This window comes from Anabrus simplex, chromosome 8, assembly GCF_040414725.1.
Source record: "Anabrus simplex isolate iqAnaSimp1 chromosome 8, ASM4041472v1, whole genome shotgun sequence".
NCBI classification, from domain to species: Eukaryota; Metazoa; Arthropoda; class Insecta; order Orthoptera; family Tettigoniidae; genus Anabrus; species Anabrus simplex.
The window spans coordinates 114,325,206-114,397,294 of record NC_090272.1 but is presented as its reverse complement, the minus strand read 5'-3'; positions in this window follow the sequence as shown (position 1 = coordinate 114,397,294).

Below are 72,089 nucleotides of genomic sequence, written 5' to 3'. Positions count from 1 at the left end.
GTGGCTGACTAGTGAGTTCATTCATTGTGTGTTTTGCTGATTAGTGAGTTCATTCTGTGTGTGCCGTTCCTGTGCAATTCGTCGTTTTCAGTGTTTTATTATATTTTTTGCATATGTGGTATTAACGATGGATTAGTCTAAAACATATCATTGTAAATATGTTTGAAAAGCCATTTACTGGTCGTTCGTTTGATAAAAAGTTTCAAATAGTTAAAGACGGGAGACCTCACCCTTCCCTCGCAAATTCAAAAAACAGGAAACAAGAATTGTGTTCGCACGTTCAATTTACGGTAATAGTGTTCGGCTCTGCGGCTCTTAGTCATTTATTCTGTTGGCCTTGTTTATTGTTTGTTGCTGAAAATTCCCCTTCGAACAGCAAGAAACGTGGATATGCAGATCTAAACAATCTGTACACTGCTATTGTGAGGCACGAGAAATCAGATTGTCATATCCACGCATGGATATCCTTAGATACCTTTGGTAAAACTAGGACAGATTTGCAGTTGGATAAGCAGAAGCAGGAAAAATGTTCTAAGGCACAACGAAGCCGTTAAGAAAAATAGGGAAATTCTGAAACGGCTGACTGCGGTGACATGCTTTTTGGGGAAGCAAGAGTTACCATTCCGTGGGCACAATGAGGCTCGTGAATCCAACAACAGAGGGAATTACATACAACTACTTAAATTGTTAGCCGAGTTTGATGAAAAATTAGACAATCACTTCACAACAGCGAGTGTATTTACAGGACTATTTCCACTCATTCAGAACGATTTAATTCAAAGCATCTGCACCATAATGACCGCTGAAATAAAGATTCAGGTTGAAAAAGCTAAATTCGTAGGAATTATGATCGATGAGACTTCTGATGTTTCGAACTTTTCACAGTTATCTATTGTCCTCAGATACGTTCATAATGGTGATGTTGTTGAAAGATTTGTTGGTTTCTCTAACGTGAGCTCTGATAGGACAGCGAATGTATTGGTGAGACTTGCGATTGAGTGTCTGGATAACTTTGACTGCCGCGAAAAATTAGTTGCGCGGACTTTCGATGGAACGGAGGGGCTTGCAGGTCAGCTGAATGGTGTGCAAGCTAAATTAAAAGAAGTAGTTCCTGAGGCTGTATTCACCCACTGCTATGCTCACAAGTTTAATTTAGTCCTCTCTCAAGCCGTGTCATGCACATAAGAATGTCGTATATTCGTCGCAACGATGAATGGCTTTGCGACATTTTTTAGTAATTCTTCTAAGATAACAGTACTGCTGAACAGTATCCTCAAGAAAAGGTTTCCTAAACCAGCTCCAACAAGGTGGAACTATTCTAGCCGTTTAGTACAGACCATCGCGGAATACCGTGCTCCTCTCCATGAGTTCTACGAAAGTATTTTGGAGGAACCTGGGAACTGGGATAACAATACAGTTAATGAGGCAAGCGGGTTTCTCGCGAAGTTAATATTCAGTTCAATTTTCTTCTGAACGTTTTTAATGGTATATTTTCATTAACTGATCTTTCATATAACATCCTTCAATCTAAGACCCTAGACATTGCATATTGCACCAGAGAAGTGAATTTTTTAGAAACTAAAGTATCTGTAATGGGAAACAGTGGATTTGCTAACATCTTGGACAGAACAGGAGAGAAATTTGATCCCATGGCCCATCAGATTGCTCTATTTATAGCCACCATACTTTCTTTCTTTATTCTTTGGGGTCATTTAAAACAAACTTCCTACGCACAGCACCCGAAAAATCCCGAGAGCCTTCGACAACTCATCGTCCGTGACCTGCAGACCAATTATATCTGCTATGTTATGATTATGAGGTACCAGAATGGACCTTCAGTAGCATGTCCACTAGTACATAAACCTTGCAGGTCATCACGTCTAGCACTTGCTTCTTTAAATAACTGTTGTTCTCGTATATTGGCTTCACCCGCTGGCCATCCAAACCTAACCCATCCCAGCTAAAATATCGGCCCTTCTAAGGGCCGCTCTAACCTTAAATCATTCAATACCTGTATGTGAGACAAAATGCTATTGAAAATTAAGGAAGTAAAAATGCTCCAGAAGTGAACTTTCCCCTTCAGACGCCTGGCTCATTCCAGCGTCAAACTTGTCTCTTTCAGCTGCGCTACGCTAGAATGTAGCAAGCTGACTAGATTTCAGATGATCCCATGAAACAGTCAATTTTGGACAAAGAGGAGATACAAGTCAATCTCGTCGATACTTTTGGGTACATAAAATATTTAAATATAATATAAACACACAAACAGAAGAAGGATAATTTCACTCTCTTTGTGGAGAACTGGTAGACGATGGAACGTACTTCCATCAACATTTTTACATGTCCCGTAATGACTTTGTGCGCCCTTTGCGATACATTAGACGATATCAAGTCGGTAAAATGCCAAATGAGTCCACCTCCGTAGTGAAGTAGTTAGTGTGATTAGCTGCCACTTCCGAAATTTGAAAAGTAATAGCAGGATGGAACGGGAGGTCAACTGAATAGGGGTGGGCGGTGGGTGCGGTTCGATTCCCACCTCAGCCATCCTCGAAGTGGTTATTCGTGGTTTCCCATTTGTCCTCCATGTAAATGCTGGGATGGAACTTAAGGCCACGGCCGCTTCCTTAGCTCTTCCTTGTCTATCCCTTCCAATCTTCCCTTCTGCCCTCAAGGCCCCTGTTCAGCATAGCATGGGAGGCCGCCTGGGCGAGAAACTGGTCCTGCTCCGGAGTTGTATTCCCTGACCCGAAGTCTCACGCTTCAGGACACTGCCCTTGAGGCAGTAGAGTTGGGATCCCTCGCTGAGTCCGAATGAAAAAGCTATCCTGGCGGGTAAACTGATTAAGAAAGGAGAAAGAAAGAAAATGCTAAATGAATTTAATTAACTTTTCGCCTTCCATAGTAACTGTACTCTTGAGCCCATAAATACCAGCACGTGGGATGCATCCACTCTCCCAAGTCGTGCCGAACCGTGCTGGTCTTAGATCACGGTGAAAGCGATGGGACAGACGGTCTACAGACTTGAACGCCCAGTGGTAACACTTCCATTTAAAATACGTACGGAAGACCTTGACCAGTTCTGCACCACGGCTCCTCCCTACGGCTCGGCACGTGTAATTTGAACTGGCCTTAAACGCTCGTTTGCACGAGTCGAATAATTTAGTAGAGTACCAACAGTCGAGACCCTCCGTGGCTCAGCCGGCAGCGCGCCGGTCTGTCGCCGTTGGGCTGCGTGGTTCAAATCCTGGTCTCACTCTGTGAGATTTGCAGTGGACAAAGCGGAGGCAAGACAGGCTTTTCTCCGGGTACTTCGATATCACCTGTCGTTTATCAATCCAGCAACACTCTCCAATATCATTTCATCTGTCAATCATTAATCATTGCTCCAGAGGAGTGTAAGACTTTGGCAGGCCGGCACAATTCCTATCCTCGCCGCTAGATAGGGGGCTTCATTTATTCCATTCCTGACCCGGTCGAATGACTGGAAACAGGCTGTGGATTCTCATTTTCACTGGCAGTTGAGTGATTTAGCAATTCAGTGAGTGTCCACACTCCACACGGAGGCGAGCCTGTAGGTCGATTTAGTGCATAGGAAAACGTCATAGCTTCATGACGGCACATTCTTCATCAACAGGCAATTTGTGTAAACTTGACCTTTGTCTGCAAGATTTAGAAAAAAAAAAAAAAAAAAAAAAAAAAATCTGGGCGGAAAAAATACGGAACACGTTTTTGGAGGAGACACTGTTTTAAGAAGACCTGCTCTTGGTGCTTCAGGTAGCCTATTATGGAAACTAGCTGCGAAAGAACCTAGATTGTATGGAATGACATTAATAGAGAATAAGCTTGAGTGGAGATTTTAAGGCTAGGAAGATATGAATATGGGGGTCAAGGGGGTAGTATGTGGTACTGGGCAACGGTTACATTCTTTAAGGTACACGGCTAGGATATCTAAGGGCGGAAAGCGAGTTCCCGACGCTTAAATGGGGACCAATCAGCCAAGGGAGACAACCCTAACAGAAAACATTGGTCCTCCAGGATTTCTGGGGTTGGAGCAAGGCTAACAACCTCGCTCCGGAAAACAAACTGTTGCGAAGCCCCAGAATATGCCTCGAAATGGTGGATTTAATAGACGACGAGCTAAGCTAAAGGAAATGGACTATACGGAACTGGAGAGTTGCTGCAAGATCGACAAGTTTGGCGGAGAGCAACTGGGGATGCCATGACCCGAAAACGGGCCGTTGTGCCATAGGTAAGGTAAGATATGAAGATCAAGTTGGAAATCAAGAGAACGAATTGGGGCAAATATTCTTTTATAGAAAAGGGTATTAGGAAAAATAATTTATCGGGGAAAATGTTCGATAAATTTCTAAGTTTTTGAAATCATTTAAGAAAATACAAAGAAAACATTTGAAAAGGAATCTGCTACCAGGGCGAAAATCCTAAATACAGGTCCTTGATTGATTGATTGATTGATTGATTGATTGATTGATTGATTGATTGATTGATTGATTGATTGATTGATTGATTGATTGATTGATTGATTGATTGATTGATTGATTGATTGATTGATTGATTGATTGATTGATTGATTGATACATTTTAGCATTGAGAATGGCTGAAATCATTGCCCATTAAACAAAATACAAGCCAAGATTCAACGATCTACTACATTAATTAGAAAAGTCATTCCGGCCAAATGAAAACTAGAAGTCCTATGTTTATCTCATCTTGCAGCAGGAAATATTCTAAAATTTGCAAAACATTTACAGAATACTTGTTTTCCTGACGTGGTTCTAGAAGTGCATGAAGCTATTTATGAACCATTGAAGGATTAATTAAGCAAGGTGTCTCAAAACACAATGGCAAAACTTCAGAAAGAAAATCCGCACACAGAGAGAGCGAAAGAAAGGGTATCGCACAATGTATCCAGAAATGCATAATTGTAGAGTTATCCGACGTTCGCTTGACCACCACACTCTCCGGACTTTAATCCCTTGAACTTTCACCCTTTCTGAAAATTTTGCTTTACGTCACACCGACACAGATAGGTCTAATGGCGATGATGGGATATGAAAGGGCTAGGGCTTCCGACAGTGGGGTTCGAACCCACTATCTTCTAATTGGAAACTGACACCTACGTGACGCAAACCGCGAAGCCACTTACAGGGTACACTAAAGGAAAAAATCATGCATTATTTTGTTAAATATAAAACATGACAGAAATGTTTACTTCCCTCAGTTTGTTAAGTACACAAACACAGGAAGAGACAAAAGTTACGCACCGGGTACAATTTTCATGTCCGCTGAGCAAAACTCGGTATCATCAGTCAATACTTTCCCTTTTTTCTGCCAGGTCACATAGCCCTTCAGAAATGTTGGATTTTGTGGAAGCATTTCCGGTGGACCCAACAGTTGTAAAAGGAGTAATTAAGGTACACGCATGCACAGAAATGGCGTCCTGACATAAACAATCATCACTGCTCCACTCAAGTACTGAAAAGGAGATGGGGGAGTGAAGGGGTAGTATTGAAGGCCAGTCCAGTGCCAAAAAGGAGGGAAAGGAGGGTGAACGGGTATTGCTGAAGGCACAGTGTGTGTATTAACATACTATTCATTCGTCACTCTGCCCATTTCAATGACAACAGAGTCTTGCAGGGGGCTGTCTACCTACAGCAATACGTTAAGCGAGGAGATGGGGGGATGCCATGTTTCTGTTTATATCGGGGCACCATTTCTGTGCATGCGTGTACACCGCAGCATTTGTCTAGTGTGCAAATGGAAAACCATGGAAAACTACAAAGTTACTGTCACACAGTGCGGGGCATAAAAGAAAGGCTGAACTTACAGGTCAACCACCCCTCCCATAGCTCATTTCCTGTCACAGTTTTACGAAGGATGGAGCACCTGAACCTTCAGCTTTCATGTCAGATGCACTATAAATGAATTACTAAAAGATTAAACGGCTCAATAAATTATTATGTTAATACGCGGCACTTGCGACATTGGCATTCCAGTAACAACACAATGTGCCACAAGATCGATTTATTGCACTTACAGGTTTAAGGGGAAGAAACGGGGACGGTCCACGTGAAGGAACTTCCTTTCAGGTAGAAAGCTACAGGAATCGAAGGGACGTTAAACATACAGGCCTAACATAAAACTGACAAATCTCAGCAAACGCATGTGCAATTTTTGAAATAAAATGTACGTCCCTCTAGATCGGATTCCACGTAAAACTGGAGGTATGAACGATATCAACAGTCAAGTAAAGCTACAAGGTTACTTTTATGCATAAAACAGCAAAATATTTCCTTCAAAGCCTTGGCAAACGACGAAAAAATGTATGCCGTGTTACGTTTCCCTTCAAAGACATTGTCATTGTCAGTTATGTGCTTTACGCAAGAGCAGAAAAAATGAATCAGCCTTTCTTTCTTTCTTTCTTTCTTTCTTAACCCGTTTACCCTCCAGGGTTGGTTTATCCCTCGGGTTCATCGAGGGATCCCACCTCTACCGCCTCAATGACGGTGTCCTGGAGCGATTTCCGACAAAAGAGTAGCGTTACAAAAATGTTGCAAAGTTTGGGTTGGGAAAAATTGAGAGAAAGAAGAAGAGCTGCTCGACTAAGTGGTATGTTCCGAGCTGTCAGCGGAGAGATGGCGTGGAATTACATTAGTAGACGAATAAGTTTGAGTGGCCTTTATAAAAGTAGGAAAGATCACAATATGAAGATAAAGTTGGAATTCAAGAGGACAAACTGGGGCAAATATTCATTTATAGGAAGGGGAGTTAGGGATTGGAATAACTTACCAAGGGAAACGTTTAATAAATTTCCAATTTCTTTGAAATCATTTAGGAAAAGGCTAGGAAAACAACAGATAGGGAATCTGCCACCTGGTCGACTGCCCTAAATGCAGATCAGTATTGATTGATTGATTGATTGATTGATTGATTGATTGATTGATTGATTGATTGATTGATTGATTGATTGATTGATTGATTGATTGATTGATTGATTGATTGATTGATTGATTGATTGATTGATTGATTGATTGATTGATTGATTGATTGATTGAGATATTTGGTCGGGTGTACAACTGGGGTGGACTACCAGTACCTCACCCAGGTGGCCTTGCCTGCTATGAATTGAATTGAATTGAATTTATTGATGATGATGATGATTTACATGCCACTGAGGCTGAAAAGCCCCTTTATGTAGCGTCTCCTTATAACACCATACAGATTTATGAATATACTAACTACATTTTATAATATTAAAATATTAAATTAAACATTAAACTTAAAAATTAAAAAACAGATACAAATTCCAATAAAATTAAAACATAAATTATATAAGAAGTAATAAAGTATATCATTAAACTTATTTAATATTTTAGACTACAAGAATCTAAAGAATATACAAAAAAAAAACAGAAACAATTTTCTTAGAAATATACATATATCTGATTGTTAGACACATGAATCTCAGCCCCTTGAGTACTCCTCCAGGAAGATAGATGTTAAGGACTGCTTTAGTTGGGTACAGTTCCTGTCATTTGCCAAACGGTGAAGATTAAAGATATTGAAGATACGAGATGCAGTGCAAACAAAAGATTTGTTAAATTTAGAGGTACCGGGCGAGTTGGCCGTGCGTGTAGAGGCGCGCGGCTGTGAGCTTGCATCCGGGAGATAGTAGGTTCGAATCCCACTATCGGCAGCCCTGAAAATGGTTTTCCGTGGTTTCCCATGTTCACACCAGGCAAATGCTGGGGCTGTACCTTAATTAAGGCCACGGCCGCTTCCTTCCAACTCCTAGGCCTTTCCTATCCCATCGTCGCCATAAGCTCTATCTGTGTCGGTGCGACGTAAAGCCCCTAGCAAAAAAAAAAAAATAGTGGTACGATGAAGGGGAATTTGAAGGGTAGTTTTTGTAAAGCTGTTATCTCTGTTATGTACTTACTCCATATATTTAAATGCATTATAAAGGTAGGGTGGGATCTTCAGTTTGAGAATTTTGTGCGTAGCAACGGCTATTGAGATTTCCCGTCGTTCATGGAGTTTCAACCATTGCAGCTGTATGCTATGGGAAGATTGGAAGGGATAGATAAGGAAAAATAAAAGCAAGTGTGGCCTTAAGTTAGGTATCATCCCGACATTTGCCTAGAGAAGAAGTGGGAAACCACGGAAAACCACTTCGAGGATGGCTGGGGTGGGAATCGAACTCCCTTCTACTTACAGTAGTTAACCTCTCGGGGCTGAATGGATCCCATTACAGTCCTCGTCCCACTTTCGTGGCAGAGCCGGGAATTGAACCCCGGTCTCTGGGGGTGGCAGCTAATCACTAACCACTGCACTGAGTAAATTATTGTGGAAATTTCACCTTGAAGAACTGGTTTAGCTTTCTACCTTCCCAGATGTTGCTGCCTGTGTGAGTTCAAGGGCAATGGGCTGGACTGGAGAACAGGTATCGTCAAGCACTCGCGTCAAGAGAGGAATTAGGTCGCCAGTGCTCGGTGAGTCTGTGCGTCATTCGAACCATGCAAAAGGTTCGAACGTGTGGTGCTACTTTTTCTTCAGTTTGGAATAACGATTTAAACCGAAGGTGTTACTATGAAGATTTACCTCCCGGCGTCAATCACACGTGACGTTAATCAGTTGATTACTTATTAGGTGCTATTTTTTGTCGAGTTTCTACCTTGCTTCTCTACAATATTTACCTTTAGAGCCCATCTGTTTATTTACCTACTTCTTGGATTGTGTTTTGTTTACTTGACTCCCTACTTCCTTAATTCATTTCTTACTTCCTTAGTTAATTGGTTACATACGTACTTACGTAGACGGTTGGTAGTTCTGTTACATAATTATTAACTTACTTGGTCATTTAGCTCATAAACCTCCTTCCTTCCGTTCATATTTACTGGCTTCAGTTCGCACTTATTCATTTATCTGCTTACTTATTTATTAACTTACATTATTTAAATGTACTTCATTTCTATTTTTGTAACGTAATTACTTGTTTTCGTATTTATTCACTTCTCTGGTTACTTATGTACTGACAACATTTTAATTGTATTTTCTAAGTACTTTACTGTACTTGCTTGCTTTCTTAGTTATTCACCTCCATTGTTATTAAATACACGCTAACAACATTACCGGGCGAGTTGGCCGTGCGGTTAGGGGCGCGTGGCTGTGAGCTTGCATCCGGGAGATGGTGGGTTCGAGTGCCACCGTCGGCAAACCCTGAAGCTGGTATTCCATAGTTTCCCACCAGGCAAATGCTGGGGCTGTACCTTAATAAAGGCCACGGCCGCTTCCTTCCAACTCCTAGGCCTTTCCTATCCCATCGTCGCTATAAGACCTATCTGTGTGGAGCGACGTAAAACCACTAGCAAAAAAACTAAAAACATTGTCATGAATATCCTCTCTAAGTAATTTTCTAACTGCCTTTCTTATTTATTCATTTTCCTGGTTCCTTATTTACTAACTTAAAAAATTCTCATTTATATTATTCCTAAGTAATTTACTCACTTGCTTTCTCATTCACTTCCCTCGATAATTACTCAATTACTTATTTGAATTCGTATTCGCTTCCTCTGTTCATTTTCTAACTTACAACATTCTCATATATCTCCTTCGTAACTTAGTAATTTACTTACTTGCTGTCCTATTTATTCGCTTTCCTGATTACTGGTTTACTGACATAATTTCATTTAAATCCTCTGTAGTTTCCTCATTTACTTACCTTCTTGCCTGTTTATTCACTTCCTTCGCTACTTACATAATTTTACCCTTTCTGTCTTAGTTACATGCTTTCCTACTTATTCATTTTCTTGGTTACTAAATATTACCTTGCAGTATTTTAATTTATCTCCTTCCTAACTTAGTAATTTGCTTACTTCATTTCCTACGTTTCTTCTTCCCTAGTTAATTTATTAACTTACACTAAGTGTTGTCATATCACCAAATTATTAAACTGTTGAATTTTCTGTCTACAGGATTCATTTCATTTTTTGAAACTGCTCGGAAAACTATGTTCAATGTAACGCCGGGGGAAAAAAAATGTTTCCAACTCTCGGTTACGATTCACAATGCACATGCAAATAAAAAGTTGTGGTAGAAGAATATAAATCTAAATCCTTTCAGAAAATGTAGGCCTACTCACTAAAATGTAAATGACGACTCGGTAATAGCACAACTTGATTTTACTTCTGGATAATAAGAGAAATAAGGTTATAAGAGTTCATTATAATGATAATAAAAAAGACAAAGCGAAGTCATCTCCACACAAGCCATGAAGACTCTGGGAGGAGTGGAAGATAAAGGCTTTCACTATCTGAAACCTCACCACTTGGTGGAGTGGAATGGTTAGCTCTACGCTCGGCCGTCTTTGCCCCAAGGAATTAACCTGGTACTCATTTTTTGTGTAGGCTGAGTGAACCTCAGGACTATGTGCACCACCGGATGTGGAAATCTCGTTTCTTAAATTTTTCGACTTCCTGACGGGAAATCGAATCCACGTCCTTCCTCGGCCAGGTAGCCCATAATAATAATAATAATAATAATAATAATAATAATAATAATAATAATAATAATAATAATAATAATAATAATAATAATAATAATAATAATAATAATAATAATAATGGTTTTACGTTCCACTAACTACATTTACGATTTTCGGAGAAACGAGGTGCCCAAATTTTGTCCGGCAGGAATTCCTTTAAGTGCACCTTCAAATACCACCGAACTAAGCCAGCAATTTACCATCTGAGCTACTAAGCTCAATGTTATTTATTATTATTAATTTTTGTTTTGCTAGGGGCTTTACGTCGCACCGACACAGATAGACCTTATGGCGACGATGGGATAGGAAAGGCCTAGGAGTTGGAAGGAAGCGGCCGTGGCCTTAATTAAGGTACAGCCCCAGCATTTGCCTGGTGTGAAAATGGGAAACCACGGAAAACAATTTTCAGGGCCGCCGATAGTGGGATTCGAACCTACTATCTCCTGGATGCAAGCCATTATTATTATTACTATTATTATTATTATTATTATTATTATTATTATTATTATTATTATTATTATTATTACCATTGTCTGTCTCTGTGGTGTAGTGCTTAGTGTGATTAGCTGCCATTCCGTGAGGTCTGGGTTCGATTCCCGACTCTGTCGCAAAATTTGAAAAGTGGTACGAAGGCTGGAACGGCTTCGACTCAGCCTCGGGAGGTCAATTGAGTGGAGTGTATGGATGGGTGGGGGGTCGATTACCATCTCAGGGATCCTGGAAGGCGTTTTCCGTGGTTTCCCACTTCTCCTACGGTCAAATACTGGGATAGTAATTCGGGAATATTTGTAGCTGAGTCATTTCTGTCTTGAAAACTGAATCTCTCAACATGCCCTATATCTGGGGCTGTGAGATCTGGGGAGCAGGAAAGGAACAGGAATGAAGTTCAAGGAGGAACTCGGCGATCTCCAAAATGACGTTGCAGAGGAGTACGGTTAGTGACTACCCCGCGGTGTGGGCTGTAACTCTTTTTGCTGCATCCATTTCCATTGGAGGGGTATGTTTATGCCACGAAAACAAACGAAATCCCGGCGCAAAATCCCGCACGAGTGGAGTGTACAATAAAGTCTCTGCAGACCAGTGGTATTCAAACATTTTGGTTCGTGTACCCTCATAATCCAACTGTTTTACCTTCGTACCTGTCCGGCTCCATGGCTAAATGGTTAGCGTGCTGGCCTTTGGCCACAGGGGTCCCGGGTTCGATTCCCGGCAGGGTCGGGAATTTTAACCTTAATTGGTTAATTTCGTCGACATGGGGGCTGGGTGTATGTTTCGTCCTCATCATCATTTCATCCTCATCATGACGCGCAGGTCGCCTACGGGAGTCAATTCAAAAGGCCTGCATCTGGCGAGCCGAACTTGTCCTCGAACACTCCCGGCACTAAAAGCCATACGCCATTTCATTTACCTTCGTACCGTCCGAAGTACAAGTATACTGCGACTATACCAGGAATAACAAATGATTGTTGCTCGAGGCCAAATAACAGCGTGCGTGCAGTGAACATATTCTTTACCCCAGCGGCAAACAAGTTTTACAAAAATATAAACAATCGTAACCCCACTACACTCTCTAAAGTTAACATTACCATTTCATAAAGCTGCATTTTTCGTGGAAAGGTCTACCTGAGGAAGATCTTTCAAGAATATTTTCAACCACACGCTCGCACATACTTGCAAATTTATATTCACAGCAGTGACGACACCATCATAACTTAATCTATAGCAGATTTTAAACAATGTACTTAGAGTTTCATCCGGTGACGCCTCCTAATAGCACAGTCATGACTTTCACGAAAGTACACTGAGACTATTCGTTTTTACTTAAAAAGCCTAATCTAAACGAATCAGCAAAATTTAACTGGTATTTTACCGTCGTTGAAGTTTTATAGTGTCACTTGCATACTGAATGTACGTGCATCAACGACAAACGAGGGAAAATATTTGTCACGACGTATGAGACAAGTTATATTCATGAAGAATGCGACAGAACTCGCGAAACCTTCACCTATGAAATGAAATGACGTATGGCTTTTAGTGCCGGGATGTGTCCGAGGACTTCGGCTCGCCAGGTGCAAGTCTTTTGATTTGACGGCCGTAGGCGACCTGTGCGTCGTGATGAGGATGAAATGATGATGAAGACGACACATACATCCAGTCCCCATGCCAGGGGAATTAACCAATTATGGTTATAATTCCCGATCCTGCCGGGAATAGAACCCGGGACCCCTGTGACCAAAGGCCAGCACGCTAACCATTTATCCATGGAGCCGGACACCTTCACCTATAATCCAAGAGGAACACTACAAAAATTCACTATATACCACCATCAGAGACAACCATTCGCGCTTAACTCTGTGTTCATGCTGGACAACCTAAATATTTTTCTGCGGCTATCGGAACACATCTCTACACGAGCCATCAATGAATTGCTCGAAAAAAAAAAATGTATACATGCCGAAACCCAAGACTAAAATATATTCTTCTATATTACAATTGATTTCATATACTGGCTCTATTTTTATTAGCAAGACGATGTGCAAGTGACTATACCTGTTAAGATGTTGATATTTTTCTTACAGTCTCTAGTATGTGGCGCTGAAGACTTCGAGTGTCAAGTATTACAACTAACACCCCTTACCTATGCTTGCTGTCCTGTCACCGTAAATTGCTGTCGGGGGAGGGGCCACAGCTCCGCCTCGAGGAAGCTTCGAGTGCATGCCTCATCCAAGCGACCTTAAATTTCACTGGGGGTAGCTTTCCGTCGCGCCGGCAAGGAAACCCAGATCGCTGGAGAAGCTGAAGTGCGGTAGTGCGAGCGGATTGTCGAGACGGCTGTACTTGGCTTGGCTTAGATATTCGCAATTTTTTAAACATTGTAAAAAGCGTTCTAAGGAATCATTAGAAAATGCTAATACAAAGTTTTTTTTTACCCAGTGGGGTTGATGGGGTTCAGTGCACGCCACTGCTATAACCTTCATCTTCCGCAGCTTATCCCGCTTGCTCAGGATCTCTGCACGCACTGTACGAATTGTCGCCGGGGATTTAAGGTAGCATGCTCATCCTGGCACCCCACCCCAGCAACACGGAGAATCAAATCACTGTCGCCGGGATGACAGGCAAGCAACTAAATCGCGACACCATCCTGTTCCCCACTAGTAATAATGTACTGTAGCCTATCGTCGCTGGGCAAAGAAAACCTCGTAAATCTTTCGGAGTAAAGTTTACAGAAGAAGCCCAAAAGTGAGAGGTCAACAGCGGTCGGAGTACCGTTCCTGTCATTTTTATTACTTAATTAATGATAGCCCAATTATTCGACCATTCGAGCCTTCTGTTCCCTTCTCAGGCAACGTGATAAGCCTTCACAAGACAGAATGAGAAACGTGGTTTACGAAGAGGGAGGCGGGCCTTCTAGAGGGTAACGCCGTCTCTCAGGCCAGACGATTTGTAACCGAGAAAGAGACGTGCGGAGAAGATGAGAGGGTTAGCGGCCGTGGCCTGTACTAGGAACCGCCCCGGCATTCGCCCGAATACAGTACAGCGGCACGGCAGAGCAGTGGCCACCTCTCCTCTGCTCAGTTGATTATTAATGCAACAATTACTATTTTACTATATAGGGCCTATACTGCTACTGAAAAAAAAATTGAAGTGAATGAGCGGATTTCGAAACAAAAATTGTAAAAAGAGTATAAGTAAGCATTTTTACATACCTAGGATTGGAAGGGATAGGGAAGGAAGTGGCCGTGGCCTTAAGTTAGGCACCATCACATCTGTTGCCTGGAAAAGAAGTGGGAAACCACGGATAACCACTTTCGGGATGGCTGAGGCAGGAATCGAACCCACCTCTACTCAGTTGACCTCCCGAGGCTGAGTAGACCCCGTTCCAGTCCACGTACCACTTTTCAAATTTCGTGGCAGAGCCGGGAGTCTAACCGACCACGAAAGCTCACGAAAGGAGACATGCAGTACGAGTTCTTCGCGGAATTATTTGCGCCACTATTGGGATCCATGACGGAGTGGTCATTGTCTTAGGCTTCGGTCTTCGGAACCACGGGTTCGATTCCCGGCTGGGCCGAGGAATTTTAATCTTACATGTTCAAAGGTAGCTCATGCTGTCCGCAACATTCCTGCAACTCACACACTTCATATTTCACTATCTCACTCGACACTAAACCAAATTTTCCCGTGCACGCCAGATGCCACCCGCTATCGTCCGGGGGTCAACTTGATGAGGACTATACGAGGCTATCATTAGCTCACAAAATTATTGTTCGAGATTTTATGCAAGAAAATATATCACTGTTGGCTGCAGATGGTTCAAATCGATGGTCTTCAATCAGTGAAGTTGAACATTAACTTCCCATCATGTCAACAAGAATTCTTCGTTGATCGTCTGGTCTAATGCCCCATAGGCATGTCACCAGTGTTGAAATACGTAGATAATATGGAGCCGCACCAATCACGGATAGAATGAGGGAATGCTGTCTACGATGTCAGGGACACGTACCTTGAGAACATCTGTGGCAAGGAGAGATTTGACCATGAAAGTGGGTGTAAAACACCCAGAAGAAAGGCTCAAGCTGGGTCGACTACCTCTACAACGACCTGAAGATAAACAGGTCTCACCTTGTACATACGACCTTGTCAAGTTGTGATAGAAAAGCAAACAGATGGACCCGATCACATTACAGGACAACAACTGATCAAAAAGCAGAAGAGGAATAATAATAATAATAATAAGAATGGCTATGGAAGAAGATGCAATTTGTGATATTTTCAGAGCTACTGTATTACCTTTTAATTGTTCAAACCCCTTAAATTGAAGTTATGTCCTTAATTTCACAAGAGGATGGTTAACAGACTCGTGAGGGCGTGAGTGAGGATTTTCACGACGGACTGTAATCCACATTATTAATTAAGGAATGCTGCAGGACACATTCTGAATTTAGCCAGGTAAACTGATGGATGGCGTGCCTGCCTAATACACGGAGGCCCAGGGTTCGATTCCCGGCAAGGTCAGGGATTTTTACCTGGATCTGAGGGCTGGTTCGAGGTTCACTCAGCCTACATGATAGGTAACAACTGAGGAACTATTTGACGGTGAGATGGCGGCCCCGGGCTAGAAATCCAAGAATAACGGCCGAGATGAATCGTTGTGCTGACCACATGACATCTCGTAATAGGCAGGCCTTCGGGCTGAGCAGCGGTCGCTAGGTAGGCCTTGGCTCTTTTGGGGCTGTTGGGCCATGGGGTTTGTTTTGTTTTTTAACTGATGGCTGGCACTGTGACCGTTCACGGTACTTTAGATACCATATCGTGACATTCCATATCAATAATATGCCGTTTTCCGCGTCATTCTACGACGTTTTTCCGCAAAGTTAGCAGGCCACAGCGCTGTACGGTATACGAATGATGCGCTGCTACTTTAGAGGACAAGGGGCTCTGTGCGCGTAATGACGAGGGCGAGTCATACGCTAGCCAGCAATTAGGATGTTTCTTTCTCCTGTGCGAGTGAGTTGGAAGGAGTAGAAGGTCATGTGACAGCCCGCCGGCCATGCTTAATAAGTCGGGTTAACTTGGGGAGAAGTAACTCCCTAAATATTTGTTGGTGATTTTAGTGGTACCAACCAAAACCTTCATTTGTTTCAAAATTTTCGGTATTAATAACAATAATAAGAATCATGTGACTATTGACTTACGCATCTAATATTCATAAATAAGAGCTTGCCGTGATCAAGGAATTATTTAGTTAAAGATGACAACGAAACATCTTCCAGTTATTCAACTTATCATTGATTACGTGATCTGAATCGGTGCAGAGAATTACAGAACGTCGTCACAGGTCTGGCGAGGTGAGCCTATCCTGGAGTTTGGCAAGACGTAAGTCAATCATTGCACAAGTTGTAGAAGACGCTTTGGCGATTATAATTAAACCGCCGATCCTAAGAGAATAAGATTCGATCAGTAAAATATGGAAGGTCGGAGCTATCTTTTGATATGCAAATCAACGCCGACAAACGGCTTTTTACGAAAGCGGCCCCCGACATGAAGGCGGAGTTAACCCCCACTCTTGATTTTTTCCTCTGTTTTACAAAAGGAATCGGACAGGAGACTACTTACCCATTATCTACTGTGTTTCCGTGTTGTTCGGACGTGTTGCTATTTTGCACGACCTGTGATATTGTGTAATACTTTCATCAAGTGATGAAGTACTGCAATTGTGAGATTTAACTAGCAGAAGTACTGCATAAATCATTATTTAAGCGCAGTGATTATTGACGTGCACTTATTGTGTAAATTTCGTGTATTTATAACATTTTGTATCATGGTGTAATCAATGAGGATAGTGAACGAGGAATAATCTACCTGTTAAGAGCTGCGTAGCATTCAAGCTACTGTAATATATGCTCGATGGATTCGTGTGTGGCTAGATTAATCCACTACTAGTCAAATACAGTGAAGTGTTGTGAGAGCACAATTGGAATTACAATTAGAACGTTGAAAAAGTGAATTTGTTCAGGAAATTGCGACTCACGCATAATAATAATAATAATAATAATAATAATAATAATAATAATAATAATAATAATAATAATAATAATAATTTGGGCAGCGTCTGCTGAAAGTACAAACGTGGATGTGAGTTGTCTTACATTGTGAGGGGATGTGAAATAAGCAAGTTAGTTACCCTTAACGTTGGATTACAGTGCAAGTGAATACGTGACAGTTCAGCAATATTCGGGATAAATTTAACCATGCCTGAATGTAGTGCGTGTTACAAAGTGACCCAATTATAACCATAGTGTTTTCCCCTTTTGCATATTGGAACGAGTGATCGCTGGTCTGGGAAGAGGATACACGAGTCACTCACCTACCCAACATCTCATTGTGTTGGATACATCCAGGATTATTATGCGTGGTGAAGTCTACAAGATGGAGTTCATCCCGGAAACGAACCAAGGACCTCACGACATCAAAGGCAGCAAGATGATGGCTTAAGCTGTTATGAGTGTGCTGCCTCGGACGAGAATGATCACCCTAAGATAAGTGCATTTTCAAGTTTACTATGTTTGAAAGTCATTTTCCCTCCTGTAAATAGTTAGAATTAGCATGTCAAGTAGATTAAAAATGTGAATGATGATCGCGGGCTGTTCGAAGGGATTAAAATTTTTAGCTTGTGTAGTAGGAAGTTTGTACTGGCAATGATGACCAGCAGTTTATTTAAACCCCTTGGAAAGTAATGCATGTTAGTTATAAGATTCCTGTAATGATTTATTTTGTCTTCAAGAAGTGTTATGATGGATGGAAGTGGTATCCATCTAGGTAACCCCAGATCTTATGATAAGATGAGATGCTCTGCCTCTTCAAAAGAATACGAGGATGACTTGTATGTCATGTATAAGACGGAGCATATGAGGAGTTCAAATGATGTTTTTAGATGCGAGTATAATTTCTAGATCGTGAATTTAATATGTAAATTTGTTTTATAGAGTGGCATGAATTAATATCCCTTATGTAATTATATGTGAGTGTTCGTGGTATTGAGTTGGAAGTGATGGTTGGTGAATATCTATCAATTGATAATCAAGGCGATATAAATATGTGCCAGAGATAATTTATGCAAAGCGTGAAGAAGTGTACCACGCCAGTTATATTGAGATTAGGTTGAATAGAACCATGTGAGAATTAAAATGTTAGCGTTGAGCTTGGAGAAGCCGAGTCGGCCCGAATTTATATCGAGGCAGTTTATTAAAGAGAGATACCTTCCCCCGACTGTATGAAAGGGAGGCGTGCGGAAGTACCGTTACACTAGAGAAAGTGACAGATGGATACAAAGGCTAAGGAAGCTGTGGGCACGTTAAAAGCCTTGACTGTGGAGTGTTCGATGGCCATTTACTTTCTACCAATATCCGACGGACATTTACGCATAGAGTAGCTAATTGTCACCGCGACTGAATTAATATAGTAGGAACAATAGACTTCCTCCCAATCTATTTTGTTCATTCCATCCGATCTAGAAATTTAAAACATGCATCCTGCAGTGAGAAGACTATGAGTTCGATCCCCATCCAGAGCAACGTGTATCATTGATATTATTTTTGGTAATGGAAGGACCATTCCCTCCATATAATCTTATAGAAATGATAAAGGGTCATATTATGTGTTTGGTAGTAGTTGAGTGTATTATTACAAGTAAAATGTCGTGTTATTGTTCACGCGTCATCCATAAGCCCAGTATTATTATATGTTAATTGATCAAATGGTATTTTATTTTAATCCCGGCGAAACATGCCTATGCGATTTGTTATACCTTTGTAAATAATAATGAAGTTAGTTATTAGGGCTGAACATGACTTTCAGATATCTTGGAATGTGCTTGTCATAATTAACATACTGTCTTAATCCTTGATCCCGTAATAATATGATCACAAGAAATTATAATATTTCAAAACTCCAGTTTATGTATAGAAAGCTGGGATGATATCAAAAGGGTGATCATTATAGTGCCGATTATTATGTATAATTAATTAATTGATTAATTAATTAATTAATTAATTAATGACTATCAATGTTGTGATTAATAGAGGTAGTAACAAGTGAAAGGCCTCTAAATATCGGGATTATCGGTGTGGAATATTAATTCCACAAGACAATTAAATAATAATTTCATTAATATGAATCCCGCTTTTTTTTCTTCTTTTTTTAATTTTGTGATCAAATGTTATATGGCACATTTCGTTTTAATTATGGATGTTCTTTCTCAGTTGATAATAAATCAGATATTCATAAAACTTTAAAACATCATTCTTCTGATTTGTAGTGACGTTGTATTCCTCTTCTATATTGAGATCCCTACTTATAAATAATTTATTAATGCCTTTTAGTCCGAACGTACCATTGACCTGAATGCTCTAATATTATAGCCGTGGTTATTATGAAGTAGGGATGATGATGAGAATTCGATTCTAGGGCCATTCGCCGAAGATCTCATCACGTATTTTCCATTCGGCCGATGCCCTCACGAATTATTATTATTATTATTGTGCACTGAAGCCACGGATAGGCACAAAATATCAAGAGCAGTAGAGGAGGTCATGTTACTGGATATCAATTTCAGCCTCTTCAGAAATTAATGTATATATTACCTGTACATTTTGTAAAAGTATCTGTTCCCTGCGTTGTAAATAGTTATCACATTCTATATCATTAATTATAATTGTCAATGGACTTCTGATTCATTAGGTCATGTCGAGTACATAATGAAATACCTGTCACAAAGTTGTTAAATAAAAAACTAAAATGACCCGCCAGACATTCGTAGGAACGAAACACTTAGCCTTTTGATTTAGCATTCGATGCTCTACCCGTCGAGCTACAAGTCTGGAACATAGTGTAAGTGTAATTCCTTGGCTAAATGATCAGCACCGAGCTCAATAGCTGCAGTCGCATAAGTGCGGCCAGTATCTGTCGGTAGCCCTGAAGATGGTTTTCAGTGGTTTCCTATTTTCACACCAGGCAAATGCTGACGCTGTACCTTAATTAAGCCCACGGCCGCTTCCTTTCCACTCGTAACCCTACCCTGTCCCATCGGCGCCATAAGACCTGTCTGTGTCGCTAGGACGTAAAGCAACTTGAACCAACAACACAGAAAATCAGCATAACGGCCTTCGGTTCAGAGGGCCCCGGTTTCAACACCCAGCCGTGTACGGGATTTTAGCCAAGCCTGGTTAATTCCTCTGACTCGGAGACCTGGTGTTTGTGATTGTCTCAAAGGTGTAAATAGTGTCACTTCAAAGCTTTTCAGTCTGTATTTCTTTGCAGATATCTTATAGTGTTATCTTTCTTTTTTCTTTCTTTCTTTCTTTCTTTCTTTCTTTCTTTCTTTCTTTCTTTTTAATTCGTTTACCCTCCAGGGTTGGTTTTCCCCTCGGACTCAGCGAGGGATCTCACCTCTACTACCTCCGGGGTAGTGTCCTGGAGCGTGAAACTTTGGCTCGTGGGGATACATCTGGGATAGAGTACCAGTACTTTGCCCATTCGGTCTCACCTGCTATGCTGAACAGGGGCCCTGTGGTGGGATGGGAAGATCGGGAGGGATAGACAAGGAAGAGAAGGAAGTGGTAGTGGCCTTAAGTTAAATACCATCCCAGTATTTACCTGGAGGAGAAGTGAGAAACCACGGAAAACCACTTCGAGGATGGCTGAGGCGGGATTCGGACTCGAGCCTCCATCATAGAGGCGGACAGGGGTTCGACTAGCTCTGCAGATTGTGATTGTGGTGTCACTTCTCAGTCAATCCACCACATTGTTGCTGACTGCCCAATTCAAGCTTTCAAAGGAACGCTAATGGACATTCACCGCACATCGGATGAAGCAGTTGATTGGGTCAAAATGCTAGACCTAGAGTTATAGTAATGTACGGACTTGTGACAACGCACATTTATCCTGAACTATGTGCATGTGTGTATAGTATGCGCACTTTTTAGTGATAGATTTTTGTACTCGTTGGAGAAGTAAGAAGGGTTCCGTTAATACTACCAACTGAATGGAAATGAAATCTGAATTGAATCGATAATATGATCGATCGATATGAATTTTATAAACCTTTATTATTTTAAGCAAACAACTGTATCACACACACAATGTATAATACTATATAACATTTTCCGATGTGAAACGTGTTCCTATCATGAATTCTATAGTTTGGCTTTGCTGTGTAAACAACAACAGTACGAGTACTTCAAGTGTACGCCAGATGTCGCACAGCGATGATAAGCGATTCTTAGTTTGTGTTTCAAAGGTTGCCGATACGAATCTCGAAGATAACCGAAGTCGACCACTTCAGCTCTATGGTGTAAATCTATCACTAAAAAGTGAGCAGATAGTACATAGATTTTTTTTTTTTTTTTTGCTATTTGCTTTACGTCGCACCGATACAGATAGGTCTCATGGCGACGATGGGACAGGAAAGGGCTAGGAATGGGAAGGAAGCGGCCGTGGCCTTAATTAAGGTACAGCCCCGGCATTTGCCTGGTGTGAAAATGGGAAACCACGGAAAACCATCTTCAGGGCTGCCGACAGTGGGGTTCGAACCTACTATCTCCCGAATACTGGATACTGGCCGCACTTAAGCGACTGCAGCTGTCGAGCTCGGTATACATAGATTCATCATACGATAAATAAATAAATGTCTTTTAATTATCCCTTTCGACAGATTGATGTCTTTAGTTACATTAATTAATTCGACACTGAAAAATATGGGTTCCTTCTTAATACATCAAGTGTATCAGTTTACTTTATCAACTCAATTCAAAATTTTTAAAAAAATAAGTATCTTAGTAAATCTAATCTTCTAACTTATAAAAATGAATATTTGTTTGTTCGTCTCGAATGGACTCAAAAACTACTGGACCGATTTCGCTGAAATTTTCACGTGTGTTGAATCTTTGTTTTGTCTGTTAATGTTATGTCTGATCTATTGTGCGGAGTTGTTTTATATGTTTGTATCGTTCGATCCCAGTACAGTTTGAAAAATTTTCATTTTCTAGTAGGCCTACACTTAGCGAGAATTTTTGTACTAAGGCACTGTTCTGGATCAAAGATCGGATCAGGGCAATTGCTTGGTGTATAACGTTGGCTACACTATTATTATTATTATTATTATTATTATTATTATTATTATTATTATTATTATTATTATTATTTCCATTTCTATTATTATTTTTAATTATTATTATTATTATTATTATTATTATTATTATTATTATTATTATTATTATTATTATTATTATTATTATTCCGAGGTATCTGTGGAACAGCAGAGGTGAAAGAAGGTGCGGGCTGGAATAGGTCTCAACTACCAAATTAAAGTTAATTTAAAACTTTAACAAAGGTTATATTTTCTTTTCAAAATCAACAAATGACTACAAATAACAAAAGTGTAACAGGTTCCAAGTAGCAAATCACCGAGCGCGATAGCTGCAGTCGCTTAAGTGCGGTCAGTATCCAGTATTCGGGAGATAGTAGGTTCGAACCCCACTGTCGGCAGCCCTGAAAATGGTTTTCCGTGGTTTCCCATTTTCACACCAGGCAAATGCTGGGGCTGTACCTTAATTAAGGCCACGGCCGCTTCCTTCCCACTCCTAGCCCTCCCCTGTCCCATCGTCGCCATAAGACCTATCTGTGTCGGTGCGACGTAAAGCAACTAGCAAAAACAGAAAAAGTAGCAAATCAACAAATTAAGAAATTATAGATTACAGTCGTTACAAGTTTTGGGCTTCGAGCTCCGTTTTACGTTCCTTGAGCCCTCAGCTCACAACCACAAATTACCAAAGGGCAGAAAACCCCTTCATACCAAGGAGCACTTGCCCCTCCTTACAATGTTAAGCCTCCTAGAGGCACGCAGAGATCAAATTAGGAAAGAGCTGTCCCGCTCTCAATTTTACGAGCCTATCCAAGGCCACAACAAACTTCACTCCTAACTGCCCTCAAGGCACACATGCAGTGAAACAGGAGTATCTTGTACCCAACCTACAGGGCTTTCACATGAAGAAAACAAAACACTGGGTTAATTAAATGGCCCCAAAATACCAAATTGAAAGGAGGCGAAAACATGCACTCCTACACAAAGTTATTAAAACCTAAGAGGCACTAGGCCGATCATACAGGGGCTAATCCCAAGCTAGGGAGGTGACACGTATGAGAAAACTTTAATAATTTAAGGAAGAGGAAAAAGAAACGGTTATGAGAACGTAGTCACCTCAATTTCCAAATGAAGGGGAGTTCGAGAGGTAAAGCACTCTGTATTCCCGCTTTACAGCAAAAGAAATTTATATGTTTTACATAGATGGAAGAGAATTTACATTTTAAAAGGTAGGTTACATACGAAAGGTTTCGAACCTTCCCCGAGAGTTAAACTGCTGAGCTAGCAAGAACTGAAGATGTTAACAGGCCATTACCTTGTAGATGAACTGCTGCTTGAAGAAAGAGGCGCTTCCCGCCCCCTGCTACATATTCACACGCTAAGAGAGATGTTACTGAAGTGGCACCGAGACAAGAAAATCAGCAGTTTATATACCCTCGCGGAACATTCGAGACCTTTCAAGAATGAGTAGACACACCCCCTCACCTTTATTGGATAGCTTAGAGCAACATATCTATGTCGGAGAAGACATACATGATTGGTTGGAAATAAATGAAAGAAATTTGGGATTGGCTAAATTCAAAACAGGCGGAAAGAAAGGATTTATATTGCCAACCCACAGACCACAGAACAAAATATAGTAAAAACAAAACTTATGAATTCGAAATTTCTTCAAGAAAGTTCATTCCTTCGCACCAGAGTGCGTAATCATAGTTTTTAGTAGAGACATCTGGTAGAGAACGTCCACACTTCTTGATCAGTTACCCACCAAACACATCAAAATTCACACAGAGCCATCTTCGGAGAAACTGGTGAGTTAATACAGTTTGTTAAAGTTCAGGCTTTCTCCTGTAGAGGAGTTTCAACTGGCGCAATATTTGAATTAGCGGCGTGGAGGTGTACCGCCCGGTACAATTATTATTATTATTATTAATATTATTATATTATTATTATTATTATTATTATTATTATTATTATTATTATTATTATTATTATTAGTTTTCAGTGCATTTGTATCTAAAATATTTGCTGATAAAACCAATCATAGGCAGAAGTTTATTCTAGAAAACCTGCAATGGAATCCAAACACAGTTTTCTTACTGAATCGTCGCGATGAGATTAAAAGAAAAGTACGCGGCTGTATGAGCAGCATTACATTATTTTGGTTTGAAAATAATTGTATTAACCAAGAAATGCAGTGCTGAATATGAAACTGGTTGTGTGCTTATTATTTATTGCCATGAGAAAGAACGGTAGTTCTCTTATTTCTAATTTTTCTCATTTTTGGGTGCAGTATGTATGTATGTATGTATGTATGTATGTATGTATGTATGTATGTATGTATGTATGTATGTATGTATGTATGTATGTATTATGTATTATGTATGTTGAGTACTCAGCCCGAAAGCTAGTTGGATCTTCAACCTCTCCACCGTCAGCTGTCATACATGGCCACGGCGTTACTGCAGAGGTTTGATTTGGAAATCCGGAGTGAGGTAGTTTCCTGTTTCTTTCCTCACCGAGACAGAAGATACTGTTACATTATCAGTCTGCCAATCCCACTGGAATACACGGACCAACCGACCTTATGAGCAACATTTCCACAGCATTCCTAAAAGGAACTGGCTGCATAAGGAATGGCATTACTAGCATCGCTCATACCTCAGTCATTTTCATTTTGTCAAACTGAAGGAGAGACGGATACATGCTCATTCATTGTAACAAATTTGTTGTAACTCATACAAAATGACATAGTGCGCCTTAAAAAGCAAGGTTTCACCAGCGAGGGTATATAATTCTCAGTAATATATAGAAAATAATGCGTCAACAATGTAATCACTTTCTAACAATGACAGGTGAGCTCAATTATACAATAGGAAAAGTTCATTACGCAAAAAGTTGAAAATTAGCCTTCATTTTACTTTACACTTCCCACTGAAGTAAGGAATAATATTTATACGAGTATCAACAATGTCAATATAATTTGGAATTCTCCAAAATTGTCCATGACCGAGCTCGATACCTGAAGATGGGTTCCCGTGGTTTCCTATTTTCACACACCAGACGCGACGTGAAGCCACGGACGCTTCCTTCCCATTCCTAGCCTTCTCCTCTCCCATCGCGCCATAAGACCTCTCAGTGTCGGTGTGACGTAAAGCAACTTGTAAAAAAAAAATACGCCCATAGCCCTTCACAATAGGATGTCATTTCAATAATAAAAAAAATATATACATCTGGAAATGTTTTAAACCATTTCCACCACGTGCCTTAAATTTTGGTAGAATACAATAACTCTTGAGTTTCACAAAGCACTGTAACAAGCTAAAATGCGTTTCGATTCCAGTATTTTCATGATTTCTAAATCGCATTATTTTAAAAACAATTTTAAAGTAATTTATATTTAGTTTTAAGAATGCTTAGTCTAGACAAAAAACCCTGAGTCAGGTAAGCCTAAGAATGTCAGGAATTAACAGTTTGATTAGCTCTTGTAAACGACATTCAGAGTCCAGTGTCTATCTTCACAGAGCGTTCAAAAGACTGTCACTCCATTGATTGTCATTTCTGTATTTTTCAGGAATATAGGCTGTCTAAGGAGATAAAATAAGTAGTTGTGAGCTTGCATTTCGGAGATGGTGGATTTACACACCACTAGCGGTTGCCTTGAAAATGGTTTCCCGTGGTTTACCGTTTTCAAACCAGGAAAATGCTGAGGCTGTACGTTAATTAAGGCCACGGTCGCTTCGGTTCCAGTTCTACCCTTGTCCTATCCCATTGTCATAATTAGATCTGTCTCTGTCAGTGCCACGTAAAATAATTAGTAAGAAAGAAAGTCCATTAAGTCGTTCTTGACATTCCCAGTCTTGCTCTGACGCAGAGTTTCACCCTAGACTAGACGTTCTGACGTTCTTTTTCGAAAGTTGCTGTACTTCGACCCCTCTATGGGCTACTTCAGCTTCTGCGCAAACTTTTTTCTTTTTTCTTTCAACCTGTACAGCTTTCACGACCGCAATTTGCTTCAAATCAAACAGACTTTCAGTTGATTAGGTTGTGTCGACTATACACAGTACTGTACACGTGAAAGAGATGTATAAATTGAGCAAAGATCGTATGAGGTCGAAAACAAACCCTTGTATGTCCAGTGCCTCTATCCATTGCTCTACGGTGGCCTTGCTGTTTCTGCTCTGTTGACTGGGATGTGGCTAACCGTTTTTGTTCTTGAACTTAGCACCTACTTGGCTTTTACCATGTTTATTCAATACGACAATACGAAGAGAAATGAAATCGTCAAAGTATATATTCATTTTCCATAAATTTTTGTAGTTATAAAATTTGAATTTTGCGGTGATTGTGCATTTAAGGGTGAGTAATGCGTTAAAAGAAATTTGCATTTTTCACTTTGTTTTCTTTATATATTATCCCTGTTTTTTAAATAAATTATTTAACTTATCTATATTACTGCAATGTATATAAGGTAAGGGTTATTCTGCCCGAAGGCAGGTCCGAACCTCCGCAGAGGTGTTCCTGAGCCGGAGTTTACGTGCGGTAGGGTGGCCAGTTCCTTTCCGCTCCTCCATTCCCTTACGCCCAACCAACAGCGCGTGGCAACCCATCCAACTCCTGACCACGCCCAATGTTGCTTAACTTCGAAGATCTCACGGGATCCGGTGTTTCAACACGGCTACGGCCGTTGGCCGCAAGGTACATAAAGTATTTGTAAATGTTCATGAATATCACTTGGTTACCGCTCTGTCAAGTGTTTCTTTGTATGATATTCATTTTTCCACATGTTTTTCATCATGTTTTTAATTATCATTAAAAACTCTTGGAGATATTCTTTCTTTTTTTGCTGTTTGTTTAACGTCGCACTAACACATCTAATGTTTTCGGCGACGGTGGGACGGGAAGGGGCTAGAACTGGGAAGGTAGCGGCCGTAGCCCTAATTAAGGTACAGATTCAGAACGAATGGTATGAAAATAGGAGACCACGGAAAACCATCTTCAGGGCTGCCGACCATGGAATTCAAATCCATCGTCTCCCAAATGCAAGCTCACAGCAGCGCGACTTTAACTGCAAGGAAAACTCGCTCGTTACATACTTTTATTAGGTGTCATTATATTTTCTTCATGTAAACAACATGATGTAGGGTAATTTTTCACACAATGTTTGAAAAATCGACATGAAAGAACGCTATTTAGAAAACAAACAATTTCCGAAGGAATAAGTTACAAACTTACAAACACTCTATGTAGTTGTTATAAGTCTGAGAAGATAATAATTGAGATAGACCATTGAAAAGAGTAGAAAACCGTGAAATAACAATCATCCTTAAGAATAACCGAAAAGCGAAGGGTTGTGAGGTTGAAAACCTTGTTCTCGATTGACTATTTATCGCCACGTCTGAAGAACACAAAACATGATGGTCTTCGAGGTTCTAAACCCCTAAAACACTGCACTGTCTATTGCTGTTTGTTGAGGTTTGCTTCCTTTCGTCCCCGCTATTAAGCATTACTGCTACAAATATTACAAAAGTTAACCCGTCAACACAATGGATATTCTCTCTTAAATTATATCCAGATGCTTCCTAATATTAAAAACTGAAAACAAAAAATAATCGGATCTTTCTACGTAATATTTGAATCTTCATGAAATGTTCAGAGAATGCCTTCTAAATCCATGAAAAAAGGTAGTACTTTTGAAAATTTAAAATCGTTACTTTCAAACGTTTCATTGTTATTTTAATGACAATTTAGAATTCGATATACAGTATAATACAATTTCAAAAAGCACTGTGTATTGATTTTATCTTTACATAAGTTACAGTGTACTTAAAACAATGAAACTCTTTTGCACCAAAATTTACGAGATAACGAACCGTGAAAGGATCTTGTGATCATAAGTTCCGTTTACAGGTTCTTTAATATAACTATCATCATCATCATCATCATCTGTTTACCCTCCAGGTTCGGCTTTTCCCTCGGACACAGCGAGGGATCCCACCTCTACCGCCTCAAGGGCAGTGTCCTGGAGCTTCAGACTCTTGGTCGGGAGATACAACTGGGGAGTATGACCAGTACCTCACCCAGGCGGCCTCACCTGCTATGGTGAACAGGGGCCTTGAAGGGGGATGGGAAGATTGGAAGGGATAGGCAAGGATGAGGGAAGGAAGCGGCCGTGGCCTTAAGTTAGGTACCATCCCGGCATTCGCCTGGAGGTGAAGTGGGAAACCACGGAAAACCACTTCCAGGATGGCTGAGGTGGGAATCGAACCCACGTCTACTCAGTTGACCTCCCGAGGCTGAGTGGACCCCGTTCCAGCCCTCGTACCACTTTTCAAATTTCATGGCAGAGCCGGGAATCGAACCCGGACCTCCGGGGGTGGCAGCTAATCACGCTAACCACTACACCACAGAGGCGGACTATAACTATCATACTTGATGTATATCATAAACGTTTTGTAAAGTTAAACGGAATGCTACAGGAGGAGAAGGAATTGATATATATATATATAATAGTAAATTTTGAAAAAACTTTTTGCTAGTTGCTTAACGTCGCACCGTCATAGATAGGTCTTATGGCGACGATGGGACAGGGAAGGGCTAGGAGTGGGAAGGAAGCGGCCGTGGCCTTAATTAAGGTACAGCCCCAGCATTTGCCTGGTGTGAAAATGGGAAACCACGGAAAACCATTTTCAGGGCTGCCGACAGTGGGGTTCGAACACACTATCTCCCGAATACTGGATACTGGCCGCACTTAAGCGACTGCAGCTATCGAGCTCGGTAATTTTGAAAAAGCAGAACGAAGTGGGTTTTATTACAGTTGGCTTTACGTCGCGCCTATACAAATAGAAATAGGTCCTTTTTTTCTGCTAGCTTGCTTTACGTCGCACCGACACAGATAGCGACGATGTGATAGGAAACGTCTAGGAGTGGGAAGGAAGCGGCCTGTGGCTCTGATTAACGTACATCTTCAGGGCTGCCGACAGTGGGGTTCGAACCCACTATCTCCCGAATGCAAGCTCATAGCTACGCGCCCCTAACTGCACGGTCAACTCGCTCGATAGATGTACTTATCTTTGCTGAAACGGTACCTAAATATTTCCTAAGGGTACGCATGTTTTCACCAAGTTGTGCAAAATATTCACTTTTTTCTTCAGCCCACGATATGGTAACCCGAGTCCCAATCCACTTGAATGAAGAACAACATATCCAGACCTTCTCTGTACATCACAAAAGGTGTCGTGGTTGATGGATAATTCGCCACTTCCATCCCGGACACGCAAGTAATTAGAGTGCTTGTACTCTTGAACTCCACGGGAATCCCTGTTCTTTGACCTGACAGACACAGTGCGTCAATGCAGGTTCACGTGACGTCATAGAAGACCAGTTACTGCAACCGCCGGCGTGTCAGGACTTGACGCTTATGTCAGGCAATGCACAAGACACAACGGACAGAAAGGATTAACCTTGAAGTATACTTAACGCCACTAACCAGTTGCTACCAGGGTAGATTCTCATGCTGAAGGACACCTGAGCGTGGGAAGTCATAAAATATCGCATTTTGGGTTTTCGACGTGACGTCTATAAAATCAGGCTACATGCATTCCGATCTTCGAGAAACGAATTCATGTGCACGCTTTCAGACTTGTAGCTCCGGAACTAGCGATTGTATCCGAATGGTAAGACATGATAGAAAGTATGATACTCGAAGGATATTATGAAATGATGATGAAGACGACACATACACCCAGTCCCCGTGCCAACGAAATTAACCAATTATGGTTAAAATTCCCGACCCTTTAGCATATCTTGTTTTATTTGAGATATAATATACCCATAGTAACAAAGGTGATTTATACCATTTGAAACAGCGTGGCTAAGTTATATTGTGCATATATTGCATTGTGCATATATTGTGCATATTCTTGACATACGTGTTTATAAATACATAACTGCCACTTTTAATATGTTATTCTAAAAATAATACACTTATGGTGTTGGAATCATAGGCAAATAATGTTTGACGATACCTTGTTTTGAATTAATAAACGCGACAAAAATATTTTGAAGCAATTTTGAGATATCTAACGATTCACATGATTCTGGTTAAGAAAACTGAGATTTTGTTTTTTGCGAATAACAGCGAATTAAAGCGATAAGGTCAGTTTAAAGCGAAATTCACTTATTGTTCGATCAATGTAAAACTGCAGCGAAATTCAAGGAAAATATCGAGCTTGAAATTGCATTCCAGTATTACGGGAGTGAGGGGACACGAAAGACAGAACGAGGATTTCTCAGCTCGGTGTTAATATAAGGAAATGTCTTCATTGGGGTAATCACGTAAATGGGATTGTAAATAAAGGACACAGATCTCTGCACATGGTTATGAAAGTATTTAGGGGTTGTAATAAGGCTGTAAACGAGAGGGCATGTAGTCCCTGGTAAGACCCCAACTAGAGTATGATTCCAGTGTATGGGACCCTCACCAGGATTACTTGATTCAAGAACTGGAAAAAGTCCAAAGGAAAGCATCTCTGTTTGTTCATGGTGATTTCCGATCTTAATTAAGGTACAGCCCCAGCATTTGCCTGGTATGAATTTGCCTGGTGTGAAAATGGGAAACCATCTTCAGGGCTGCTGACAGTGGGGTTCGCACTATCTCCCGAATACTGGATACTGGTTGCACTTAAGTGACTGCAGCTATCGAGTTCGGTAGTGGTATGTTCCGAGCTGCCACTGGAGAGATGGTGTGGGATGACATTAGCAGGCGAATATGAAGATAAAGTTGGAATTCAAGAGGACAAATTGGGGCAAATGTTCGTTTATAGGAAGGGGAGTTAGTGAATGGAATAATTTACTAAAGAAGATGTTCAATAAATTTCCAATTTATTTGCAACCATTTAAGAAAAGGCTAAGTAAACAACAGATAGCTAATCTGACACTTAGGCGACTGCCCTAAAAGCAGATCATTAGTGACTGAGTGATTGATTGAGAAAAACGCCTGTTCATTTAAATACTCTAGGAAGCCGCTTAATGATATGATCTTATAGGATGAAAACATTAATCATGTAGGATGCAGGTGTAATTTATTAATCAACCTTGATTAAGGGCATATTATAGTTAGATTAGGTCTACATAAGGAATAATAAATAAGTATCTATATTGTTTCTATTTATTTTGGCCTATCTATATTTCGAATAAGTAATTCACAAATCTCACGAATTGAAACTTTCTCTGAATACTTACAGGAAATATAAACGAAACTAAAGCGAGGGGGTTAGACCTATTTTCGCGAAATAACGCGAATAGGTGTTATATTTTCGCGAAATCATACATAAATTTGTGCGAAAAAACCATGCCATGAGTCGATACCTGAAGTACCAGAGAGGAGAGATCCTTACTAGGTGGCTTGCCACCGATCACCGCCCAGATCCTTCTTCGATGCATGCGAAATGATCAACCTGCGCGCACCAAAAATCCCTACTTGAAACTGAACAATGCCCATATTTCCTTCTTTCCTATGGCCTTGGCACTAGCCAGACCTCACCAGTCCAGATCAATGGTCTGGTCCAGACCAATACTTTGTAGCTCTAACCAATCTTTCATCTATGTATTTCAAGTTAAGTGCTACGCAGTAGATGTGTGTAATGCGCCGACGTCGGCAAAACTGTTTGGTGCATTATGAGCTCCATAGAGCCACCGTCATGTGAGATTTATAACCTATACTTTCAATCTTCTTTGTATGAATACCAGTGTAACCGTCCAGGCTTCTCCAGCCCTACTAATTTAATATAATATCATTTTACGCGATATCATTTGATATCAAGTTTATCCGCCATCGGCAATAATAACATATTTATTCAACGTCAATCATTTGTATTCAAGGCCTTTTGGAATCATATTGTATATATGATAACATCGTTTTATTATTTACATTATTATATTATGTAGGATAGGAATTCATTATGTTGTAAATACGGCCAATATGTTGAGACATAATTGTTTTCATTTCATCTCATATTTGTGCATACGGAGGGTTATTCTTAAAGCTGGGGATTTTGCGTGACTCATGGGTTTAGCGAAGCCAGCAAACAGCAACCCGCGCGCGAGGTTTGCATACCAGCAGAGTACATCATCGCCACGCCTACTGGACTCGACAAGAAAGAAGAGAAGGGGAGATGATAATGCGATCTACGAATCAGATGTTTCGTTATATTGAGATCTGAAATTAAGCTGTTACCTAGAGTGGGGGAGCCCGGTGATATTATCAAGTGCGGAGCGGGATACTTACGGATACTCCATCACTACTACTTCTACTGTGAACATCTACTTTGTACGACGTGGTTTGATTTTTGAAACAGTGTGTGGTCGCTCCGCGACATAGTTATTTTTGTACAATGTGTTATAGCTTCGATACAGTACTTAGGTGCGGTTATGTTATCGGATCTACGTGAGACGAAACAAGCTTACGGCTTGTGTTATATTCAGTAAATCTTCTGGACGAAGAACTATGTTTAGTTCAAGTCTACGGAATTTGGTACAAGTCTGTACCGTATAAATATTATAGCTCAGTTGGATTGAGATTTCTACTAATATGGAAAAATTCATATCTCTGAATTTTCTCCTCATACGATCAACGCTGATCAGTTTTTACAAGTATAGGACCAATGTCTAATTTAAAAACTAGGCAAGTAGGGAGTACTAGTCCAGATAGTCCGTACCATATCAGAGAAGGAAGGAAGGAAGGAAGGAAGGAAGGATGTCCATGGAGCAAATTCTACATCGAGAAGAAGAGAACGAGTAACCACGGAAACCAGATGACTTCAACGAAGCTGCAATTGGTGAGCTTCAATTAGATAAAGCAAGCAATAGTAAATTCAGTAAATTATAAATTCCTCCACGCTTTAAGGAACTTTTCCGATTCATCTCTTTTTTTGTATAATAAATTAATTTGTATTTTATATTGCGTTAATTTTCTTTCTTAAGCGATACTTAATGGTTAATTATTTAAAATCCTACCCCTGTGATTAAAGTATAAGTCTCTATGCTAGTAAATATAAATTTTGGTTTACAGTTTTGTTTAAAACTGTAACCCTGGCGCCCAAACATCACATAGAGAAATGGGAAACCATAGAATGTTAATTGTTTCTATTTGCGTGGCAATTTGCGGGCAAGCCACAAATAGTTTATTTGATATTCATGTGTCCCAAGATAATAACTTTCATCTCCCCGAGTATTTTGATGAGAGGTCGAACAGTTACACCTGTAAACACTAGAAGCCAATCCAAAAAAGAAACAGGTAAAAGTATTCTTTTTCAGCAGTAGCATAAGCATGGAAGGAAAACAAGCATTTTGCAAAGTGCCAAACAGTAAACACGTAAGTAAAAGTAACGCATCCAGTATCCAGTAATCGGGAGATAGTGGGTTCGAGCCCCACTGTCGGCAGCCCTGAACATGGTTTTCCGTGGTTTCCCATTTTCACACCAGGCAAATGCCGTGGCTGTACCTTAATTAAGGCCACGGCCGCTTCCTTCCACTTCCTAGACCATTCCTACCCCATCGTCGCCATAAGACATATCTGTGTCGGTGCGACGTTAAGCAAAATAGAAAAAAATGTAACGCACTTCATTAATTTAAACTTAAAGAATGTTTAAATTATATTTGTTTTATCTCAGACCGTGACGTGATATTTCAGGTGCCTTGTAGAAAGCGTTTCCAAATAACACAATACATTCAAACAGCGACTCATCAGAAAAGTGATGTAACTGATAGTGACAAATCTAAACAAGTGAATTTGGTGAAGAACCCAGAGAGGGATGAATTTCGGGCGGATATGTGCAGCGTATTTGTGTCTGCCAACATCCCTTTTAAGAAATTAAGCGCCGGGCTGAGTGGCTCAGACGGTTAAGGCGCTGGCCTTCTGATCCCAACCTGGCAGGTTCGATCCTGGCTCAGTACGGTGGTATTTGAAGGTGCTCAAATACGTCAGCCTCGTGTCGGTAGATTTACTGACACGTAAAAGAACTCCTGCGGGACTAAATTCCGGCACTTCGGCGTCTCCGAAAACCGTAAAAGAGTAGTTAATGGGACTAAAACAAATAACATTATTATTATTAAGAAATTAAGTAATTAACATTTTAGAGGATTTCTTGAAATGTGCTCTCAGAGGAAAATTCCCAACGAATCAACGTTACGGAAGAACTAGCTCAACCCACTACATTCAGATGTGAGAGCCAAACAATTATCTGCAGTTATACTCCCTGGCACGTAAACCTATACACTAAGGGTACAACCTTACTCATTCTTCCCTGTTAATAGTGAAGGTAGTGATTTATAGGTCCGCCTCTGTGGTGTAGTGGTTAACTGCCACCCACGGAGGCCAGGGTTCGATTCCCGGCTCTGCCACGAAATTTGAAGAGTGGTACGAGGGCTGGAACGGGATCCACTCAGCCTCGGGGTTCAACTGAGTGGAGGGGGGTTCGATTCTGTCCTCAGCCATCCTAGAAGTGGTTTTCCGCGATTTCCCCCTTCTCCTCCAGGCCCTTCCTTACTTCCCATCCCCCCAAAAGGCCCCTATTCATCATAGCAGGTGAGGCCGCCTGGGCGAGGTACTGATCATCCTCCCTAGTTGTATCCCCTGACCGAATGCCTCATGCTCCAGGATATTGCCCTTGAGATGGAATCCCTCGCTGAGTCGGAGGGAAAAACCCTGGAGGGTAAACAGATAAAGAATAAAGAAGAAGAGGAAAAAGAAGAAGAGGAAGTGATTTGTAGTAATTTTCTAACTTTTGGGTTCGATTCAGTGTCGCTTAGTAACCCTACTTGTCGATACGACGTCTTACAGTTACTGTTAATCCTGCACGTTGGCACTGTACAGTCATGGCTGATTTCGAATTTGCGAGAATTACGTATTGCTACTGCCGTATTGTTAAAATCACTAGTGTCACATTAGCGAGTACAATTAAAGCATAATATTTTCTTTTTCAATGGGATTGGAAATCTGTTTCGGTAATACCAGGTAAGTAGAATTTTGGCATTTTCGGATAATGCATATAATAACGTAGTTACTGTAAAATGGCGAACGAAGCATTTTATTACTTATTTCGTACAATGCTTACGTATAGAACTCAATGAGGATGTCTACGAAGCAAGAAAAATCTGCAAGAAATCCTCCGGAAAGGAAAGCAACATTACCTCCTCTATAAAGATCAGTTTAGTTCAAATGGAAGGAAATTTCGTTATCAGCCTAACTTAACCTTACCTTGTCTTGTCACTACTTCGGTACGGTTTGGAGACTTAATATTTGTGTATTTACATGTAATATATTTGCTCGTGTGTATTATTATAGCTTGGTTTATCTTCAGTTCGTCAAGTATTAGCAAATTTCAAGAAGGGAGCTGAATTATTTACACGAGGGCAAACATCGAAGTATACGGTTATAGTAATTTGTATATCAAACTTCTTCTTTTTCTTCTTAATCTGCTTACCCTCCAGGGTCTGTTTTTCCCTCGGACTTAGCGATGGATCCCACCTCTACCGCCTCAAGGTCAGTATCCTGGAGCTTCAGACATCGGCTCTGGGGATACAACTGGGGAGGATGACCAGTACCTCGCCCAGACAGCCTCACCTGCTATGCTGAACAGGGGCCTTTGTGGGGATGGGAAGATTGGAAGGGATAGACAAGGAAGATGGAAAGAATCTGCCGTGGTCTTAAGTTAGGTACCATCCCGGTATTTGCCTGGTGAAGAAGTGGGAAACCACGGAAAACCACTTCCAGGATGGCTGAGGAGGGAATCGAACCCACCTCTACTCAGTTGACCTCCCGTGGCTGAGTGGACCCCGTTCCAGGCCTCGTACCACTTTTCAAATTTGGTGGCAGAACCGGGAATCAAACCGGGCCTCCGGGGGTGGCAACTAATCACACTAACCACTACACCACAGAGGCGGACTGTATATCAAACTAAAGGCAGAAATATAGAGTGTGATTCGGCAGCCCCTTCCAATATCGTGTGCTGCAGCCCAACTAACGTGCACATGGTTATAGGGGTGCTATTCCCCTGCAGGCGTACTGTATGGTACTAATGTTCAGTGAGCTCATTTTGCATACAATTCTGAACCCTAGCGAAATGTTAAATCATCATCATCATCATCTGTTTACCCTCCAGGTTCGGCTTTTCCCTCGGACTCAGCGAGGGATTCTACCTCTGCCGCCAAGGGCAGTGTCCTGGAGCTTCAGACTCTTGGTCGGGGGATACAACTGGGGAGTATGACCAGTACCTCGCCCAGGCGGCCTCACCTGCTATGGTGAACAGGGGCCTTGTAGGGGGATGGGAAGATTGGAAGGGATAGGCAAGGATGAGGGAAGGAAGCGGCCGTGGCCTTAAGTTAGGTACCATCCCGGCATTCGCCTGGAGGTGAAGTGGGAAACCACGGAAAACCACTTCGAGGATGGCTGAGGTGGGAATCGAACCCACCTCTACTCAGTTGACCTCCCGAGGCTGAATGGACCCCGTTCCAGCCCTCGTACCACTTTTCAAATTTCGTGGCAGAGCCGGGAATCGAACCCGGACCTCCGGGGGTGGCAGCTAATCACGCTAACCACTACACCACAGAGGCGGCATGTTAAATCATCCGTTCACAAAACATGACTCCTTGAAATCATGTAGCAACGTCCTTTTACCATGTACCAATGTTAATGCGTCGTGCCTCTTGACCGGGTGTAATGAAGAAGGGAATCAATGCATAAAACTAGATAACAGTGCTGTAATATTAATGTCTTAACACAGAGCCGGATGGCGTATGTATGTACGCTGCTTTCGTCGGACTACCAGCGTGTTTCCAGCAGTGTAGCATAGTGGATGTGGTTAGGCGTTCCCCTATCAATCACTGGAATGTGCCAGCGGCAGTTCGAATCATGCATCGTTCAAATATTTTTGCATAGGTATGATGTTTGAATAAGTAAACACGGACCCACGTTTGCCACATTCAAACAGTAGAATGACGCTGTTATTCATCAAGTGCCCCGCGCGTACTCCACCGGTTAGGGCCTGTAATCTCTGCTGTTATTCGACATGTTTTCCACATAGGAATACCTTGACATGCTCCCCATTCATGGGAAAGCAAGACAAAAACGCGTGCGAAGCACTACGTCTGTACCTGGGACGGTATCCCGATAGGCGACACCCGACTGCTACAAACATTCCGCCGTGTTGAAAGACGCCTGAGGACAACAGGCATGATTTCCAACCAGCTACCAGTCCACGATAGGCCCGTTACATCGGGTGAAACAGAAGAGGCCGTTCTGGAGGCAGCTCGTAATAATCCACACATCAATACAAGGGCGATTGTACGACAGGTGAACACCAGCCAGCCGTCCGTCTGACGAATACTGTATAGACATAAAATTCACCCATACCAACTCGAGCTAAACCAAAAGCTCCATGGGCGGATTTTCGAAGCTCGAATGGAGTTCTGTCGGTTGCTATTAAGCAAGCAAGACAATAATGCAGCATTCGTATCGCATATCTTGTTCTCGGACGAATCGCGCTTCCACAATAATGGGAACGTCATTTGCCACAACATGCACTGTTGGAGTCCGGACAATCCTCACTGGGTGCAACAGGCGGCCCATCAAGTACGATGGGGAGTGAATGTTTGGTGTGGTATCTTGGGGGATTACCTGACTGGACCTTATTTCTTTGAGGGCCTATGGACGGGCCCACGCTACCTCCACATTCTGCATCGGGAACTCTCTCTGCTGCTGGAGGATGTGCCCTTCCTTGCACGATCGTTTGACGATGCGGTTGCAACAGGATGGAGCTCCCCCATATTCGACTTTGCCCGTTTGTAACCATCTGAACGAGGAACTGCCAGGGAAATGGATAGGATGAGGAGGCCCTGTTCCCTGGTCTCCCAGATCACCGGATTTAACACCGTTAGACTTCTTCTTGTGAGGACATTTGAAGAACGTCGTTTACACTCATGTAAACACCGACCAGCTCCGGCAACTCATCACGGACGCCTGCAGAACAATTACACATGGAATGCTTCAGCGCGCCCGAATGTGCATAAACCAAAACGGTTATCATATCGAACATCTGCTGCGATAAAACATTGTCCGGGCAGTTGTGTTCCTATTATTTCCGGTCTTTATGTGTCCGGCCTGCTAACTAACCAAATTTCCTTCTCAGGGCCAGAAACACATTCATTCACACACAATTTGCATGAAAGCGAGTATTGAACTTACATTACCGGGCGAGTTGGCCGTGCGGTTAGAGGCACGTGGTTGTCACCTTGCATCCGGGAGATAGTAGGTTCGAATCCCACTGTCGGCAGCCCTGAGGATGGTTTTCCGTGGTTCTCCATTTTTACACCAGGCAAATGCTGGGGCTGTACGGCCGCTTCCTTCCAACTCCTAGGCCTTTCCTCTCCCATCGTCGCCATAAGACCTATCTGGGGCTGTACGGCCGCTTCCTTCCAACTCCTAGGCCTTTCCTCTCCCATCGTCGCCATAAGACCTATCTGTGTCGGTGCGACGTAAAGCCATTAGCAATAAAAACAATGAACTTACATTGTGTATTAAACAAATATTTCAAAAATTTGTAATCTTCGTCCCGGATTCGCACCTCTCACCTGACAAGCAAGCCAGCTCCGCCACGCCTTTACCTACTACACTATGGTTCCGTACGGTACTTTGAGCAGCTTATAGCAAATATTATGTTTACTGCAGTCACCAAAAATATAGGCAATGAGTTGCCTAGTTACATGAACCACCTATCAAGAAAGGGTACTTCATAAAACATGATGGAGTCTCCTCATCCTCCTATATACAACATTTCTTAGCAGACAATCATGGTAGAGTAAGTCGCTGCGGACAATCTGTCCATCAAAGTCGATCCAGTCTTCGTGTGACTTTATAATTAAATTGATTATATAAAATAAATATATTTCCGTTTACTTTTCAAGAATGCAAGATTTTTCCTGTACCACTGAGACGATCTGGAAGATTTTGGTACAAAGAGCAACTTTTAACTTCCTCTGGTTTAAGAGCTTGAGGTTTGTGAAACATGCGCGTTGGCGTTTTATATAATTATATAGATCGCACACTTGGAAGAAGACTGCCACAAGTCAAAAAAAAGTTCGTTTTTTAGTTACTGCATACATACGAATTGTTTATGTTCAGTCTATGCCCTGGAAAAGTGCCATAAGTCAAATCGTACTTTTATCGTTGCTACGGCCTATGTTTCAGTTTCCTACTCATAGGAAAGTTGCAACTCAAATACTAGAAGGCTGCCACAGAGATATTGAGTACCGAACAAAAATGATCAACGGAACACTGGAGGACCGAGCTCGATAGCTGCAGTCGCTTAAGTGCGGCCAGTATCCAGTATTCGGGAGATTGTAGGTTCGAACCCCACTGTCGGCAGCCCTGAAAATGGTTTTCCGTGGTTTCTTTGCTGTCCCATCGTCGTCACAAGACTTATCTGTGTCGGTGAGACGTAAAACAACTAGTAAAAAAAAAAAACCCTGGAGGGAGCCGAACTCACATCCTTCGCACTTGGCTTTGCCATTACAGTTCTATTAGATGCAATCTGAATGGCAGGCTTATTACAACTATCAGAACAATTAAAGCAAATTTTATAACTGCCCTTTTTCTTAGTGGTTTAACGTCGGAATAGCAGATCGAAGGTTTATGCGACGCAAGAATGAAAAAGGGTTGGGAAGGTAGCGGCCGTGGCCGTAATTAAGGTACAGCCTTTACATTCACCTGGTATGAAAATGAGAAACCGCAGGAATCCATATTCAGGGCTGCCGGCGTTGGGATTAGAACCCGCCACCTTCCCAATGCAAATAAAAATAATTATCGTTTGGCCTCAGCTACCGTATGCATGTATTATGATTTCACGCCATCTGGCGCTTACTCGTTAATTTTCGACGTTTCGTTTTACTGTAGGGCTACTATATGTCAGTGTAAAGTGATTCTCTCTTGGTCTTCTATGATTGAATTTTAATCAATTTTGTCGGGTAAATACCAAATGTGTCACCAGAGATCTTTTACATGCTTACATCCTACCACATAGAGTTTCGAAATGGACTTTCTTCCACCATGTAAGAATCCAACTAACTCTGCCGGGTTTGAACCCGTTACCTTGGAATCCGGAGGTCGACCTCTACCACGGATCCACAGAGGGAGCTCTCCGAATGCAAATTCTAATTTATACGACCCTAACCGCTCGGTCTTTTAATAGTGAAATCGTATATTAAATTGACATCAACTTATAAGTCCGCCTCTGTGGTGTAGTGGTTAGTGTTAGCTGCCACCTCCGGAGGTCCGGGTTCAATTCCCGGCGCTGCCACGAAATTTGAAAAGTGGTACGAGGGCTGGAACGGGGTCCACGCAGCCTCGGGAGGTCAGCTGAGTAGAGGTGGGTTCGATTCCCACCTCAGCCATCCTGGAAGTAGTTTTCCGTGGTTTCCCACTTTTCCTCCAGGCAAATGCCGGGATGGTACCTAACTTAAGGCCACGGCCGCTTCCATCCCACTTCCTTGTCTACCCCTTCCAATCTTCCCATCCCCCACAAGGCCTCTGTTCAGCATAGCATAGCACACCTGGGAGAGGTACTGGCCCTCCACTCCAGTTGTATCCCCCGACCCAAAATCTCACCCTGCAGGACACTGCCCTTGAGGCGGTAGAGGTGGGATCCCTCTCTGAGTCCGAGGGAGAAACTAACCCTGGAGGGTAAACAGATAACGATACGATACGATCAACTTATAAACAAAAGAAAAGTAACATAAAACAGCGCACTGTCCGCCAGCGTCTTGGAAGTGTTGGCAATTCAACTAACGAGCCTAATGTCACAGTGGGGGAGAAACGCTGGCAATTTCACGATTATTAAAACCTAACATTAGTGTGAAGGGGCTGCCTGCCCGAGGTGGTAAGGGCGTGCTCGGTTTGCCCGGAAGGACGTGGGTTCGAGTCCCCGTCAGGAAGTCGTAAAATTTAAGAAACGAGATTTCCACTTCCGGAAGTGCATATGGCCCTGAGGTTCACTCAGCCTACACCAAACATGAGTACCAGGTTAATTCCTGGGGGCAAAGGCGGCCGGGGGTAGAGCTAACCACTCTACCCCATCACGTGCCGCGGTTAACAATGGTGGAAGCCTTTAACTTCCACTCTTCCAAGGGCCTTCATGGCCTGTACGAAGGTGACTAAAAAAACATTAGTGTGATTACCTGCCATCCCCGGAGGCCCGCGTTCCATTCCCGGCTCTGCCATGAAATTTTAAAAGTGGTACGAGTGCTGGAACGGGGTCCACTCAGCCTCGGGAGGAAAACTGAGTAGAGGGGATTCGATTACCACCTTAGCCATCCTCGAAGTGTTTTTCCATGGTTTCTGACTTCTCCTCCAAACAAATGCCGGGATGGTACCTAACTTCCTTCTCTCTTCATTGTCTACCCATCCAATCTCCCATCCCTCCACAAGGCCCCAGTTCAGCATAGCATAGCATACCTGGGCGAGGTACTGGACCTCCACTCCAGTTGTATCGCCCGACCTAAAATCTCACCCTGTAGGACACTGCCCTTGAGGCGGTAGAGGTGGGATCCCTCGCTGAGTCCGAGGGAGAAACTAACCCTGGAGGGTAAACGGATTAAGAAAGAAAGGAAGATAGATAGAAAACCTAAAGTTGTTGTATGTTGAGATGGTCTAGGCGTCACTGAAGAGGCATGCTAGGGAAATGAAGAGGGAAGTACTTTACCGTTGCTTTCCTAACGGAGCCAGAAGTTGCTGTTACATATCAGTCTGCCAATTCCACTGAAATGCTTGCACCAATCGACCCTATGAGAGACATTTTCACATCATTTATAACAGAGGTGGACTGTAGAAGGAATGGCATTACTAGCATCGCTCGTACCTCAGTCACTTTCATGTTGTCAAGGCCAAGGATTAGACTGAGATCAATGCTAGTTGCTTTACGTCGCACCAACACAGAGAGGTCTTACGGCGACGATGGGACGGGAAAGGGCTAGGAGTGGGAAGGAAGCGGCCGTGGCCTTAATTAAGGTACAGCCGCAGCATTTGCCTGGTGTAAAAATGTGAAACCACGGAAAACCATTTTCAGGGCTGCCGACAGTGGGGTTCGAACCTACAATCTCCCGAATACTGGATACTGGCCGCACTTAAGCGACTGCAGCTATCGAGCTCGGTTGAGATCAATGAAAGTAACAAATTTATTCTCTCCCATACCAGAAGACATACTGCTCTGTAAAGGAATACTGAAGATGTTGAAGGTTTTAAATATAAAATTAATACCGGAATGGAGATGAACACATCAGAGCACATGAGCAAACAAACAAAATTTAGATGTTTCTGATGTACCCAATCTTAATCACAAAGTGAATGACGAGATCAGCAGTGGTCTCATCATGGGATCGAAAGGCTTCGTCCACGGTCAAATATATACAATAGGAGTTAGGTCGTCCCGGCACACATAGGTCTTACGGCGACGATGGGAAAGGAAAGATCTAGGAGTGGGAAGGAAACGGACGCGTCCTCAATTAAGATAAAGCCCCAGCATTTGCCTGGTGTGAAAATGTGAAACCACGGAAAATCATCTTCAGGGCTGCCGACAGTGGGGTTCTAACCCACTATATTTCGCTCGACTAAACCTTTCGATATTCAATTGACAAATGCGCAGCGATGGCCCAATTCTACGAACTTGAGGGTTCTGAAAACGACCACAAATCTCCTTCTTGTTCGCTCTTTTCATGGAAAGCCCAGTGGGATCAGTCTTCAGTAGTCAACAAACATCTAATTGAGAATCCCCCTAATCGCGTACAAGGATTTGATCTTCCAAGGCGACAGTGGAGAATCATCAATCGGATAAGAATTGGACAAGGCAAATGTGGTTATCTATTGTGCAAATGGGGTTGAACTAGCTCTGCAGATTGTGATTGTGGTGGCTCTTCTCAGTCAGTCCACCACATTGTTGGTGACTGCCCAATTCGAGCTTTCAAAGGAACGCTAATGGACATTCACCGCACATCGGAATTTATCCTGAAACTATATATACATACATACACACATATCTTTATTGCCCACCCTAGTGTACACCATCGGCTTACTGGCAATAAAGACAGACAGAGTGAAACAAAGGAAAACAAGCAATAATAGCAACTACATCTCTCTTAAAACTACTTAACTACATTTACTACCTCTACATCTACTCAGTTTCATCCCACACGTACGCGGATAGCCAGCACACATGCAGGACGATACCGCACTACTAACTACCCAAAGCCCAACCCCTGACTACCACCTAAAAAAATAATTTAAAAAATTAATTAGACTGGTCGCTGCAACAGCCCTGGCATGGAACACACGCCCACCAACCCGTCTACAGCAGCCACCAGCCTTGCCACGTGAGAACTGGTATCGTATCTCACCGACCCTCGCTGACAAACACTGTGTTCCTTTCCTTATCATGTGTTACAAGCCACCCTGGCTGAAACCAGACCCAACAGGTGGCCTGCAACACACTTCCGCTATGTACGTCACACATACTCTTGTCCATTGTCAGCACACTACCTTCCCTATCCTTTTCCTTTCCGTGTAGACATGCTCAAGTCTAACTTCTTTGGAGTGGGGTCAAGTCCCCACCCCTCGCTCTTCCCTTGATACGTCACCCTCACCTCTCACGCACTCCCGCTCTCTACATCTCACCTTATTAAACTTAAGACTTAAACATCAGCTAACAACCATTTAAAATCCCTCATCAACGCACCTAAAACAATTAACACTTTTTTTTGAAACTATCTATATATGTGTACTAGCAAATGTACCCGTGCTTCGCTACGGTACTCTTCATTATATATGAATATCGAAGTAAATTAGTGCACATGAAGTGAATAAGATTTTTAAATTGGGTTTGTCTTGGTTTTATCCGAGAATTAGTATTGTGAAATCCACAGACGTTGTTTCCAATGAAAGTGTGATTTGCGGAATTGCGATGATAACGGCGAGTCCACTTGTTTACTGCAATTCACAACGAAGAAGGTAATTTTCATTTAACGGCAGACCCCATTGCCTAGTGCGCGGCCAAAATCGATTTGGGGAGGTTTCATTACAATGGCAGACCCCAATTCCTACTTTCAGATAGATTACAGTTGAGGAACTTTTATTACATTTGCAAGGACCTTCCTTACTGCCAGTCAAAAGTGAGTTGCGTTCTTATCTTTATAATGGCAGACGCATTTTCTAATGCCAGTCAGCTTCCTGCCAGTCACACCGAGTGGGTGAGATTCCATTATAATAGCAGGCCACAATGCCTATCGTCAGTCACAGTCGAATCGAGAAGGGAATTATGCATTAAAATAGTGCACAAGAGATGGAGGACGACCCCATTCTTATTGGCTGTCAAAGTCGATGTGGGGAGGACTGAAAACAATAGCAGAAGCCCTCCTTTTGACAGTCACTATCGATTTGCAATGTATTTAATACCAATGGCAGACAAACCCTTTGTAGATTGCTACAAATCGACGTCAATGAAAGAATATACCGGTAGTCGTCATACGGAAGTATAAGGATGTTAACCATCATTTACAGAATAACTGCTGCTAAACGGTACATCAAATTGAAAAACGGATTGTACGATAAGACGAACTTTCTGGCCATATCTTGGGGTCATCAGCTTCTCCCGTACCATATTTCGATATCTTTGGGGGTAAAAAGTGAAAAATTTGAACATCTTGGAATTTTCCCGTCGGTTAGGGACCAAAAGCTATAATTTCACCAAATTTCAATTGTCTACCTCGTCTGGCAGGTTGTGCCGCCATCTTGATTTGGGGGGATGGGGGATAAAAATGAGGAAATTCCCGAAAATGTTTAAGCCCACGAAACCTATAGGTTATCGTTTTGGATATGCGATACGACTGTGTTCTTATGCTGAGCCCAAAATTTGAGCCCCCCCCAGCGTGCCCCCTTCAGGGAATTTTGAGAATTTCCGATTTTTCTAGGGATCCTGGGGTCATAAGTTTCTCCCGTACCAAGTTTCAAATTTCTGAGATTTCTGTAAGTGCCTCATTAATTCACGTCTTTTTTCATTTTTAAATATTTATATATACATGGCTCCAGCCCGACTTGCTTTTATATATATAGATGACGGATAAGCATGAGTACGTTGAAAAGTGCAGACTTCCACTTCGAGATTCATATCTCCTAAACGGTTTATGATATTATGAAACGGTTTGCGCCATCAGACGCCCCATTTATCGCTCTGGATGTTTGTTTCGAAACCATATCCTTGTATCTCCCATATTAAGGGGGTAAATTGAGTTCAAGTTTTTAATAGGGTGAAATTGGATACATTTTTAACATTTTACATTACCTTTTGCCTACTTATGTATAAGCTAGAATCATGAAATTTGGTCCACATATTTGCCTTAATCGTGCCAATGTGCGCACCCAACGCGATGATCCTATCATTCTTATACGTGTGTCAAACAATGAAATATACTTGTAAAAATCAACAAATTTACGAACAATCCAGAAATACGGCCAAATTTAGCGTATAAGAGAGAGAGATACGACAAAATGTCACAGGACCAAAGTTGTAGATCACTCCGAATTGAAGTGACATTGTGCCATCCGTTTTGTGATACGACTTACCGTTTAGCCAAAAAATAGCTCAAAAGGAATGTCTGCACAGTCATTAAAATTGCCTCCATATTTCGATATCTTTGGGGGTAAAAAGTGAAAAATTTGAACATCTTGGAATTTTCCCGTCGGTTTGGGACCAAAAGCTACAATTTTACCAAATTTCAATTGTCTAACTCGTCTGGCAGGTTGTGCCGCCATCTTGGTTTGGGGGGATGGGGGATAAAAATGAGGATATTCCCGAAAATTTTTAAGCCCACGAAACCTATAGGTTATCGTTTTGGATATACTATACGACTGTGTTCTTATGCTGAGCCCAAAATTTGAGCCCCCCAGTGTGCCCCCTTCAGGGAATTTTGAGAATTTCCAATTTTTCTAGGGATCCTGGGGTCATCAGTTTCTCCCGTACCAAGTTTCAAATTTCTGAGATGTCTGTAAGTGCCTCATTAATTCACGTCTTTTTTCATTTTTAAATAGTTATATATACATCGCTCCAGACCGACTTGCTTTTATATATATATATGTGTGTGTACATACATTCATCATACGATACATAATAATAATACCCACTATATCCCTAATGCAAGCTCACAGCTGCGCGCCGCTAACCGCACGGCCAACTCGCTCTTGGTCAGAGAGATGCACTCACTCATTGTGAAAGTGGGCTGCTGTGAAATCAGCTCTAAAGGAACTCACCGGATGGAGATTCCTTCTCTCCTTATGAGGTAAAAGTGCGACGATCTGTCCTCAACGTAAATGAGATTACGGTCTCCCTCCATTGAGATCGGATCGAAGCGCGGAATATCACAGCTGTCGTTCTCATTGATCTCATCTTGTTTGGGATTCGGATAGCTAGCCACTCCGCCTCCCGATATCCTAGGAAGACAGTGAAACCATCTGCTTTTGCAGCTTAGCCTGCTGATTCGCTTCCGTGATGATGGTGATCCGGCCGAATCGGTAATAAAATAATAGTTTTGAGTGGAAGTGTAACTAGGTAATAGTGGGAGATCGTCGGTCTCCGGGTAGAAAGATCGCGCGTTCAAATCCGGCAGAGGTAGTCAAATTTTTGAAGGGTAGAAAGGAGTCCATTTGGTCCATTCTACACTCCGTTTTTGTACTATGTCTGCATGTACAAGATTTCTGGTGCCAAATTTGGCCCCGAAAACTTAATTCATCTCGGCCATAGACTGCCCAACAGATGCCCGTTTCTCTGCCATCTGGTGGTGTAAAGCAGAACTTCGAAATTGACACGTAGGCAACCTAGATGGCATCAAACCCAAATGCCTTCACATGGCAGCCGAAGACACACTATTATAGTAATTATTAATATTGCTAATCAGAGGACAGCGCCTGCCTCTTACCCTACGGCCCTGAGTTCGATTCTCGCCCAGTTCAGGGATCTTAACCTGTATCTCAGGGCTGGTTCGAGATACACACAGCCAGCGTGGTTACAATAGAGGACCTATCTGACGGTGAGATAGCGGTCCCGGTGTAGAAAGCCAAAAATAAAGATCTAGAGGATTCGTCGTGCTGACCAGGTGAAACCTTTTCTTTGAGTGTAATGATGTTCACACCTCTGTACAACTGGGCAACCATCCACTCTATAACACTAATCGAAGAGGAAAAATGTAGGTGTCCGACATTGCGAGGAATGAAAGTACAGGCCAAATAAAGTCAGGGGCCACGAAGGGCGTGCAAAAGAAAGACTCCGTAGGCCTCACAAAGCTAATGCCGTCGGGGTCGGAAAAGAACAAGAGTTGGCCAAGGGAGGTCGAAGAGGAAAGATTAAAGTGAGGAGCTGAAGGTGGTCTTCCGTGGTTTCACATTTTCACAACAGACAAATGCTGGCTGGGGTTGTACCTTAATTAAGGTCATGGCCACTTGCTTTCCATTCCTAGGCTTTTCCTGTCCTATCGTCACCATAAGACACAGGCCTACCTGTGTCTGTGCGACGTAAAGTAACCAGGAAAAAAGTGAGGGGCCTGGCAGAAGTTGACGCAATGCCAGACTCAGCTAGGGGAACAGTGGCACTCAAATTGAGAGCCCCTGGCCCCCAAATTAGTCACCTCTTAAATCAGGCAGGGGATACCATGGTTGAATTCTACCACCTCACAAGGAGAATGTGAAACCTGGGGTCAGTACATATCCTACTCCAGTCGAAGAACACTAAGTTCTTTGCTCTAAGCTTAACGTCTCCATCAGACGGACGAATCACCATCAACAGATTCTAATGCCCTCACTTCATACGAACACTGCGGAGAGGTTTGGAATCGAACCCAGGCTTTTGGCAAGCAATGTAGTGATCAGAAATTGTACTCCGGTACTGCTGGCCAATATTCTGACGGTGGCATTTTTTTTCGATCAGCGGGAACTGAAACAGCTAACCACCTTGTCAAACAATAAAGACATTATGTCTCAATGATCATGGCCTCCAGTCGGGCGAATGCTGAAGGTGAATTGGGAACGGATCGAAGATGAAGTGATACTGGATGGAGTTGATGAGCGGGAAACGATTCGATGGAATGTGACTAGGGAAAGCTATAGATTGATAGGACATATTTTCAGTCGCGTAGGACTTGTTCAGTAGAGATTGAGAATTATTTTGATCACTCCATGATTTTTCATTCTGTGAATGTGTTCATAGAATTTCAATAGCTTTTACTGAAACTAGCAAAGCAAAAAAAAGCAAAGTCACCTCCGTACAGGCCATAAAGGCCCTTAGAGGAGTGGAAGGCAAAGGCTACCACCATTGTTAACCTCGGCACATGATGGGGTAGAGTGGTTAGCTCTACGCCCGGCCGCCTTTGCCCCCCAGGAATTAACCTGGTACTCATTTTTGCTGTAGGCTGAGTGAACCTCAGGGCCATATGCACCTCCGGAAGTAGAAATCTCGTTTCTTAAATTTTACGACTTCCTGACGGGGATTCGAACCCACGTCCTTCCGGGCGAACGGAGCACGCCTTTACCGCCTCATCCAGATTAGCTCTATGCAGAGCGGAAGATTTCCCTTTCATGCTTTTCTATCTCATTAATTAGTGATCTGCCTCCATTCCGATAAGATTATCATTATTCCTTTGTTCGTATCGGCCTACTAAGGACCACGTTATTTCAGCTATCTTCTCTGCGCTTTGATCTTTAGCCAGTGTTCCTTCATTCGTTTGCCGGTGTTGCTTTTTTCTTTCCTCCGTCCACGTCTTTTCCATCTTCAACTTTGGCCTTTTAGTGGTCTTTTAGTCCGCCTCTGTGGTGTAGTGGTTAGCGTGATTAGCTGCCCCCCCCCCCTCGAGGTCCGGATTCGATTTCCGGCTCTGCCACGAAATTTGAAAAGTGGTACGAGGGCTGGAACGGGGTCCACTCAGCCTCGGGAGGTCAACTGAGTAGAGGTGGGTTCGTTTCCTACCACAGCAATCCTGATAGTGGTTTTCCGTGGTTTCCCACTTCTCCTCCAGACAAATGCCGGGATGGTACCTAACTTAAGCCCACGGCCGCTTCCTTCCCTCTTCCTTGCCTGTCCCATCCAATTGCCCCATCCCTCCACAAGGCCCCTGTTCAGCATAGCAGGTGAGGCCGCCTGGGCGAGGTACTGGTCATTCTCCCCAGTTGTATCCCCCGACCCAAAGTCTGAAACTCCAAGACACTGCCCTTGAGGCGGTGGAGGTGGGATCCCTCGCTTAGTCCGAGGGAAAAACCGACCCTGGAGGATAAACAGATTAAGAAGGAGAAGAAGTGGTCTTTTAGTTTCCTATTATTATTATTATTATTATTATTATTATTATTATTATTATTATTATTATTATTATTATTATTATTATTATTATCCGACTCGTTGGCTGAATGGTCAGCGTACTGGCCTTCGGTTCAGAGGGCCCCGGGTTCGATTCCCAGCCGGGTCGGAGATTTTAACCTTTATTGGTTAATTCCAATAGCTCGGAGGCTGGGTGTTTGTTCTGTCCCCAACATCCCTGCAACTCACACACCACACATAACACTATCCTCCACCACAATAACACGCCAGTTACCTACACAGATGCCGCCCACCCTCGTCGGAAGGTCTGCCTTACAAGGGCTGCACTCGGCTAGAAATAGCCACACGAAATTAAATTAAAATTATTATTATTATTATTATTATTATTATTATTATTATTATTATTATTATTATTATTATTATTATTACCTGGGGCCATCAAGGACCACGTTAAGTCTTGTTGCATTTGACACTGAATTTGACCTTCTTTAGAGCCCAAATTTCCCTCATTCTTTGTGAGTGGGCCTGCTTACGCTCCTCTGTCCAAGGGGCACCGTGTCTTCTCTTCGGTTGCTCGTTTCGGTTTAGCCCGTTCGTCAATATTTTCTTGCGGAAGCGATCTCTGTTAAGGGCGTCTTCAGCTGAGATATATAGCATTTGCAGGTCTTCTTTGGGATTTTTAAACCAGGGAATTGTGGTTTTGGGGTTTGAATAAAATAAAGTGAAAGATCTCGTTAGTTAATTTTCTTCCGTCCATTCTTTTCAGATGACCATAAAATCGTGCCCGTCTCTTTCGGATTGTGTCGGTAATTTTCTCTATTTTGCTGTAGACTTCCTCGTTGGATCTCTTTTGATAGATTCATTTCTGTACTTTGATCCCAAGATTCCTCTCACAATTTTGCGCTCTTTTTTCTCCGTTTCTTCAAGGAGTCCTTTGTTGGCATTCAGAGACAGGGTTGCTGCATATAGAACTACTGGCTTCAGAAGTGTTTCATAGTGACGTATCTTGGTGTTTTGGGAAAGGCATTTTTTGTTGTAGATTGTGCGGGATGCTTGGTAAGCTATTGTGTACTCGCTCCTGAAGTGCTTCTTTGTCCAGTCCATTTTTCATGATGATCTCACCAAGGTATTTGAATTTGTCTACTCGGGTGATGTCACCGTATTTTGTATGGAGTTTTGGTGGGGCCTCTTTGATGTTAGTCATTACTTCTGTTTTTTCAAACGATATCTGCAGACCAGTTTATTCGGCAATTTCATTTAACACCCCCCCCCCCGCAACTGGAGCTCTAGTGGTTTCTATTATTATTATTATTATTATTATTATTATTATTATTATTATTATTATTATTATTATTATTATTGAATCTGTTTAAAGTCACACTAAAACAGATTTTCGGTGACTTTGGAATAGGAAATGGCTAGGACGGAATGGATTTCGAGCCTATTACTCATGCAGATGCTTCTTGCTATGGGTGGGGACTGTATAATAACACTCACGGTATCCCCTGCCTGTCGTAATCGGTGACTAAAAGGGGGCCAAGGGAATCTCAACTTGGGAGCGTGGGTTGGCGACCACGGGACCCTCAGTTGAGTCCTGGCATTTTTTCCACTTGTGCAAGGATCCTCACTTTCATCTATTCTATCCGACCTCCTTTGGTCAACTCTTGTTATTTTCTGACCCCGACGGTATTACGTATCAAGGCCTGGGGAGTCTTTCATTTTCACGCTCTTCGTGTCCATTGTCTTTCTTTGGCTGATACCTTCATTTTTCGAATTATCGGATCCCTCTGATTAGTGTTACATAGAGGATGGTTGCCCAGTTGTACTTCCTCTTAACACAACAATCACCACCACCATTCACGCAGATACGAATTTACATCCACGTGCCCCGTTCTGTGCAGTGAGCTCTCACGAAGTTATTATTTTCTATTTCTTGTTCTCCATGTTGTTTGGTGCAGACATCTCGAGTGATTGACATTCCTTCGTCACATGGTTGAACTCTACGCCCAGATTTCACTGAATGGGGTTATCTCCCAGAGTCTCGTGTCTTAGCTGCGCGGAGAGAAACATGAGTGTCGTCTTCTGAATGTGTATCACACACTCGTGATTTAATACTGGAAGTAATGCAGTTATTCTGCCAGATTATCGTTCTGAAAACACCTATATGACCAAAATTCTTCGTTAAAGTGATGTCCTGCTCGAACTGAATACCGTCTAAAATATGTTAGTGGTAGTTATGGTCGTCTTCGTAAAATAACAGCCGAGAGGACGATCCATATAATCCTATACAATTTGAATGACTTTTAACTTTTAAACCAGTTATAGCAAACGTATGCCTTTGCTGGCAGGACCTAGTGTTTACAGTGCACTAGGTCTTCTGGTATGGGCTAGAGCAATTTTGTTACTTTCATTCATCTGTCTCTGTCTTATCCTTGCCTTTGACAATATGAAAGTGACGGAGGTATGAGCGATGCTAGTAATGCCATTTCTTGTGCAGCCAGTCCCTGCAATGAATGGTGTGAAAACGTTGCTCATAGGGTCGGTTGATGCATGCATTTCAGTGGGCTTGGCAGACTGATATGTAATAGCAACTTCTGGCTCGGTGAGGAAAGCAACGGGAAACTACCTCACTCCTCATTTCCCTAGTACGCCTCTTCAGTGATGCCTAGGCCATCTATGACAGCTGATGGCAGAGCTGTTGAGGATCCAACCAGCCTTAGGGCTGAAGACTGAACATACATACATACATAGCAAACGTGTGCAGTCTGAGTAACTGTGGGAGATTCCTTAGAGTAAATGTTCAAAATGTCTTCCACCTACCTGCATACACAACTATATTTGTCAAACCATATTCTGTGAAGTGTATCTTCGTCAGTCAGAGGCGTAACTAACAGGCCCGCAGTGCCCGCCGTGGGGGGTGCACGTACTGAAGGGGCCCACTAAAGCCATTTTATAGTGCAGTATACCTAAATACATAATTTCGTCTATATTTGAAATGAAACCAGAGAGCGTATTCTGTGCCAGATTAAATTAAACAGTGTAATTTTTTGTATTGATCTAACATCAAAACATTTACTTAGTGATATCATTGACGCTGCACACGATGATGAAGCTCTCTATTAGAACGTTGCATATACCGATGCGAGACAAGGTTGTTGTCCGGCTCCGTGGCTAAATGGTTTACCGTGCTAGACTTTGGTCACAGGGGTCGCGGGTTCGATTCCCGGCAGGGTCAGGAATTTTAACCTTAATTGGTTAATTTCGCTGGCACGGGGGTTGGGTGTATATGTCGTCTTCAACATCATTTCATCCTCATCACGACGCGCAGGTCACCTACAAGTGTCAAATCAAAAGACCTGCATCTGGCGAGCCAAACTTGTCCTCAGACACTCCCGGCACTAAAAGCCATACGCCATTTCATTTCACAGGGTTGGTGCAGTTTAGTGAATCCCAGTGGCGGCTGGTGGTTTAAAAGTTCAGTGGTGCACATTTTTTACCATTGATATAATATGATTACAGGCTAATTCTCAAATCCAGGTACATCAACAATACTTTTTATTATTAAAAATAAAACAAACATCTTACATTCCTATTTTCAGAAATGTTACTACAACCCAGTAACATTTTCTTTTCATTTAAGGACTCTTTTACCACATTGAAATGGAATCCTTTGAGGTAGCCTAATTCCGGTATTGTATCTGGTTTCACCGGGCGAGTTGGCCGTGCGGTTAGGGGCGCGCGGCTGTGAGCTTGCATTCGGGAGATAGTAGGTTCGAATCCCACCATCGGCAGCCCTGAAAATGGTTTTCCGTGGTTTCCTATTTTCACACCAGGCAAATGCTGGAGCTGTACCTTAATTAAGGCCACGGCCGCTTCCTTCCAACTCCTAGGACTTTCCTATCCCATCGTCGCCATAAGAACTATCTGTGTCGGTGCGACGTAAAGCCCCTAACTAAAAAAACAAAAAAAGTATCTGGTTTCAAAATTAAACGTCGCGTGGGCCTACCGATTCGTTTCACCTCGGATTTTTGTTCGACAGTCCGTTGCAGAAACGGCCCAGACATTAAAGACTGTACCGAATTCATGATCTGGCAAAATACCACTAACTGATAAAAACGCACAATAATAAAAACACACACGCTGACACGAATGTTTACACAGTGAAATCAATAAGCTACGTAGCTTGTACGCACGTAACGAAGTTCACGACTACACTTAAAGAAATGGCGGTTTTTATTTTCAAATTTAAAGCCATTAATTTTATATCCAGGAGATGAACTTCCATCCAATGTCGCTAGGTGACATCCCTGTTATATATCAGACTCTCACATTGAGCGCAACAGTCTCTAGGGACTTTGTTAGTAGTTGGTTACGTAGGAGTACGACCGACTGGATCCCTCGCTGCGCTGGAAGGAGCTAGCTAGAGCGACGCATCAAGTCGGCCGTGGTAGGAGGAGCCAGGTTGATAAACCTCCATTTAAGCGGTTTATAAGAAGCCACGCCTATCTTTACCTCTCCCCGCGCACCCCTCTGGCAGTTCATGTTTCATCCTACCTCAGGCTGACTTTCTGTTGCAAACTTTTCAGCTCCTGCAGTGAACATCTAAGAGTACCGGCTTGTAGTCTCCTGTAGTCAATATTTGCTCTTTCAAGTTCTTGAAAGCTTTGTCTTGTTGAATGAAAATACAGTAGTTGAGTAATCCAAATTATAAAACATAAACATTTAATGGGGGTACCGTAAACCTGCAACCTTATGGAGAAACCGCCCCTGGTGAATCCTCGAAAGATGTATTAACTGGCAGCTGGGCGCGGTGAACCAGATTGTCAGTCAGTGTTGCCAATGCAATTTCCTACATTCATTGAAGGTTGTAGGCTCGGATTACGTTATCCCTCAGCTCCTGTTGAACTCGAAACACACGCTTGATTGCATTGCATCATGCGAAGGGGAATCCCCGACCCGCATTTAGAATCAGATGAAGATGGTAATTCTCAGTCAGTTGTAGTCAGTTCACTTGGTGACTTGATGAGGTGTGCATAAATTTTCACCAGCAAATCTATGTAATTAAGCTGTTTCCAAACACACAAGAACGAACGTGAAAATGAAGAATCTGTTATCAAATTGCTAGAAAGAGATTATTTCTTTAAAAGTGTAAGTGAAAATTCCTCGCCAGGTTCCAGGAGCAATAGTGTTACGTTTTATAAGAAATCCGTTTCGGCGTGTCGATTGCAAACTTAAGTGAGAATGCAGCATGTAAGTCAAGGAAATGCACTGTTTGTGTTTGTGATACTTCAGCCCAGAGTGATTTTGTTAATATATGTGTTCGGGACATATCATAACAATAGAGTAATTTTTGAAACTGATAGTGCGAAAGTATAATTGGCACTCATCGAGGTCGGTACAGTGGTAAATTAGATAAAGATTTGAAAATAAACGTTCGTGACCTTTCAACTGTAAAAGAGCTGACCAAACTTCTGATAGTAGAAAACTCGGTCATTGCTTGTAAGTGTCCCTGATTTGTGTACAGTGCTGTAGCTGTATCTCACAACAACATCCGCCGAGCCATCGTTCAGCAAACTGAAACTTATAAAATCATACCTGTTCAGTAGTTCATTGGCTTTACTCTCTATTGAAAGTTGCGAAAACAGCAGTATTAATGTGGAAAGTATGGTTAACGAGTTTCTGTCAACGAAACAACGATGCTTCGGAAAATTATGATAGATATCAGTTTTGGTGAATGTAGCTCTCTTGTTTTAAACGTTCGTAAGTTTTATAATTGTTAATATTTATTAATGAAAGTTGTTTTTGTTTTGTTAGAGCATCTCTGAGAATACCCTGACCTTCAGTAGCATCTTCTTCCGGCGAACGAAGAGATGGCAGGAAGATTGACATTAAAAGAGCGCCCAGGTTGCTTCATGGTTTGAAGAGTGGCGATTTATAGCCCTTGATCAGCGATAATGGCGTCCGACTTGTTGGCTGAATGGTCAGCGTACTGGCCTTCGGTTCAGAGGGTTCCGGGTTCGATTCCCGTTTGGGTCGGGGAATTTAACCTTCATTGGTTAATTCCAATGACTCAGGGGCTGCGTGTTTGTGCTGTCCCTAACATCCCTGCAACTCACACACTACATATAACACTATCCTCCACCACAATAACACGCAGTTACCTATACATGGCAGATGCTGCCCACCGGAGGGTCTGCCTTACAAGGGCTGCACCCGGCTAGAAATAGCCACACGAAATTAAAATTTAGCGATGGTGGCGGGGTGTTAATGGCCCTCATGACACACTAGATGCTAAATCCATTAGGAATTGTCACACTAAGCTAATGACAACTGGGCCAGTTGTGGATAAACCAAAAAGAGGACGACCTTCTGAAGCGCGATCTCCAGAAAATGTTGTGTCAGTGAGAGAGATATTCAGTCGCAGTCGTGCTAAATCAACACGCCGGGCAGCTCGTGAGAGTGGAATCAGCAGGCATACAGAGCGTGTTGTGTTAAAGAAGGACCTGGTCTGGAGACCCTGGAAACCCCATTATGTTCAGGAGTTATCGCTGGAGGATTGCGACAGGCGAATGGACTATGGGGAAACTATGCTGTCATGGCATAATGACTGGCCAGAAGTTCTATTATTTGGAGCGATGAGGCAGTTTTTCACGTTGGGGGGTTCGTCAATCGACACATGCCATTACTGAGCAGAAACAAATACAGCAATGACAGTTGAAAAATTCCGAAGTCGACCAAAATTGATATTCTGATGCGGTATGACCGCGGATCGTATCATTGGTCCATTCATATTACGAGATTTCATGAACAGCGACTGCTACCGCCAGATGCTAAATTAATATGTGTGGCCAGTGCTTTCACAATGGACAATTTTCCTAATATCATTTTTCAGCAAGTCGGAGCATCACCTCATTTTGCCTTAATTGTTCGTGATCAGCTGGATTAAATCTTTGCACGACGTTGCTTAGGACAGCGAGGACCACATGAATGGCCTTTTAGAAGTCCCGACCTTGCCCCTTGCGATTTGCTTTTGTGGGGTCGTGCCAAAGAAGAAGTGTACAGAACAAAGCCACGCACTCTGGACGAATTAGAGGAGAGAATCAGAGTTCTCCTCGGAAATGTACCTCAGAAATTCCTGCAGACGTCAACTGATGACATTCCTATTCGCTCACGTCGTTTGGTCGACAACGCAGGAGCATATGTGGAATGCGTGGTACACACATTCTTATGGTCCTGAGAACTGACCACAACTTGTTCCGTCATCGAGCAGCTCCTGGAGGAAGACAGAAAATGGACGCTACTGGAGTTAGAGAAGGCAACTGGCATCGAGAGACGCACCATCGCAAAATCGCATCGGTACCGATGCACTGACTTATTCCAGCATCTCCACGTGCCACGGCGGTCCGCACACTGCAAGTCGTCCCGAGCGTTGCTGATCACCTTTTGCCAAACGTCCTAGCTGAAACTTTCCTACCCACTATGCTACTATACGGTATGGGAGGGTATTATTCCCAAGAGCTTCCAACAATTCACCGTGACATTCTCTCGTATTTCTCCCCCAGAGAACGGCTATTTTGATATATGCGCGCTGCTCAACACGGGTTACTTACGTCTCACACGACGCTCGCCACACAGTTGATTACACAGCGCTCTCTGTGCTACCGGGTGAGTTGGCCGTGCAGTTAGCGGCGCGCAGATATGAGATTGCACCAGGGAGATAGTGGGTTCGAACTCCACTGCCGGCAACCCTGAAGATGGTTTTCCGTGGTTTCCCATTTTCACACCAAGCAAATACTGGGACTGTACGTTAATTAAGGCCACAGCCGCTTTCTGTCAATACTTAGCCCTTTCCTATCCCATCGTCGCCAAAAGTCCTATCTGGGTCGATGCGACGTAAATAAAAATTCTAAAGAGGAAAGCTCTTTGTGCTACTACCTGCAAACACAGAGCCATCTGTTGTTGTGAACACGCACTATGCCTGCACAGCTTCCACACGACAAACAGTAGTTTGTAATCCGCTCACATATCTGCAACAAAAAATTTGCTGCAATGACTTTTGCCTCAACCCTCGTTTTTTAAAGGACTATCATGTCTTTCTTAAGCGTAGGATGTTTATTGCAAGCCAAGTCGTTTGTTTTTCTGTGCTGTGTCCAGGACACGTTGTGATGGTCCAGGTAGTTGTGAGTCCCTGAGATCCATGTTGTAGTAATGTACTGTAATTGTATGCCAGGCGCAAGTTGCCCTGATGATTTTGTAGAGTAACGGGATTTATGTGGACTGCCCGACGATCATTTTTGATCGGTGCGTGATGATATTTTGTAGGGGTTCTGTGGTTCGGATTTTAAGCGTAGCCGATGTCCAGATACATTTGTAAAGACTTCTTCCAGTGCATCTAACTGAAGTTCATCGGTTGCCTAGTAACTCCTCAGGTCACATTATCCCGAAATTAAAGTTGATTAGAAAGACTCTTTTTTGGCGGGCTGAGTAGCTCAGACGGTTCAGGCGCTGGCTTTCTGAACCCAACTTGGCAGGTTCGATCCTGGCTCAGTCCGGTGGTATTTGACGATGCTCATATACCACAGCCTTGAGTCGGTACATTTACTGGCACGTAAAAGAACTGCTGCGGGACTAGATTCTGGCACCTCGGCGTCTCCGTAAACCGTAAAAGTAGTTAGTGGGACGTAAAGCCAATAACATAATTTTTTTACAACTTGATTTACGTCGCACCGACACATAGGTCTTACGGCGACGATGGGATAGGAAAGGGCTAGGAGTGGAAAGGAAGTGGCCGTAGCCTTAATTAAGGTACAGTCCCTGCATTCGCCTGGTGTGAAAATAGAGAACTACGGAAAACCATCTTCAGGGCTGCCGACAGTGGAGTTCGATCCCACTGCCTACCGAATGCAATCTCACAGCTGCGCGCTCCTAACCGCATTATTATTCAAAAAGGGTAGACAAAAAGGCAATATTGTGTGCAGGGATAGATAGATAAGAGGAGAAATCGATGCATAATTAGTATTAATAGGGGATTGCTGCCTAGTTGTAATTAACAGACATCGGATTTCTTTGAAAATGCGTACATTGTTTGACGATACGAAGAACTCCGGAACAGACAATGAAGTGCGTTTGAAGGTGAATTTGGATTAACAATTAAGTTTAATATTGCATATATGTGCATATTTGCATATACACTCACTGACAGTGACAATGCAACACCAAGGAGGAGTGGTTCGAAAGGGATGAAAGTTGGGGAGAAAACAGAGACGGCACGGATGAATAATTGATGTTTATTTCAAACCGATATGCAGGTTACACAATGCGCACGGCATCGACTCAGTAGGATGTAGGACCACCGCGAGCGGCGATGCACGCAGAAACACGTCAAGGTACAGAGTCATTAAGAGTGCGGATGGTGTCCTGAGGGATGGTTCTCCATTCTCTGTCAACCATTTGCCACAGTTGGTCGTCCGTACGAGGCTGGGGCAGAGTTTGCAAACGGCGTCCAATGAGATCCCACACGTGTTCGATTGGTGAGAGATCCGGAGAGTACGCTGGCCACGGAAGCATCTGTACACCTCGCAGAGCCTGTTGGGAGATGCGAGCAGTGTGTGGGCGGGCATTATCCTGCTGAAACAGAGCATTGGGCAGCCCCTGAAGGTACGGGAGTGCCACCGGCCGCAGCACATGCTGCACGTAGCGGTGGGCATTTAACGTGCCTTGAATACGCACTAGAGGTGACGTGGAATCATACGCAATAGCGCCCCAAACCATGATGCCGCGTTGTTTAGCGGTAGGGTGCTCCACAGTTACTGCCGGATTTGACCTTTCTCCACGCCGACGCCACACTCGTCTGCGGTGACTATCACTGACAGAACAGAAGCGTGACTCATCGAAGAACACGACGTTCCGCCATTCCCTCATCCAAGTCGCTCTAGCCCGGCACCATGCCAGGCGTGCACGTCTATGCTGTGGAGTCAATGGTAGTCTTCTGAGCGGACGCCGGGAGTGCAGGCCTCCTTCAATCAATCGACGGGAAATTGTTCTGGTCGATATTGGAACAGCCAGGGTGTCTTGCAAATGCTGAAGAATGGCGGTTGACGTGGCGTGCGGGGCTGCCACCGCTTGGCGGCGGATGCGCCGATCCTCGCGTGCTGACGTCACTCGGGCTGCGCCTGGACCCCTCGCACGTGCCACATGTCCCTACGCCAACCATCTTCGCCACAGGCGCTGCACCGTGGACACATCCCTATGGGTATCGGCTGCGATTTGACGAAGCGACCAACCTGCCCTTCTCAGCCCGATCACCATACCCCTCGTAAGGTCGTCTGTCTGCTGGAAATGCCTCCGTTGACGGCGGCCTGGCATTCTTAGCTATACACGTGTCCTGTGGCACACGACAACACGTTCTACAATGACTGTCGGCTGACAAATCACGGTACGAAGTGGGCCATTCGCCAACGCCGTGTCCCATTTATCGTTCGCTACGTGCGCAGCACAGCGGCGCATTTCACATCATGAGCATACCTCAGTGACGTCAGTCTACCCTGCAATTGGCATAAAGTTATGACCACTCGTTCTTGGTGTTGCATTTGCTCTGTCAGTCAGTGTATTTGAGATTAGTGCGTACATTCCAAATTTTTTAAATTTATTGTGCATATTTTAAGATGTTTTAAAATCAGTCTTCAAGAAAATGTAAATTAATTAACATCGTAAACTCTTTCGGCAAAGAAGCGGTCCAAAGGGAACTGGCACTAATCAAGACACACTTCCCAATCATATCAGAATCAATCAAGGAAGTTAGAAACACGGGTTGCTTCTTGGCAATTCGCTGGACATTATGGAGAACATGAAGCGGTATTTGGAAATCTCTGGCAAGTCCTTAAAGAAAATCCGGGCTACGACATCATAGTACCGGTAGCGATGTACCCCCTCATGGCACTACAGCCCTTGTCTTTCTAGACCGAATCTCACCGTCAGATAGCTCTCAGTGCTAATCACGTAGGCTGAGTGGACCTCGAACCAGGCCTCAGGTCCAGGTAAAAATCCCTGGCCTGGACGGGAATAGAACCCGGGGCCTCCAGGTAAGAGGCAGGCACGCTACCCCTACACCACGGGGACGGCAGCTATATACACATATTGATAATATGGATCTACCAGAATGTTTAACACCTACACTAACTCCCGAATTCAAGTACTGTCCTGTGACATCTGTAGACGTAGAGAGATCATTCTACGCACCGAAGCTTGTTTTAACCGACAAACGCCACAGATTTATACCAGAAAACTTGGAGAAGACTGTTGCAGTATACTGAAAATCCATAGCCTGTTTCCAGTCATTCGACCGGGTCAGGAATGGAATGAATGAAGCCCCCAGCTAGCGGCGAGGATAGAAATTGTGCCGGCTGCCGAAGCACTCCTCTGGGGCAATGATTAATGAATGACAGATGAAATGAAATGATATTGGAGAATTTTTCTGGAATGAAATATGACAGGGAAAACCGGAGTACCCGGAGAAAAACCTGTGCCGCCTCCGCTTTGTCCAGCACAAATATCACATGGAGTGACCGGGATTTGAACTACGGAACCAGCGGTGAGAGGCCGGCACGCTGCCGCCTGAGCTACGGAGACTTTTGCAGTATACTGCAAAGCAAATAATGGACAGCAAAAGTAGGGTGTGCAGTGTAAGATAAGAGAGAAATGTATATTTAAGTGTGTTTCTTCACGTTTGTGGCTCTTTTCCTGGTTTTCTTACTACCTTACTAATTATGAATTATTAAGTGTATTTATTAACACACTGTGTCTTATCCAGGAGACGTAGGCCCCTATGCATATTTTTTAACAGTAAACACTGATAGATTGGTATGTCTCACAAAATATGCATGCATTTTTTTATAATAGTGGAAGAGCCACAGCTGTAAGAAGTGTGATTTTTTGTTTTTCATTCAGTTGTTTCTTCATGACAATGATTTTATGCATTGGTGTAGGTGAATCGCGTGGGTCTAGTAAAGGAATGTTAACGTTTGTATTTCATACAAGTATTTACAAGCATGTATAAGTCCATAATTAAATGCATATTTCACCACTTTTTGTAGCATAGTTGCATGCTTATATTGGTGATTTATACAGCATATAAATCCGATGTCCAGTGTGTCTGAGTGTCATGAAAGGTGTTGCTCATAGAGTTAGCTGTGTTACAATAGCACTGGCCCAGTGAGGAGAGCAATGGCAAACTACCTCACTCCTCGTCTTGACTAGTATGCCTCATTTTGGTACTGCGATTGGTTTTTGTGGTTTCCCAATAATTGAATAGCCTTTGGTGGTGCTGTTTGAGATTCCAGCCAGCCTGTGGGCTGATGACCTAACAGACAGACAGTCCATATATTAAAAACTCTGAATGACGTTACACAAAATTTAGCAGACATTAATACCAAATATCAACCAACGATTAGTATACATGTAATTATGACGGGCTGTGAAAGTGTTGAGGAAAAATAACTTTCACACTGGCGAATATATTTCACTTTGACTCCGTGCCAACTCTCAATTATGTAATCAGACTCGTCACTTTCGCAAGAAAGTTGAAGCAGTTGTATATAATTGCCAGTTTATGGTCTAAAATGTTAAATACTTGAGTACATGAACTTCTACAGGAAATATTGTCTAGCACTCTCGTGTTTCCTATCCTCATTATTCGTTGTTTAGATATTAAACTTCAAACATCACGCGACTTCATCATAGACTGTTATACATTTCAGCATTCACACTTCAATCGTCTGTGAATTTACTAAACGCCTCCACAATCCTATTTTTGTGACATCAATGTTGATGATGATTGTTATTATTATTACTCGTATTATCATCATCATTACTGCTATTTGTTTAACGTCGCACTAACACATCGAAGGTTTCCGGCGACGGAAGAATGGGGAAGAGCTAGCTTTGTGAAGGTAGCGGCCATGGCCTTATTTACGGTACAGCCGCAGTATTTGCTTGGCGTGAAAATGGAAAACCATGGAAAACCATCTTCAGGGCTGTTGACGCTGGGATTTCGACCCACTATCTCCTGAATGCAAGCTCAGAGCTAACCGCACGGCCAACTCTCTCGATTATTATTATTATTATTATTATTATTATTACTTTCTTTCTTTCTTCCTTTCTTTCTTTCTTTCTTAAGTTGATTACCCTTCAGGGTTGGTTTTCCCTTGGCCTCAACGAGGGATCTCGCCTCTACTGCCTCCTGGAGCGTGAGCATTTGGGTCGGGGATACAACTGGGAAGATGGACCAGTACCTCGCCCAGACGGCCTCACCTGCTATACTGAACAAGGGCCTTGTGGATGGGGATGGGAGGGGATTGGAAGGGAGAGATAAGGAAGAGGGAAGGAAGCGGCCGTGACCTTAAGTTAGGTACCATCACGGCATTTGCCTGGAGGAGAAGTGGGAAACAAGTTCGAGGATGGCAGAGCCGGGAATCGAACCCGGGCCTTCGGGGGGTAGCAGTTAATCACGCTAACCACTAAACCACAGAGGCGGACTTTATTATTATTATTATTATTATTATTATTATTATTATTATTATTATTATTATTATACCTTTTCTGGCGAGACGAGTTGTTTACAGTGTCTTCTGGCATGGCCTAAAACAAACTTATAACTTTCTTCGATTTGTCTCAGTCTCATGTTTGATTTTAACAATATGATAGTGACTCCGAGTAATAAACAAGTTATAAGATTGTGAGCGGCTGCTGGGTGACCTCGATAGTGTTGTGAGATGGACGGTGGACAATGGTATGATGATAAACGGGGTTAAAAGTCAGGTTGTGGGTTTCATAAATAGGGAAAGTCCTCTCAGTTTTAATTACTGTGTTGATGGTGTGAAAGTTCCTTTTGGGGATCATTGTAAGATCCTAGGTGTTAATATAAGAAAAGACCTTCATTGGGGAATCACATAAATATTATTGTTAATAAAGGGTACAGATCTCTGCATATGGTTATGAGGGTATTTAGGGGTTGTAGTATGGATGTAAAGGAGAGGGCATATAAGTCTCTGGTAAGACCCAACTAGAGTATGGTTCCAGTGTATGGGACCTTCACCAGGATTATTTGATTCAAGAACTGGAAAAAATCCAAAGAAAAGCAGCTCGATTTGTTCTGGGTGATTTCCGACAAAATAGTAGCGTTACAAAAATGTTGCGAAGTTTGGGCTGGGAAGATTTGGGAGAAAGGAGACGAGCTGTTCGATTAAATGGTATGTTCCGAACTGTCAGAGGAGAGATGGCGTGGGAGGACATCAGTAGACGAATAAGTTTGAGTGGTGTCTTTAAAAGTAGGAAAGATCACAATATGAAGATAAAGTTGGAATTCAAGAGGACAAATTGGGGCAAATATTCGTTTATAGGAAGGGGAGTTATGGATTGGAATAACTTACCAAGGGAAATGTTCAATAATTTTCCAAATTCTTTGCGATCATTATGAAAAGGCTAGAAACACAACAGATAGGCAATTTGCCACCTGATCGACTGCCCTAAATGCAGATCAGTAGTGATTGATTGATTGATTGATTGATTGATTGATTGATTGATTGATTGATTGATTGATTGATTGATTGATTGATTGATTGATTGATTGATTGATTGATTGTGGTATGGACGATGCTTGTAATCTCATACCTTATGAAGCCAGTCCCTGTAACGAACGGTGTAAAAATATCAATCATAGGGTCAGTTGGTGCGTGCATTTCAGTGGGTTTGGGAGACTGATTTGTACTGACTCAGTGAGGAAAACAACGCGAAACGACATCACTTATCATTTCCCTAGTATATGTACCTCTTCAGTGACACGTATACTATCTATGAGAGTTGTTGGTGGGGCTGTTGAGGATCCCCTCAGCCTTCGAGCTGAGAACTCAGTATTTATTTTTATTCTTCTTCTTGTTTCCGAATTTGGCCGCCTATGGACCGCATTGAACTTAAGGCTTTCTCTTCTTCTTCTCCTCCCAGAACCTCTTCATCCTTTCACTTCTGATCTTCCTTTCTTTCTCAGATATGACTAGTTTGGGTCTACATTTTGGTAGTTTCTCCTGGAATGTTTTGATGCAGTCCACTCGGCTTCTAAATTCTTTTCTGTTGTGAATCACATTCATTGTAAGTCCACTTTCTATTGCATCTCTTTTTACCTCTTCTACCCACTTGGTCGAAGCTTTCAGTCCAGTGATGTATTTGAATATTTTCTTAGTTAGTCGTTTCTCATCCATTCTTTCTAGATGCCCATAAAATTTTAGCCTTCGCATTCGCATGATGACAGTGATTTTTTCGGTGTATTTGTAGAGATCATCATTTTTTCTATTCCTTCACTCCCCATCAGCATTTTTCTGTCATAAAATTGTTCTTAAGATTCTCCTCTCCTTCTTTTCGAGATCTTGAAGATCACCCTTTTTATTCATTGTTAGGCTCTCTGAAGCGTAGAGACTCTCTTGGCTTTACCACTGTGCTGTAGTGTCTAAGTTTCGCCTTGTAAGATATTGATTGCTCTTTTGTTGTATCTGTTCTGAGTTAACCTGTAAGCCAATTCTAGTTTTCTAATTCTTGCCCTATTCGCCTCTTTATCCAGTCCGTTAGGTTCTATCCATTCCTCTAGATATTTAAATTTCTCATTTTTTTTTACAGTCTCATGCTTCACTTCTAAGTGTCTCTCCCGTTGATGTCCATATTCCATGTATTCCGTCTTCTCATATGGTACTTACTTTGAGACCCGTTTTCTCAGCGATCTCATGTAGAGTATTCAGCATAATTTGGGCATTTTCTCGGTTGTTAGCCAAGAGGGCAAGATCATCCACGAAAGCCAAACACTTAATTTCTAAGTTCTGTCCTTTCCTTCCTAAACGTATTCCCTTTATTCCTTTCACTTCCAAGGCTTTTTCCCAGGTTCTAATGATTTTTTCTAGACAATGTTACAGAGAATTGGTGATAGGCAGTCCCCTTGCCTGACTCCCGTTTTTATTTCAAATGGTTCAGAAATTGCACCGAAGAATTTGACTTTTGAGAAAGTTTCTGTCAGGATTATTATTATTATTATTATTATTATTATTATTATTATTATTATTATTATTATTATTATTATTATTATTATTAATGCCTTTGCCGACAAGACTGAGTATTTACAGTGCACTATATCTTCTGGTATAGGGTAGAGCAATTTTGTTACTTTCATTGACCTGTCCCAGTCTTATCCTTGACTTTGACAATGTTAAAGTGACTGAGGTATGAGCGATGCTAGTAATGCTATTGCTTACGCAGCCAGTCCCTGCTATGATTTGTGCGAAAATGTTACTCATAGGGTCGGTTGGTGCATGCATTTCAGTGGGCTTGGCAGACTGATATGTAATAGCAACTTCTGGCTCAGTGAGGAAAGCAACGGGAACTACCTCACTCCTCAGTTTCCTAGTACGCCTCTTCAGTGATGCCTAAGCCATCTATGACAGCTAATGGCAGAGCTGCTGAAGATCCAACCAGCCTTCGGGCTGAGGGCTAAACGTACATACATACATACATACATATTATTATTATTATTATTATTATTATTATTATTATTATTATTATTATTAATATTATTTAATAAGATAGTGCCTTTACTACTACTACTACTACTACTACTACTACTACTACTACTTGACCTACTGCCACTACTACTACTACTAAAACAAGATTTCATCTAGTCTCTGAAGGGGACGGCGGGTCTCCTAGACGGTAAGGCGGTCTCTCAGTCGATACGATGAAGGAGATATGACCTATACTAGAAACTGCGCCGTCATTCGCCTTAGTGCAGGAAATGAAAAACCATGGAAAACCATTCTCAGGACAGCCGACTGTGGAGACCAGCCCCTCTTCGTCTCTCGAATAGAGAGGCGTAGAGCCCGTAGCCACCCCTCCTCTGCTCGGTTGGTCGGACGGAATGCAGAGCTATCGGACCACGGAGAGCCGTGTTCACTTGTGGGCCGAGACCTGGGTCTTTAGTTCCTCCAAACTCGAATGTGAACTTATAATTTCGCGTATGCAACCGGATTTTGTAGACGTTGTCATTTCGGTAGTACTTGAATGCAGTGAGAGGCGGTGAAGATCAGTATATTGCTCACCTGTTTACACCGACTATGGAGGTCGTAAGAACCATGATTGCTGGCGACCGGTTACAACACCTGATAATTCCTGGTAGTGACGTTCTCTATGGGCGTTGGAAGTGCACCTTTCTGCGAACACGGGTCACGGTCACCGCAGGTGAGTTACAACATTTATTGAACCGTAAATGACAATGACGAATTTTGATACCATCACGCATTTCCTCAAAGAAATAATACATTTTCCAGTCAACAAGGCAGAGATATCAATTCTTGGACTCACTTTCTTTCCAATTCTGAGTCCTTGGGTAAAAATCCGTGCGTTCCAAACAAGTTTACACCAGACTTCTTTCAATGGTTTCAGAACTATAAAATCTAGCAAAAATATGAATATGGATTTGAAAAAAAGGAGACCAAAAGACTGTACAAATACCTTTCAGTTCGGTAGTTATCGGCTCCTCGTCTGCCATTTTGTGGTAAAATCGGAGCTCGCTGCATGCGGTAAAATTATGTTTTTGGGGAATTTTGTTCCTCTTAACTTTTATAGTCCTGCCATCCTCCATTCGCCTCGCATGACCCCACCAGCGCAGCCCATATATGCGCACTGCCCCATCTATCGAATTTATTCCTAAGTCAAACTTTATTTACTCACTGCGAATACTCTTCTGTCATTCCTTCTACCTGTTTGTACTAGTAATCGCTCTCGTTCCTTTCTTGTCTGTTACTTCGAATTCATAAATAAGATACCCTTAGTTCATCCAGTCTTTACTCCTGTATAGAAAGGCTGGTCATAAAACAGATCATTTCGTCAGATAACTCACTGGTTTCTTACAGAATACCATCGAATGCAACCTTGAGTTCACTACATTAGCTTTACTATCAGAATAGCTCCGTATACCAAGGCTGTCACCCCCCTCTGAACAAGCTGGCTTCAGATATGGACGCAGTTGCACCAATCAAGTTCTTTCCCCATCTACACATATTGAAGCAGGTTTTCAAGGCAATCTGAAATCTACAGCCGTCTTTATCGCCCTCACAGCTGCGTATAACATTGTTTGGAGATAGGGACTGACCTACAAACTGCTGCAAGTTATACCAAACCGTGAATTTGTGGACCTAATATCCACCATGTTAAGTGGAAGGCAACTGGAAGTGTTCTTGGGCGATTCTAAAAGTCATGAAATAAAGTTAAATAATGGCCTACCCCAGGGATCTGATTTAGCTCCATTTTTGTTCAATTTATACATCCATGATCTTCCTACCACAAAGTCAACCAAGTGCATCTGTGCTGATGATGTCGCACTGATTGCACGAAGTAATAACTTCGAAGAAGGTGAACGCATTCTGATGGAATATCTGGAGAAATTATCAACATTTTTCAAGACCTGGAGATTAAGCCCAAACACAACAAAAACTGAAGTCTCTTGGTTCCACCTAGCACATCGTGTTGCTAACTATAAACAAAGAAGTTTGTTTAACGGTCGAATGCTGAGATACTATCCTTACCCAAAATATCTTGGAGTCACACTATAAAGAACACCTCACCAAGCTCTGTCACAAAATTGCAGCAAGAAACAACATTCTGCATAAGCTCAGTGGTACCTCCTGGGGAGCCTCTGCTGACTGCCTACATCTAATAACGGGTATTCGTCTTGTGTGTTCAGTTGCCGAGTACTGTGCACCTGTTTAGTTAGAAAGTATACATGTACAGAAAGGAGACACAAAACTAAATGCATCACTGCATCACTGGGACTGTGAAATCAACTCCATGTCACTACTTACCCTCCACCACACCTAAGGCGGAAAAAAGATCTTCTGAGGTAGGGTAGGAAAATCTTCACACATCGCCATTTTTACCACTGCATTAGGAATTCTGCCATCTGCCACAGCAACGATTGCAATCAAGAAGACCAGCAAGTGTTATCGCAGGGAAACTTATCGCGGATAGATTGCATTTAAATGTTACTTGGAAGAAGGAACATTGGGAACAAATGCCAACCGTCTTGATTTCACTAATATGCCAAAATGTTTCGACCTACGAAGGTACCTTTGGTGTCGTCTCAACAGAGTAAGGACTGAACATGGCTGCTGTAACTACTTTCTGTACAAATGGGGTTGAATCAGCTCACCAATGTGCGAATGCAGTTTAGAAGAACAGACGATTAAACATCTCGTCCAACGCTGCCCTCTTCATTCATACTCTGAATTTCCTGATGACTTGTTCTACTTCTCTTCAAATTTAATTAAGTGACTAGAAAGCTAGGACTTTAAAGTGCAATTTTGTCTTGTATCAATTGTATATAATTTTTAATCACCATACGACTAAATAAATAACTACACCTTGACCGACTTCGCTTATTACCAACGCGCGTAGTAAATGTTCATTAATCCTTCTTCTGGCGCGCTTCTCACACCCTGGTGGTAGTTGGTGGTGATGACTATTCTAGGAGGGAATGCAACTGGGCAACCATCCTCCCTTAACTCTCATCAAAGGAAAAAATGCTCCGACCTTTCAAAGAATGAAGATATCGCCATGGGAAGACCACGATGGATGTGGAAATGAAAGAGTTCCTCGGCCTCGCGCACCAAGTACCGTCGCGTTCGGAACAGGAAACGAGTTTACCAATGAAGGTCGGGCAGGGAGCCTGAGGAGCCTGACACAAGTACGTGATACAATGCTTAGCTGTCCGACTTGTTGGCTGAATGGTCAGCGTACTGGCCTTCGGTTGAGAGAGTCACGGGTTCGATTCCGGGCCGCGTCGGGGATTTTAACCTTAATTGGTCAATTCCAATGGCTCGGGGGCTGGATATGTGTGGCGTATTGAACATTAGAAATCATCCTAGGTAGGGCTCTCATCTTCACGGACATGCAGGTCGCCTAATAGGCCGTCTACTAGAAAAAGACCTGCACCGGGCCTCTCCGGAGGCCATACGCCAATATTATTATTATTATTATTATTATTATTATTATTATTATTATTATTATTATTATTAATACTTAGCTAGGGGACCTGTGTTTGGCCCTTCTGCTTTAAAGTTGACAGCCCTTGAGTTCCCCTTTCAGTCGCATCTTACGACAAGTAGAGGATACGATGGATGTATCCCATCACCTATATGTGGGCTTACCGGGCTGAGTGGCTCAGACGGTTGAGGCGCTGGCCTTCTGACCCAAACTTGGCAGGTTCGATCCTGGCTCAGTCCGGTGCTATTTTAAGGTGCTCAAATACGTCAGTCTCGTGTCGGTAGATTTACTGGCATGTAAAAGAACTCCTGTGGGACTAAATTCCGGCACCTTGGCGTCTCCGAAAACCGTAAAAGAAGTTAGTGGGACATAAAGCAAATAACATTATTATATGTGGGCTTGACCTTGTTTTGTACCCAGATGTCCTCTGTGGACGGATGTATTCGCTATTGCGTGTTTCTGTGGTGGTTGGCAGTGTGGAATGTTGTATTTAAATGAGGAAAAGCGTATTGGAACGAACACAAACGCCCAGTGCCCGAGTCAGATGGTTTAAGCAGACCCAGTGAAAATCCCCAAACCGGCTGGGAATCGAAGCTGGATACCTCAGAACAGAAGACCGCGGAACTGATTATAGTATTTAGCCAAGGAGCTGGACTGCTGTTTTATAAGAGCTCCGGGGCGTCTTTTACCGCCCCCAGCAAAGAGGCGAGAAACCTACTTTGTGCGGTGGCTAATAATAGCAAAGCAAAGTCATCATCGTACGGGGCATGAAGGCTCCTGGAGGGGTGGAAGATAAATTATTCCACTATCCACAACCTCGGCGCTTGATGGGGTAGAGTTGTTAGCTCTACACCCAGCCGCCTTTGCTCCCGGGAATTAATCTGGTACTCATTTTTGGTGTAGGCTGAGTGAACCCCAGGGCCATGTGCACCTCCAGAAGTGGAAATCTCGTTTCTTAAATTTTACAACTTTCTGACGGGGAATCGAACCCAAGTCCCTCCGAATGAACCGAACACGCCTTTACCGCCTCGACCAGGCAGCCACTGGCTAATAATAATAATAATAATGGTGTGTAGCCTCCGGAGAAGCTTGAAGCAGGTCTTTCCATTTGACGCACAATAGGCGACCGGCGTGTTTGTGAGGATGGGGCCCTACCTTAGACCAATCCTAATGTTGAAAACGGTACAAACATCCAGCCCCCTAGCAAGAGGAATCAACCAATGAAAATGAAAATCCCCGAGCCGCCAGGAATCGAACCTGAGAACTCTTAGGCTAGATGACAGTATGCTAACCATTTAGCCATGGAGCCGAACTAAAACTTGTGCTCTCATTCCGAGGTGGTGCAGCTCTTTTCAGGCACATCCTTAATGGAGGTGGGCTGAATGTATCATGTTTACCACATACCAGTGCTGCTGTCATTATTACATATCTGATCTTATTCCATTTTCACATTCTGTTAATAATGGACGGTATTTTTCGTGCACTCTATAAAAGGAACACATTTTACGGTGGTCTTTCTTTGAAACTCACAAGTAGGCCCTATTTATTTATTTATGTTCGTTATAATCTGTTTACCCTCCAGGGTCGGTTTTTCCCTCGGAATCAGCGAGGGATCCCACCTGTACCACCTCAAGGGCAGTGTCCTGGAGCTTCAGACTCTGGGTCGGGGTTTACAACTGGGGAGGATGACCAGTACCTCGCCCAGGCAGCCTCACCAGCTATGCTGAACAGGGGCCTTGCGGGGGGATGGAAAGTTTGGAAGGGATTCACAAGGAAGAGGGAAGGAAGCGGCCGTGGCCTTAAGTTAGGTACCATCCCAGCATTTTCCTGGAGGAGAAGTGGGGAAACCACGGAAAACCACTTCCAAGATGGCTGAGGAGGAAATCGAACCATCCTCTACTCAGTTGACCTCCAGAGGCTGAGTGGAATCCGTTCCAGCCCTCGTACCACTTTTCAAATTTCGTGGCAGAGCCGGGAATCGAACCCGGACCTCTGGGGGTGGCAGCTAATCACACTAACTGCTACACCACAGAGGCGGACATTTATTTATGTACCAGTATTTATTTATTTATTTATTTATTTATTTATTTATTTATTTATTTATTTATTTATTTATTTATTTATTTATTTATTTATTTATTTATTTCACTTTCGACAGGGAAGGATGTGAGCACAGATTTTCGTTGTCGAGTGGACCTAGACAGGAAATTTTGAATGAAAACTCCTGATATATTGTATCCAATATACACGCAACTTAAATGAGTTTACTGGTCTCAAAGGCAAGTTTAAATTAAAGGTATGATATTCCATAACAGCCTTCAACCTCCTGTTAATCTGCGTCAAATGAAAACAAACAGACCGATGTCCTGCAGGAAGACCTTGAATATGAATATGAATATAAATTTGCTAGTCAGCATGAGGT